The sequence below is a fragment of the Quercus lobata genome, chromosome 4 (assembly GCF_001633185.2).
Source record: "Quercus lobata isolate SW786 chromosome 4, ValleyOak3.0 Primary Assembly, whole genome shotgun sequence".
Classification (NCBI taxonomy): domain Eukaryota; kingdom Viridiplantae; phylum Streptophyta; class Magnoliopsida; order Fagales; family Fagaceae; genus Quercus; species Quercus lobata.
Genome location: NC_044907.1, coordinates 44,790,238 through 44,861,940, shown reverse-complemented (window position 1 = coordinate 44,861,940; position 71,703 = coordinate 44,790,238). Strand labels below are relative to the sequence as shown.

General features: G+C 35.6%; 6 protein-coding genes across 8 annotated transcripts in view; 2 read left to right on the top strand and 4 right to left on the bottom strand.

The window, feature by feature from the left end:
* The window catches only part of LOC115983696 (iron-sulfur assembly protein IscA-like 1, mitochondrial), a 3,320-nt gene extending 1,343 nt beyond the window's left edge, over window positions 1–1,977 (bottom strand). The window contains exon 1 of the mRNA XM_031106430.1: window positions 1,683–1,977. Coding sequence (XP_030962290.1) covers window positions 1,683–1,881 — 199 coding nt within the window. The 5' untranslated portion in view covers window positions 1,882–1,977. The remainder of the gene's footprint in view (window positions 1–1,682) is intronic.
* A 6,149-nt stretch (window positions 1,978–8,126) lies between these two features.
* Window positions 8,127–16,582, top strand: LOC115987188 (probable aspartyl aminopeptidase). Of its 3 annotated transcripts, none has more exons than XM_031110689.1 (10): window positions 8,127–8,414; window positions 8,492–8,567; window positions 9,206–9,341; window positions 9,812–10,084; window positions 11,417–11,561; window positions 12,296–12,535; window positions 13,147–13,279; window positions 13,691–13,872; window positions 14,541–14,653; window positions 15,776–16,582. In XM_031110689.1, the coding sequence occupies exons 1-10, from the start codon at window positions 8,232–8,234 to the stop codon at window positions 15,882–15,884; spliced, it is 1,590 nt and encodes a 529-aa protein (XP_030966549.1). In that variant the 5' UTR covers window positions 8,127–8,231; the 3' UTR covers window positions 15,885–16,582. The 3 variants fall into 3 exon arrangements, with proteins under 3 accessions (XP_030966549.1, XP_030966550.1, XP_030966551.1); XM_031110690.1 differs by having other exon boundaries at window positions 9,812–9,999; window positions 11,422–11,561; window positions 15,776–16,049; XM_031110691.1 differs by lacking the exon at window positions 8,127–8,414 and having other exon boundaries at window positions 9,804–10,084; window positions 15,776–16,049.
* Window positions 16,583–17,319: 737 nt separating this feature from the next.
* On the bottom strand, window positions 17,320–23,385 carry LOC115987189 (protein encore-like). The gene is made up of 5 exons (XM_031110693.1): window positions 22,791–23,385; window positions 20,656–21,406; window positions 19,152–19,524; window positions 17,829–18,217; window positions 17,320–17,684 (listed from the first exon to the last, which is right to left on the bottom strand). The coding sequence occupies exons 1-4, from the start codon at window positions 23,092–23,094 to the stop codon at window positions 18,167–18,169; spliced, it is 1,479 nt and encodes a 492-aa protein (XP_030966553.1). The 5' UTR covers window positions 23,095–23,385; the 3' UTR covers window positions 17,320–17,684; window positions 17,829–18,166.
* A 16,735-nt stretch (window positions 23,386–40,120) lies between these two features.
* Window positions 40,121–50,447, top strand: LOC115987436 (nifU-like protein 4, mitochondrial). The gene is made up of 6 exons (XM_031110973.1): window positions 40,121–40,478; window positions 40,595–40,756; window positions 41,423–41,598; window positions 45,512–45,615; window positions 45,713–45,824; window positions 50,076–50,447. Exons 1-6 carry the CDS (start codon window positions 40,259–40,261, stop codon window positions 50,142–50,144), a joined length of 843 nt encoding a protein of 280 aa, XP_030966833.1. The 5' UTR covers window positions 40,121–40,258; the 3' UTR covers window positions 50,145–50,447.
* Window positions 50,448–66,581: 16,134 nt separating this feature from the next.
* On the bottom strand, window positions 66,582–66,992 carry LOC115985278. Its single transcript, XM_031108239.1, has one exon. It carries the CDS (start codon window positions 66,990–66,992, stop codon window positions 66,582–66,584), a length of 411 nt encoding a protein of 136 aa, XP_030964099.1.
* A 303-nt stretch (window positions 66,993–67,295) lies between these two features.
* On the bottom strand, window positions 67,296–68,252 carry LOC115985277. The gene has a single exon (XM_031108238.1). The coding sequence runs from the start codon at window positions 68,250–68,252 to the stop codon at window positions 67,296–67,298; it is 957 nt and encodes a 318-aa protein (XP_030964098.1).
* Between the last annotated feature and the right edge of the window lie 3,451 nt (window positions 68,253–71,703).

Below are 71,703 nucleotides of genomic sequence, written 5' to 3'. Positions count from 1 at the left end.
TCCGTAGCTTTCTTGCTAAATGTTATTATGCTGATTGATCATCAAAACAAACACAACTAGCAGCACTTGAATGATAATTCCATTAAGAAAAGAAAACCACCAAGCACAATCAAAAAGAAAAGTGCACTATATTAACTAAAATTATGCTATCGATGCCTCCTTCCTAATGTGTTTGAGGGTTTGAACCAAGGTTCAAGACTCACTATGTGGGTGCCTCTTATAAATTGAAAAAAGGGAAGAAAAAAAAAAAGGTGGGTTCTAGTTGGCTGCAGGGACGGAATTAGGATTCAAACTTAGGGGAGGGGGGGTGCGTCCAAAGTTCTTTATTTGAGGATTTTCAGAAATTTGGATGTCAATATTAGAGGTTGTCAATGTTCCATCATTAGCATTGGTTTCTGAACTAACTGTATTTTTTCTTTTGGAAAAAAAAAAAAAAAAAAAATCAAACATTGTAATTGAGTTTCTCATTTTCTACATATCTAATAAAAGTCATATTAAGAATAGAGAATTATAGCTAAGAGCTTATTTCCTAGTGTTTTCAACGAAAAGGTCTTTGATTCAAATCTCTCCTCTCTTGTTGTAATTATTAAATTATCAAAAACTTCATAAAAAATTATATTGATTTAATCATGGTTTTAGACATATGACCAGACAAAGAATTGAAAAAATAAGTGGCTATAGGTTCTTTGATCAAACTAGGTTGGATGATTATTTATATTTTCCACATTATAATTTATTTATATAAAAAAGTCAATTATTGATCTTTTCATATTATTCTATACCTAACACCTTTATAACTATACTTCAAAGTTAAAACTCATGTTAACCACTAAATTCTTCCTAAAAAAAATATTGACCTCTAAATTAATGACAGCATAAAGAGCAATTACCAATTACTAAGAGACATTAACATTCTAGTTAAAATAAAGACATTAATTTTTTTTTCTTTCTCAAAGATAAAAAGTGACTAACATTTATTGTGAGATAGAAAAAAGAGGTGAGAATAGAAAGCAAAATTACAGCGGTTGTTTCCTTACCAAATTATGCATGCCTGGCAATTGGGTTCTTCACCTTGTACTTTCTTGGTTTGGCAGGTTATACAAACATTGCAAATCAATAAATTCTAAGACAGATGTCAGTGAAGAGAAAGAAATCCATGAGAGATGATAAAACGGATGGTTCTGATAATAAAAAATTTGGAGTTTCAGAGGTCAATAGGGGGGAGCATAGATATTCTAAGAACCAAAAGTTAAAATCGTTGTACAAATATATATACTAATAGGTTCTTTTCATGCCGTCTCTGAGTTAGCTCAATTGGTAAAACCTCCATTGCTCGCAAAATTTGTGGCAGATTCGAGTTTCGGCATTAATTTACAGACTACTAACTAGGTCAATCAGACAAACTGCCTTGTTCACTTGTTACAAGCATGTGTGTCCCCACCTAATGTTTTCAGGTTATGAATCAATGATAGATTCCTTCATTACCAATTTCCCACAACATTGGGAACCAAATCATAAGTAGAATTCTATAATTTTGAATTGAATTCTCTTGTAAACCTCGATTAATATACATACAAACTTTTAACATAAATTTTGGATTTTGAGGCATATGGGAAACAAAATACAAGATTTGGGGAATTGGGTTAAGGCAAGAAATGAAAAAGAGAGAGAACCATATATACCAGCGTAGTTGAGGGTGTAGGACAAGCCGTTGCAGCCACGAGCCTTGACGCCGAGGCGGAGGAAAGGCCTCTGGCGATCCTCTAGCAGCTTCCGGATCCTGACTGCCGCCTCCTCCGTTATGCTTAAGGCCTGACGGCGGAGCGCCGGCCCGGCCTTCGCCGCCGCTGCCGCTATAAACGAAGATGATGGTGATGCCATTTATTTTTTGTTTCGCGTGTACAACTCACCCTGCTTCTTGTACCTCAAAATCAAATGTATGTATGTATGTGTGTTTTTTTATATGACGATATCAAAATCCAAATTGATTTCAGTTTGATTACGGAAATGTCAAAGTAAGTATTAAGAATATTAATTTAGCAACTAATTTTAGAAATATTTTAGACCTTAAACTGTTAAAATTTACACTATGCATCCTGCTGTTAATTATGTACATTATCTTTGAAGAAAAAGTCCTAAGTTTAGGTTTGAAAAGTGTAATTACGTGGGTCAACTAGTAAAGTATGGTTGAATAAGAAATTTGGAATTCAATCTCTGTCTATATCACAAATCAATTGGTGTCTTAGTATGATGATAAAAAACTATTATCAGAAACAGATGCCATAAGTTGAAACTTTCTAAAAAAAATTGGAAAGTGTAATTAAGAATATAATTTAGGGTAGTAAAGTGTAATTTCTCTTTTCTATTTAAGAGATTGAGAAGATAAGCAATTGAGTTTTTTTCACGTGATGCCATCCAAAATAACGGCAAAATTGATGGCGGGTGCAAAGTGTAACATGTGTTATAGTTTAGAATATTTATTCTAGAGGTAATGTGCAAAGCAACAATGGCAAAGAATTGTATATAGTTAGTTAGGCAACGTTTGAAACAATAAAGGAAAGTAGCATCTCGAGTTTTAGAAACTCGAGATCCAAATCTCGAGTCTTTAAGAATCGAGTTTTATGCGAAAAAAATTTCACCTATAGTGGCGTTTTTAAGCCTTTCAGTGACGTTTTTAAGCCCTATAGCGGCGTTTTCCTAGAAAATTTTTTTACATAAGAACAGATTTATGGAGTCCTATAGTGGCGTTTTTAAGCCCTATAGTGACGTTTTATAGACCTATAGCGGCGTTTTTATTCAATTTATGGAAATCGAGTCTTTAAAACTCGATTTTCAGCTTAATTTTTTTCCACTTTAGACTAATCCACTTACAAATCGAGACTTAAAAACTCGATTTTTATCTTGGAACTCGAGTTTTAGACACTCGAGATGCTAGTTTTCAAAATTGTTTTGAAATGTGACAATTAACTAAATTTTTTAATATTTATTGTTATTTAGAAAAAAAATTCATTTATTCTAAAAGTTTAGGGTGCAAAGTATAATTTAAAATATAATTCAAAGAGGTAAAATATAATTTCTCAAGAGATTTCACTTCATGCACTAGCTTTGAGCGTGTGCCTAGTGAAAGATTGATATGTACAGAGTGGGATATATCTAGAAATTCTAAGTTAATTTTTAGCAAAATTTTAGTATTTATTATTGTAAGGACACGATTTTCACGACCCAAGGATGGCGTTGGGCTCGCGTGTAAATGGCCCAAACAATATGATTGTAGAGAGTGGGTTTGGAAAGGCATGACATTAGGCGCTGGGCGATGGTTTGATCCAGGTTTTCATGGAGACCCATGCGTAGATTAATTTGGCCTGAAGGATCCTATCTTACATGGATGGGGTTTGAAAGGTCCGTCTCCTCGGACTTAGTCCGAGTAGCGTCTCATCCTTCCCCATTGGTAGCAGTGTCTGCCAGCCTCTCTCCTTTTGGGCATCCCCCCTCCTTTTATATTGGTATTTTCTCTCGTTCCTCAGATACGTGTCAGTTTCTCCTTACTTGGGGTGGTTACTCGTCTTATCAACCCTCACGTCGGAGTGGTTGGGGAAGAGCTGGATAGCAGGGTGTGAGTATGGATTTGTCAAGCGATGGGCTCCACATTAAGGTGTTGGCAGCCTTTTCCCCTGTGCTGAATCTGTCCTTTCCTTTGGGCGTTTTGCGAGATGTCGGGCATAGAGTCGTCCTCGGCCACATCCTTGGGCCTTTCAAGGAGCTTTTATTGTGTGTCCCTGAAGATAGGGCTCCTCGGCCTAGGCTTTGGGCCCTTAATGTGAAGTGGGCCGGGATTCCAATTTTCAGGCCCCACAATAGCCCCTCAAAATCTTGCTTCCCGACTTTTAGTTGGGAATGAGGGTTTTGGTGATGCTGAGCCCACCTCGTGACTTGCTCACATCCTTTACTCTATTACTTTTTACGTTTTTCCATTTACATGGGAGTCGTGTCAAAACAGGGGACGCTCCTTTATTTTTCATTCCCGCAGAGTCCTCTGATATTTCGGTACTCGAGGCGTGCCTTCACGAGGATCTTCAGATCCTACGGCTGAGGATGAAGTTGGAAATTGAGCCGAGTTGGCTTTGTCTGTAGCATTCCTTGGAAACTTGCATGAATTAAATGTCATCGGTTCGCTTCTGTGTATAAATAGGGTAGGGGTCACTCCCCTTACACATGAACTCTCATGTTCCCTTCAGAATCATACTTCTTCCATATCCGCGATCTCCATTTCTGGTGCCCTTTTTGCCTCAAAATAAGGTGTTTGAAGCGTGGATGGGGATGAAAGGTCTTCGCGCGCTTCAGAGGCACCGAATTCTCAAGGTGATATGGTACGGACAAGGATGGCACAGATTCAAGCCAGTCCCCCGTTTTGACAGGAGGAAGATGGTATTCCTCCCTCTTTTAGTCAAAATCCGAAGCAGGTTCTGGTCATGCCAGATTTTTGGTATGTCAAAAGAAGGAATTTCCGCCATCAACGCCGTTTGCCTTGTAGCAGGCAAATTTTTACGGGGGCTCCTCAACTTCCAGCTCCCTACACCTTTTCTTCAATGGTGTAGGCCTCAAGTTGGGTTCCCTGCACCTTTTCTTCAGCGGCGCCAGCCCGAAGCCAGGTGCTCTCTGCACCTTTTTTTCAACACTGCAGGCCCCTCGTCGGGTTCTTTTGCTGCCTGAGCTATGGGCATGTAAAAGTATTGAGGAATGGTACTCTTACTCAACACCTTGGCACTGCAGCCAACCTCTCCTCTGTGCTTCTCCTTCGGCTCTATCTTTACCCTCTTGTATTTTTTCTTTTTACTTACGTAGTTAGTTGTAATGTAAGCTTGTTTCAGCTTTTCATTGTATACTGTACTATTCCTTTGTCTTAATAAAAAATGAGTTTATTTCTTTCTAAATACTTTTCTTTCCTGCAACATCTACTTTGTGCATGAATGTTAAATATAAGTTTGCCTTTAATGATACTCGGAGCAGACAAATGCCTTAATACAGATTCCTACTAGTTTAAACCTACGGACACTATTAAGTATAACAATGGCAATCCTCAATAAATTAAACTCTTGGAACTAACCGGGATAATGGCCAAGCGCTGTGCGATGCATGCTAGACAAATGTCCGAGAACGATAAACTTCTAAATAATTCATCCGAGAGGGTAGCCGAGCAGTGAGGGACTTCAATCGTGTTTTTGGTAACATATTGCTCTATGTTGCACTAATCCCTTTGGTACTAAGGATCCGAGGGTAGACTGGGGAATCCGTTTAGCATAGGGATTAACCCAACTGTTAACGGGGAGTTCTTCTCGGATGGATTTTAAGATTCATGTAACATAGTTTTTCTTTCAAGTACTTGGTTTCCCCATAGGCTTGAGTCCGAGGACCATACAAGGCCTTGGTTCTGTCCAAAACTTGTAAGATTTCTTTCTTGTACTTGGTTTCCCCATAGGCTTGAGTCCGAGGACCATACAAGGCCTTGGTTCTGTCCAAAACTTGTAAGATTTCTTTCTTGTACTTGGTTTCCCCATAGGCTTGAGTCCGAGGACCATACAAGACCTTGGTTCTGTCCAAAACTTGTAAGATTCCTTTTTTGTACTTGGTTTCCCCATAGGCTTGAGTCCGAGGACCATACAAGGCCTTGGTTCTGTCCAAAACTTGTAAGATTTCTTTTTTGTACTTGGTTTCCCCATAGGCTTGAGTCCGAGGACCATACAAGGCCTTGGTTCTGTCCAAAACTTGGTTTATTTTTCGATCATAAGCCCTTATACCAGAGCGGGGAGAGTTGGCTTGAGGCCGGAAGCCCCTAGAGATGCCCGCGCCCTTGGCACTGCAAGGCGTAGCCCCTAGCAGAAGTTTATGTCGGAGCAACAGCTGTATGTCGCCGGAGACATAGGAAACCTCACGAACCTCTACTTGCTAGAGAGTTGACTCCACCGCCACCCGCGCCAACGCGCAAGCCTTCCCACAGACGGCGCCAATTGTAAGGACACGATTTTCACGACCCAAGGATGGCGTTGGGCTCGCATGTAAAGGGCCCAAACAATATGATTGTAGAGAGTGGGTTTGGAAAGGCATGACATTGGGCGCTGGGCGATGGTTTGATCCAGGTTTTCATGGAGACCCATGCGTAGATGAATTTGGCCTGAAGGATCCTATCTTACATGGATGGGGTTTGAAAGGTCCGTCTCCTCGGACTTAGTCCGAGTAGCGTCTCATCCTTCCCCATTGGTAGTAGTGTCTGCCAGCCTCCCTCCTTTTATATTGGTATTTTCTCCCGTTCCTCAGATACGTGTTAGTTTCTCCTTACTTGGGGTGGTTACTCGTCTTATCAACCCTCACGTCGGAGTGGTTAGGGAAGAGCTGGATAGCAGGGTGTGAGTATGGGTTTGTCAGGCGATGGGCTCCACATTAAGGTGTTGGTAGCCTTTTCCCCTGTGCTGCTCCTGTGCTGAATCTGTCCTTTCCTTTGGGCGTTTTGCGAGATGTCGGGCATAGAGTCGTCCTCGGCCACATCCTTGGGCCTTTCAAGGAGTTTTTATTGTGTGTCCTTGAAGATAGGGCTCCTCGGCCTGGGCTTTGGGCCCTTAATGTGAAGTGGGCCGGGATTCCAATTTTCAGGCCCCACAATTATTTTTTTAAAGGTAGAAATTTTTTAATTTTATTTTGATTAAAAAAAAGGTTAGAATTAGCAAAATTTTATTTATCCATTGTGAAACAAATAAATTAATTAAATTTTATTACAAAATTATACAAAAATGGTAATTGTAAGGTCCTATTTGTTTTGATATAATATTTTCAAGCATTTGAGAATTTAAGTTTGATTAGGAAAAGAAGGCAACTGAAATGTAAGATGTTTTGGACAAAATTTAGTTATAATATTTAGGTGATGTTCCTTAGATTCCTCTCTTAAAATTCAATCATGTGGTTTTTTTCTCATGGAATGAAAGTGTATTTTTAATTAATTAAAATTACATTACTGAATCTTAAAAAATGAAACTTAACATGGAATGAAAGTGTAACACAATTTTCTTGTAAGTATCTTAACGTATCACCCACTTCTGATGAGATTCTAGGTTGTGATAACTATGGACTCACCTATCACCCTTCTTCCTAATACTATTATTGTTGCCACTATATTCAACAGAATCCACCAACTAGTTTCTCATTCTCATCATTTGTTGGTTCCTCTCTCATTGCTGATTTGATTATTTTTATTAATCTTCTTCAAGTGATTAAAGGTAATTTGCTTGTAATATTTTATATTGGCTTAGAATTTGTAGCATTAAAAGTGTCAAGGTAGTAATTTTTTATTTGCAAAAATCGATTTGATTTAGTGTTGGTGAGATTTACAATCATGCATCAATTATTTCATGTTGTGAACAAATTTTTTTTTTTTTTTTTCCATATTAAAGGGAAATATTTCATTTCATACAAAGCCAAATTTGAAAAAAAAAAAAATCTTAAGTATTTTTAGAAACTCTACCAAAACATATACACAAAAAAAGTTTTATTTAAAAAAGTTTTCAATCTAAGTCATTTATGTTAAAAAATATTTGATGCTGAAGCAAGCGGAAACTTAAATTTTAATATTAATAATGTTGTAAAATCCATTCCAATGATTCCATTATTCTTAGAAAGAATGTATTTTAGAAACTTTGAGATAGAGTTACTTATGAACCTTTGGAGGATCCTAGTCAATTCTAAACTTGCTTGTCCAAGCCTTTTTTTTTAAATAAATTTATTATTATTATTATTTTTAGTTATAAAAGTTTAAATGAATAGAAATACCTATGAACATGACTCGAATGGGGGAAAATTTTTATTTATGTTGGTCTCATTATTCCTTTTACAAACTCAAAATCTTTCAATAATTTTTTTTTTTTTTTTTGACTGTGAATAATTTTAGTTGATAGTTTTTTTTGTTGGTATTATACTTTTTTTATTGTAATTATTAGATAATTTTCAATGATTTTATTTTGATTGTGTTTATATTTTATGTTGCCTTTTTTTTATTGATATTAATTTTTTTTAAAGAATTAAAATTATTATTTAATATTTATTATAGAACATTTTCAACAACATTGATAGATAATGAGAGACAACATTTTCAACAACGTTTTGGAGCAAATGGATTGATTGAAACAGAGAAAGCACGCACGGTCATTCACTGACACAAACACACACACACACACTGACATATATAAATGGCGGCGATAACTCGGCTGCAACTCCTCCACCACCCATTTCCGATCTTCAAACCCTGCACATTTCCTCACTCCTTCAACTTCAACTTCAACTTTATCCCTCCCAATCTCCACTATGCCACTCGTCCTCGCAAATTCTCCACCACTCTTCCACTTTGCTCCAACTCTGATCCAATCCCTGAGGTCTATCTTCTATAATCTATTTGTATGTACTTCATTTTCCAATGCCTTAAAGCTAAATTATTTTGCTGAGTTTTCAGGTTGGATCAAAAGGGTCTATTGTGGGGGATCTTCTTGACTACCTCAATGAGTCCTGGACCCACTTCCATGCTACTGGTACTTCTTTATATAACAAGTCTCTGTTTGGTTAATTAGAAAGTTGAATTCTTTTCAGGATAGGAAAGTTTCAGATTGAGTTTTCAGGTTGTTATATTTTTTTAAATTGAACTTCACTTTTTTTAATGTAATTTTTAAGAAATGCTTAGTGCAGGTTTTGATGTGAAATTAAGTGTTTCACAGTTGTTTAAAAACAAAACAATGCATGAAAGAATGGATAGGTGTAACTGTATGTATGTCATCAACTTCTTATCATGAATATAAAACAACAGCAAAGCCTTTGTCCCAACGAGTATCCGTATTGGATCAATTCATAATAGAGTGACTAGATTTTATGCTGGCCGTCAACTTTGTATCATGATTATATAGACAGAAATTGCTGTATGCTAATTTATAGAGGAAACATGTAATATTGTCCTTTTATGGTCACTTTAAAAGGTTATGCTAAATTCATTTGAAATTTATCATCCTGAATTCATCTTACAATTATATTTTAATTACTACTTCATTAAATCTCACTGCTGTGGTAAACTATCCATATGTCATGAGGAAGGAAATGCAACATTAGCTCTAGTTTGATTTTTCTGGTGATCAGGTACACGGTCTTAAATTTTCTATTTACTTTTACTTCCCTGCAGCTGAAGCAAAACGACAACTGATTGCTGCTGGTTTTCATTTGCTAAATGAGAATGATGAATGGGACCTAAAGCCTGGCGGACGATACTTCTTTACACGAAATATGTCTTCCTTAGTTGCTTTTGCCATTGGAGAAAAGTGAGTGGAATAACTCTATGTCCTAAAATTTGAAAACTTGGTACTTGAAAAAAGGATTACAAGGCAGGCTTCATTAGCAATTCAATCTGCATTGAATCTGACCTTGCATAATGTGAGACTGAATACCCAGGGCAAAGTTTGTTGTTACTGTGATCACTGCTAATTTTGGATTGGCATCTCTATATGGTCCTCATTTTCTTGTTGCATAATTTGTCAGCAAGTTTTTCCTTAAGCTACTTATCTTTTGAAATTAAGATTTTTTCATAGGCTTTCCTTTATTAAGAAGTTTATCTGTTTCTATTGCTTGTTGTTTTCTTATTTGATTCCATAAATGGTTGTCTTTCCCATTTTTTCTTTCAAGGTTGTATAAACACTGAAATTTTTCTATGTTTTCTTCATTATATCGATCCCTTTATCCTTCATAGGTTTACTGGCAATTGTTTAATCAAAGGTTTCTCTTAGTTTTGTAGGTACACTGTTGGTAATGGCTTTCACGTGATTGCTGCGCATACAGACAGCCCATGTCTAAAACTAAAGCCAAAATCTGCATCATCCAAGTCTGGTTATCTAATGGTCAATGTGCAGACCTATGGCAGTGGTTTATGGCATACCTGGTTTGATAGAGACTTAAGTGTTGCAGGAAGAGTGATAGTGAGAGGTAGCGATGGTTCTTTTATGCACAAGCTTGTCAAAATAAAAAGGCCTCTGTTACGGGTACCAACATTGGCAATTCATCTTGACCAGTTAGCCACTGCTTCCTTAAATTTTATTTTCTCCACTATTTCATCGCATTAGTGTTTAGTAACTTAAAAAAATGAATGATTGCTCTATAGAAGTTATTTGTATATTGATGTGTTGATATATGAAAATGAGAGTTCATGTTTTCATAGGTTATGGTTCCATTGAAGTGAATTATGGTTGTTCACTTCACATGCATACAAAGTGAAAGGACCCATCTTTTGCTGCATTTTTGGGGCATTCTCATGTGAAACTCAACTTGACTGTCTGGTCTAAAAGGGGAGTTTAGTTTCTAGAGGGTAGCCAGTAGAGAAACATAGATGATTACTAAGGAAATAGATGACTAATAATTAGGTAAGTTTTTGTCTTTTTTTCCCTTTTCGATTTTGAAAGGGATTGGGGGACTTATCAAAAAAAGAAGTTTGGGATTGAGGGGCGGAGAACTTTATACTTTGAGAACAACAAACAACTTTTTATTTCAATCTCGATAACAGTGTTTGAAGTTTTTAAGAATACTTTGTTAAAACTCTAACCAAACACTCCCTATAAGTGGTATGGGTGGTAGGTGAGAGGTTTTGGGTTCTAATCTCATGAACTACATGTGACATCAACAATAACAACAGCGAAGCCTAGTCCCAAAATTATTGGGGTTGGCTATGGATCCTCACTGTCAAATAAAGGAGGGGGGGGGGGGTGAGGAAGTTTAACGTCAAATTTCTCCTGTTTACTTATATGCTCACCCATGACATGAAATTGCAATGTCTAGAGTTTTTCTCTTCAAAGAGGGGAAGAAATAGCAATCTTTTCCTTTGTTTAGATGTTTTACTAAATAGTTTGTTAAGAGATAGGAATAAGTCATCTTCCCTTTGGTTGTAGGGTGGGAAGGAGAGGAAAGGAAGGTATTTTATAAATTGACGATAGAGTGAGACAAGGGTTTGCTTATACATTGTTGATTATTAATAGAATTATTAAGGTTAAGAAATGGAAGTACAACCAAACATATCTTAAAATACTATTCACATGCACATGCAAATATAAAACTCAAGCAAGTCTATGTGAATGGGCATATGAGTTACCTTTAGGGAATTTTGATTTGAGTTTTATATGTAAAGTGAATTCCCATGTAAATTTTGGTGTGCTTTATGAGTCTTGATCAAAGCAATGTGCTTTTGAGTTACCATTACTGAAACATTTTAAAGTTTAAAACAGTTTCTTATCCTTTCCTTTGGAAGTAGTTTGTTATTTGTTTGATGGACCTGCAGTAAAGGCACATAATCACTCAGATTATTGTATGGGTTTCTTTCTTTCTTTTTGATTTTGATTTTTGGGTTGTTTAGCACAGTGAATAAGGATGGATTTAAACCAAATCTGGAGAGTCATCTGATTCCATTACTTTCGACAAAACTAGAGGAAACTTCATTGGAGTCAAAAGAGAAGAGTACATCTTCCTCAAAAGCTGCTCATCATCCACTGTTTATGCAGGTATCTCATCTGTTTTTTCTTTGGTTAGTTGGGAAATAATCTAAGATACTCTATCCAAAAAAATGTAATTGTCATGGTTTGAAATGAAATGATTATTAATAATTTGTAAAACTATAGTGATCATCTTAAAATACCGTACTTTATATTAGAAGTGGCATGGTTTTTAATAAGAATCTTGCTCATTAAATAAATAAAATGGTAAGTTAAGAAATTTTACTATTAGAAAGTGGGTACATATTTCTGATGTCCCAAAAATGAAAGCAAGACCTTTAAATTGGGATGGAGGGGGTATTTTTTAAGAGAATAGTGTAAGAAACCTATTGCTTGTGGTTTTCATTTGGATTGACCTTGATCTTTCCATGTAAAAGTAAAAAGTTCAAACCATATCATTTCACATAATTCAAATTGTTAGAATTTTTAATCTCATAAACAAAAGAAATCCATTTGAATTGTTTAGGATAATGTGAGATGAATTTAATTTTTGTAGTTTATTGAGATTTACATTCACAAATCGCTAGTACTATCACTACTGTTTTTGAAACATGCATTACTATAGCGTTAATAAACTGTTGTTATAGATTTTTATACAATTATTTTTACATGTATATAAAATCGTATTTACCTATTTGTTGAAATAACTCTTTTAAGTAATGTTGCACTATATGCATTTCTATGAAGTAGTTGTAGGCATTAGTACATCATTCTTGAAATTAATCTATAACTTCAATTCTCAGGTTTTGTCAGATGAGCTGAATTGTGACGTTGATGACATAATGAGCATTGAATTAAATGTTTGTGATACCCAACCTAGCTGCCTTGGAGGTGGAAACAATGAATTTATTTTTTCTGGAAGATTAGATAATCTTGCTTCAAGTTATTGTGCATTACGAGCTCTTATCGATTCATGTAAATCATCTGGTGATTTATCAAGTGAGCATGCAATTCGGATGGTTGCTTTATTTGATAATGAAGAGGTAATCATCTTAAACAGATATTTAAGTTCACATAGATTGGATTTATATATCTATCTTGTACACTTATCATAATAACAGCAATGATTTAATGCCATTTTTTTTGAAGTACCTTTCCGATTTGAACTTCTTTAAACCCCCAGCCTGTAAAATTTCCATGCCCATATTATATAAGATGTCCTGCATGTGACCAATCTGAACTAATTTGTCAATAATCCATAGCCAACTCCAAAAAAATTGGGATTTATTGAAATGGGAGCTAGTTTCTATTTATTGGTCATATTTTACTACCAACTCTATCATTATTGGATATGGGAAGTAGAAGGATCAAAAATGCATGTTTAAAATAAATGTTTTGATAACAATGTTTAAAATATTTTATATTTGGTGATTTATATTTTTTTTCAATATTTAAGGAGGCGAGTGGCTTTCAGACAACATATATTTTAATACATTTGATTGTCAGAATCAGATGGCTTTCATCATTGTTAGTTTCTAGTTCTACTAGGCCTATTCTTAATACTCATACATTTGTAAATGTTGGTAATCTTGTATTTGCATTTGCTCTTGCAATGTTAGCCAGATAACAAATGTTGTTCTAACTCTCTCTTTAGGTGGGTTCAGATTCAGTCCAGGGAGCTGGTGCACCAACGATGTTTCAGGCTATGAGGCGCATAGTTAGTTGCTTAGCTAATGAATATATTGGTGAAGGTGCTTTTGAGCGTGCAATTCGTCACTCATTTCTTGGTGCGTATCCAATATACAATTTTGACTTTGGGGCCAGCTGGACCCTTCGTGATTCTTCTGTCATTATGTATGTTGTACCTATATTCACTTATTATGTTGAATTAAGTTCACTGCATTAGCAAATGCTGATACGACAGGGATAATCCTATGAAGCATGGTTAGCTTTTAAGAAACATCATTAGAATCCCAGCCCCAACCCTAGTCATTTCTTTCATTCTAGGCATTGGACTTGCTGGTTTCAAATCTTTATCATGATTCATGACATAACAGACTATCATATAAATACCATGGACTTATGACTAACTTATACATATACATTCCAAATTTTTGTTTAGCTTGTATTTTGTCAGTATTTTACTTTGGAGCACCCAGAATTTCTGAAGTATTTTTCTGGATGTTCTCTCTTTATAGTGTCTGCAGACATGGCTCATGGAGTTCACCCAAATTTCATGGATAAGCATGAAGAACACCATCGGCCAGAACTGCAAAAGGGGCTTGTTATCAAGCATAATGCAAACCAGCGCTATGCCACTAGTGGAGTCACGGCTTTCCTGTTTAAAGAAATTGGCAAAATTCATAATCTTCTAACTCAGGTAATGGTGATTTATGTAGGGTCTATCCAATTCAACTACACAAGATAATTTGAGTTTTGGAGATGTTGCTCCAAAAAAAAAATGCTTGTGATGTTATGGATTTGAAATGACATCTTATTGCTAGAAATTTGGAACCCACATTAATAAAGCATAAATTCATCTATTAGAAAATATATATATATATATATATATATTTAATCGCTATTAAGTCATTTAAATTGAAATTTGAAATCCAAATCAGTTTCCTTAAATAACTCTATCTGAATGAACCATTAAATTGAAAGTACCTTTTGTGTCTGCGTGTGTATGATTTCAACCCCACCCAAGAACAACGTGTTTAGGTCCAGCTTGGGTTCTTAGATTCAGTCTGCACCTTGGCCAATTAACTTTAACAATCAGTCTGTACTAAGTAGTTATTGGAATATCATCGTAGTTCCCCTGTTATAACCCTAAACATCTAATTACTCTTCAAGGCCTTCTCCTTCTGGAATGAATGTTTAGAATTTTACATGGTAAGGTAATAACTTGATTGGCATGTTATCCATAATGAAGAACATTTAGAAATAGGTTATATACTAGCATATTTCTAGTTTTCATTCTTGTGTCTATCTTGTGACGGTGGAATATAATTTTTTTTTTTTTTATATATCTGGTTTGCCTCTGCATAGGAATTTGTGGTGAGAAACGATATGGGATGTGGTTCCACCATAGGTCCAATTCTTGCTTCAGGAGTTGGCATCCGTACAGTTGATTGTGGCATTGCTCAACTTTCAATGCACAGGTAGCATATTATTTTCTTTTTCCAATTTCTATGATACTTTCCTTCAACTCAATCAGATTTATTATTATTTTTTTAAATCACCAAAAGAAAAACCAACCTTAGTATTATCCCTGCCTACTTCCCCCTCTCCTCCCTCCATTCCAAGCATACCCTTATGGTCTCAAGAGAGAAAAGTTAGGATAACAAATTGTTCACAGGATATATATATATATATATATATATTCTCAGATATACTTGCTCTTGTTAGAAATGATCCTTTTGGATTTGCTTTAGTTATTGAACATTGAGTTCAAGCTAGAATATTTTACCAGCGCTTTCTTTGCTTCCAATGCAGATACTCAATTAGCTGCAATGGAAAAGTTAAAATTGATATAAAGAATCAATTGTTTAAATTAATGAATTTAACTAGATCTGTAAAGGTTTAATCTTTTCAAATTGGCAAGGGAAAAAGCTTGAGTAAATATATAACTGACAACACCTATAAATATATATATAACTGAAAATAATAATTTCAGATGTTGGGACACAGATTGCTCCTTCCAAATTCCAATGAAATTTGGTGTTTCGACAAATAATTGTATTCATCCAGGTAAAATCCACCTGGTAAAGTTTGTTACTTTTAAGAACCATGTGAGAAAAATTATAGACTTCATACTTATCAAGAAAAACAAAAGTTATGGATTTAATCTAAATTCATGTGTTAGATAGAGCATTTATTTGAGTTCTTAAACAGACTACCAATTAGCTATAGCCAATTCAAGATTGTATTCTATGGGCATTTCAACAGGTCTGGTTCCGGTCTTTGCACTCTCTGTTTGTTCTTGACTTCTTGAATTGTGGCCTATAACCACAATCCAGAAGAGATGATTTTTTATTTTTTGGTTGGGGGGGACCAAGTCATATCCATGCCATGATATAGTGATTCTACGGGCTCCAGTACATCTAAGAAATTAGGTCTTCAGATTTCACAACAGTTCCATCATTCTCATTACTAGAAAATATGTATGGAGTTCATTGTTATTAGGACCTCATGCTAGATAAAAGGTAAATTGTTGTTCCTGTCCTTTTCTTCTTCCAGTTAGCATAGCATTTGATTGGTTTGGTGCTGTTAATTCAATGCAGTGTGAGGGAGATATGTGGGAAGGAAGACGTAGACATTGCTTACAAGCATTTCAAGGCATTCTACCAAACTTTTTCAAGCATAGACAAGAAGCTGCAAGTGGATTTTTAGATTTGATTTACACTTGAGATTATTATATGCTCATTGAGAGAGGATTGTATTCATTTCCTCATCAAACAAATCTGTAGTTCATAAAATTACCTTTTTTTTCCCATTCTCTAATAAAGAGATGTCAGAAACCGGAAATGTAGCGAGGTTCAAGAAATAAAAATCAAAGGTGCTATGCTACTTGTACCCATGATTTGCACATAGGAGATTGAAAAGGAAACTGTAATCATATGATCAAGGTTTGCTGGAACTAACTGGATCTGGTGCAGAACTGGAGCCGATATTGTGGTCAGGATTGGTATTTGTGTTTGCTTTAGGGAGTTTCTTCTTCAGTTCAGACAACAAAGCCTGATTCTCCTGGTTTAGCTGTTGAGCTTTCTTCCTTAGCCTCTCATTTTGCTGGATTATGTGACAGTTCTGCAAATATAGCTGTGAGTTCAGTCTCTCCATTTGGAACGAGTTGTATTGGCCCTGAAATTATAACACTCAAGTAAGAAAGCCAAATATTTGTAGGATTAGGGTGGCAAACTGGGTTGATTTTTTATTTATTTATAATGAGTATGTTGTTTTCCTAAATGTGAAATGTCTCATCATGTGTGCATGTGTACGTGACCCAACAATGTTCGAAAGATAGAAACGATTGACATGAAACAAACCTTGTGTTCTTCAGTCTAGAGGAATGAAAAAGGGCATTGCTGAAAGTATATGGTTTGGTTCGAGATATAAGTATCTGGTGGGAGTGAGTATAAAACACAGAAAACAAGCATGACCAACATCACACAATTTACTTGCGATTAACAAAGTGTCCCAGCAAAGCCCCCTTGTCTGCTTTTTTCATGAAGAAGGGACTTGATTATACAAGACTTTAACTGTAGGGAGAGGTGGGCATCATTAGCATTTTCAAGAAAAGAATACCTTTATCAAGGTGTTAAGAGTGGTGCACGTAAAGTCGGTGAGAGCATTTCGCGACTGGACGTAAGAGTGGCTTGCGTTGTAGACTAGTAAAAGCAACAAAACAAAAAGAGAGATGCTTAGGGAACAAGGAGACTTTTGGGAGAGAAACAAGTCTGGTGCGGCTAGGCTAAGCTTTGCTTAAAATCACTTTTTTATCTCACAGTTTTAACAAGTCGGTAGCAAATTTTCACTGCTTAGCAAAACAGGCATAGACATGCATGCATTGGGCAGTTTATACTTGGAATGGGAGGGCAGTTGAAAAGAGAGGTGAACACTTGATGTTCATGTGATACTGATAACAGCAACGTGGGAGATTATTGTTTTCGTTTTTTAAATTATTTGACCTGTTTTTACATACTTTGTTTTAAAACATCTTTCATTTATAGCTCCTAGGGACGTTTTCATATCACTGCTGATAGCTTGACGCTAGTGTAGGAACAGTGCAAGGAACTAACTATTAAGGACAAAGTAACAAGCTCAAGGGAAACAATGCCACTGTAAGCAACTTCAGTATGTGCCCATAGTTGCTATGGAGATATGCCCATAAAATAAATAAAATTTAGATAATCACAACTACCAAATATTTTCATATTCAAGAGCCGATACAAGTGATATATTCAATCAATTTCATAACCTAAAGATACAATTACAGATCCAAAAGCCTAATATGGTACAGAATGCTGTTTGCTTTATTATTTCTGCAGCACGTGTTCCAGTAATAAAGCATAGCAAGTGATGATCAGAGCTTCCACAAATCAAAAGCCAGATGCGCACCAAAGCTTCTGCAAAGCCAAATACAAGTACCTGCTAATTTCCGTATAGCATGGTGTTTTGGATTTTTTTAAGGTGCTGTAGCCAAGAAGAAAACACATGCATTAGCATTGAGCAAAACATGATGCAATTATTATTTATTCGATAAATAGAATATGTGATAAAGGGAAAAGAAATCTGCATCAGCTAAAACTAGAGCTTGATTGGTTCTGAAAAGCTGACCTTCATCCAAGCTGATTAATTACTTTCCCAGCTCTGGTAAATTTTCTCATTCTTCATCGGTGGCAAAACACGGTTCTTAGAGAACTAAATAAGTAGGAATTGCCATAATCCAGTGAGCTTCTTCATCATTCGTCAAAGATGAAAAAGCTTCCATCAAAACCCAGGTGGTGGAATGGACAAAAGGTCGGTGTCCATAAAATTGATACCTCCACTCCAGTCCAACCCGGTCCTCTATGCCTGCACTCCTGCCAGCTGAGATAATATATGCAACTGTAGCAGCTCCTCATCATATCAAGATCGAGTTCCAGCTGGCAGCGTGCAGGCATGGCCCATGCCCCTCATCGGGGCCGGGCTAATCCAAAACTTGCATCAGGTTGCTGTTGATGAGACTGCACAAGTATTAAATCAGTAAATAGAGTTATTTATTAAATTCCAAAACGAGAAAGGGAACTAGGCAAAACAACCAAAATATGTAGGAAATATATCAGACAAGAAAATTCACCTTCTAAGAAATATAGTCTATCATCGAGAAACATTTCCTTTTGAAATTCATATGTTTCTTTTTATTTAAATATACATTAATGTAAAATCAATTTTTAGTGGTTATGTTTCTATTGAGAGATGCAAAGAGATAGAAAAATTAACCAAAATATCAACTTTGAACCATGTGGCTAACACTTCAATTTTTTTTTTGATAAGTAATAAAGATTTATTGATATCAAAAAAGAGACACCCAAGTACACAAGGAGTATATAGGGGTGTACAGATCAAATACAAAAATTACATAAATCAAGTAAATTCAAAATTGAAGAAAAGGGTTGTTTTCTCCACACTGATAACCAGTCCAATAAGGTTCTAAAAAATAAAAGCTTGAGATCAGGCATAGACTGCTCACTGTCTTCAAAGCACCTCCTATTTCTTTCCTTCCAAATACACCACATCAAACCATGAGGAACAACGATCCATATATATATCCATTACGATGGCAACCAACACTTCAATGGGAGCAATACAGTAAATTCTGCTCTACTTAAACAGGCTAGGCTTGCATTTCTGAGATATTTTCCCATAGAAGTTTTACTTTGAGGTTGTCCCCAACTTCCTCAGGTTTTTTTTTTTTTTTTTAAACCAATACAAAGAACCCTACCAGCATCTAAAGCATAAGCTTATTCCCAAACACTGGTATATCAAAATCTACAAATTTGTGTTATTAGAGAGGGTCTGATGTAAACAAAAGAAAAAAGGTGCCTCTTCCAGTTTGAGGATAATTCAATGTCTATTCTACCAAAAGTAGAAAAAAAGAACCACTGTGAGTCGTCATACCTGTGAAAAAGGTTGGTGAACTTGTTCGTGAGGGTGGATGAAAGGCATTCCAGGGCGCTGACAAGGGTACTGAGAAGAATGCAGGTATATGGCAGACGTGGAACGAGCACCAACGTGGTTAGGATTGAAAGGAGTCATCATGGCCTCTGGATGGCCATACCCAATGGGACCTGTAGGGGTTGATGGTCCAGCCCATGGAGCAGGTAGATGTTGAGGGAGTGCCCGAGGCTGGTGCTCAGTAGAAATCTGAGGCCTATGAGTAGCTCCGAGTTGTGGAAATTCAGTGTTGTAGTTCAACGCAGGGCTGTACATAGGCTGCATGGTATACGGTCCTCCATTGAACCCAAACCCAGGATCAAACCTTTGCATATACCTGGAAAAAAAAAATTTTTGAGAACTTTTGGGGTATTGACAAAACTAAAACAGACTATATTTTCAGCTGATCAACGTCTCAATTTTTTTTTTTTTTTATATATTGGTAATTACACACTCAATGGATTATGAACTCATTCTTATGGGAGAAGGAAGTACCATTTGAGCCAGAGCTCATTAGCAGCTAATCAGGGTCTCAATTATGCACAAGAATCATGTACATCAGAATAAGATATACAATTTGAGAATATAAAACAGCCAAATAATTCAGGTCTGTATTTTCATTTTATTTTCAAACTATAATGTTGATAATACAATAGCCCCCAACAAAGATTATACATATGACGAAGCAAAAAATAAGCAGCTTGACAATTTGGATTAAAATCATATCACCTCCAGCCAGTAGGCAATATTTTCATGAACAGCAAAAGGATAGAATAAAATTGGCAGACAATTTGGGCTACGAGTTACAACCATCTCACTTCCAGCCAGCAGTCAATCTTGTTATTAACAGCACAAGACTATAATAAATAATATTTTTTTCATATAAGTACTATTCAAGAATATAAATACTATTGAAGAATAATCTGATTAATTGCAACTGGAATAGAAAAGAATATAAACTTCAAGGGATGAGAGAGAGAGAGAGAGAGCCATAAAAAGGCAAGTGTCCAAGAGTGAAGAGTAATTATTCAAAAAATTGCACTTCTTTAGGAAAAGCTTGTTTGATGATCAAACTAACATTTATGCAGCCACATAACCAGCAAAATAATGGAAGGACAAAGAGGTGGTCAATTTTTTGGAACATGCAGTATCGATATGGATAGCAAAGATAAGTTAGGGAGACAGAAAAAGGTTGAATAGCACGTATATAGATGTTTGGACCATGCAGGCAAAAATTAGTCAAAAAGACATTTGTCACCAAAGGAACAGGAATAAAAAAAGAGGCTTCATTGCTGTACCTAATTGCCATATCAATATGGCAACTAATCTATAAGATCTTTTCCTTCCTAAAGAAATATAGAATAAGTAATCAACTATTCTACAAATAACTTCACAGAAACCAGCCAAGACAACATAGCCCTCTTCTGATTGGCTCAACAGGGACAATAGTAAAGTTGAATGGGCATACCTGTCATAGCTCCTGTCGTAATCAGGATCCTTGCGATCAATCTCACGGTCCCTGAAAATAGCCACTCTATTATTATTATTATTAGTATTATTATTATTATTATTTGGTTTGCTCCTACCAATTGGCTCCTTCTCTGTCCTACTTCTAGCTGATCTACTGCTACTTGTCGAAGAATCAATCAGAACTCTACCAGAATTCACCTCAGCAATTACTGAAACAGGTTTCTCTTCTATCTTAGGAATTGCCAAAGAGCCATGCTGGGGACTATCCTGCACTCTTGGTTCATTTTCTGGTTTCCCACCCACAGCACCACTAGGTCCACTACTATTAATACTAGAGTTAAATATCCTTGCACGAGCCCTGTTATACTCCTCTTTTCTTTCCTCTACACTTTTGGCACCGCCTGACTTTAAAGAATTTGAATTTGCATTGCCCATAATTGGTGACCGTTTTTGTGGCCTCTGTTTGATTGCAACCTTAACGACACCACCGTCTTCTGATGGTAAATTTACAGGAATGTCTGCAAGGCGAATCAAAGGAAGCCGACAATCAGAAGTTTTGCGAACAATAATCCTGGAACCAGTCCCATCAGGCAAACTATTGTCCAATAAAACCATTGACTGCAATGAGTAGTGCTGTGCAACACGGTGTGCAGCCAACCGTAAATAGGATGTAGGCAGTTGTTGGAACTCTAGTTGTTGTTGAGTAGGATCACGAATAAACCTCTCAACATCTTGCTCCATCCGTAAAACTGAACAAAATAAATTAAGAGTCATCAGTGTCACGATGGAAGGCAAAATCAGTGCATCTCATTATGAGCATTGAATAGCATCCTTGAATACTAAAGGATCAAAACATAAATACACATCATGTTCAAAACGACATCACAACAATAATTTTGAAGAACTTGGCAATGGCTATAAATCTATGATGATGATAAAACACACCAATCATAATGATGATCATATTGACATGCATGAATGCAAAAACTTAAGTTGTTAACATTTAAATCATGGTACCAAACATATAGACACAGTGAAAAGAGCACAAAAGATATAAAGCATGAATAGAGAATACAACTTCTCTAAATTCACCATTCTTCGATTTCCTCATCTTTCCAAAATAGCTAGCTGAAGTCCCTTATTTTCTCATCCTTTCCCGTAACAGTTTTTCACCCTTCATTATTTCTAAAAGGTTGTCAGACCTTTTTCTACAAACCGTTTTACAAGAACATCAAAAGCCTAAATTAGCTTCTCTCTCTCTCTCTCTCTTAGGAGAAATTATTAGGTCCCCCGAAAGGACTGCTAAGGCGGTCCTCCCAACTTATAAAATGATGCCAGTTATGCAAATGTGTGAGTCAGCTTCCTAATTAGTACAAGAAATTTATTATTATAAAAAAATAAAAATAAAAATAAAAATCAGGTGATAACACATTTGCATGAATTGCAGCATTTTATTGTTTAGAAGACCAGGGAGGACCACCTCAGCAATCCTCTAGTGGACCTAATAATTTATCCTCTTTCAGAGACACACAAACACATTCACACATAACTTTGACATACTTTTGAAGGCTGTAGAACCAAACAATCCCAAGTGGTAGTACTATCTTGTACTGATTTTAGATAAACACACCATTAGAAGACCAAAAAACCAAAACCACAACTACTAGCAGCATCAACCAACCAGACAGACTCTATTATACCACACAAACAACATACAAAACATTGCAAGTACCTAAAATACTTAGTTTCCATAAACAACACCTTACCTCACTTTTTTACGAAACATATCATATTAGCACAAAATTCTTTAGATAATCCCCGAAACAGCACAACACAAGATACCATAACAACACACCTAGACATCACAAATGAGAACCAGTAAAAGCTTGCCAATTCAATCGTTGTGAAAGATTTTAAATTTATTAAAAAAAAAAAAAAAACACAAAATCCAAAATTATGCACAACAAGACCAATTTACACAAAAAGAAATTAATTTTACACCAACAATAGAATTATCACCATATCATATCCCAAATTGCCGAACAAAAAGTCTACAAATACAAATACGGAAACAACTCTACATTTACATGTACGTGCAAATACGCATGAAAACGCAAAAAAAAATTTGCTTACTTGATAAGCGCTCACGGGGATTCTGTATAGCTTCGCGAAGGAACTGATCGACCTGATTGACGAGATCCTCAGAAACCTTCTCGCCGCCGCAACCATCACCGCCGGCCGAATTCGAAGCCGACGAATTCGACGACGACGTAGAAGAGGAATTGCAAGAAGCTGAAGCTGAAGCTGAGCCATCGCAAAGCTCTTGAGGCAGCGGTTTGGAGGAGTCTTTCTTGAGCAAGAGGCGGCTCATGGACTCGTCCAAATCGGCGATCTCCCATGACTCCGGGGCTCCGATGTCCTCCACAGAGCCCTCCATAGCACCGCCTTCTAAATTTTTTTTTTCGGCAAAAAAAAATCCAAAAAAAAAATTGAAGAGAGAGAAAGAGAAAGAAAGAGTGGATTTCTAGGGTTTGGATGAGACCGAAGAAACCATGGAAGAACGGAGAGTGAGACTCTCGAAGGGTTCGATAGTCATGAGAGAAATTCTAGGGTTAGGGTTTGAGAATTTTTAGAGAGAGAGACAGAGAGAGTGATTTGGAGCTAGCGTGAGACAGAAAAATGTGAGAGACAGAGAGATGGGGTTTGACGATGGTGTGTTTTTTTTTTTTTTTTTTTTTTTTTTTTTCTTTGGGTGGGTGAGCGCGTGGTATTCTTTTCACACGCGGTGTGGTGTGGCCGCGTGAGGAGTGTGGGGGATGTTATCTTTGTCAGAGGGGGATTTTTATATGGTACGGTGATTGTAGAGTGCAGACGAGATATAAGGATATTTAAAGAAAGAATTTGGGGTGGGCCCGGTTTTTTGTTGCTGGTGGGGCTCCTTTCGAATGAGTTATATTTTTGGGAAACTCTTATATATAATCAGCCTACGGGTAAATGATCACCTTCTTCTCATATCTACGATAGATTCTACCAAGAATTTAGTGAGTAATCCCAACATAAATATGTAAAAAGAGAATACCATTTTTTGTGCTCCAAGAATATAAAAGTATTATTTTATATTTTTTGAGATTAGCTTAAGATGCATTTGTAGAAACTTTTTATAAGAAAAAAAATTATGATTTTTTTATATTTTTATAAAAATGGTATTAAAATTATTTTTAAATAGTTTATCAATAATTATCTGCTCACCCGCACCCTTGACATGATAATCACTCAGTAAATACAAGTACTTATAGAATGTGAGAGTAAATGTCAAGTTCAAGTCTTTAAAAAAGAGTTTCACACGCGTTCACTTAAATTAGGATATAATAAAATTATATCTCAGGAAAAAAAATATTTGCCTTAAGGACACACTTTTTTTTTTTTTGAGAAAATTAAGGACACACTTTTAAGTTAGAAAATAGTCGATTTCATTATTGCTCTCATAGTGTTTGTTAATAAATTATTTTTAAAAAGTTTTAATATCACAAGAGAAATATAAAAATTTGTGAACAAGGTTATGTAATGCAACTCGATAATTGTCATTACTCGAACACACAACTTTCAAACTCACAAATTTGATAGGTCAAAAGAACTTTTAACAATTAACCTACTGATTTTCTTTTCAAGTAATTCTAAAATTAGACCTTTCATCATAACTATTTTATATCACAAATTATGACCTACTATTTTTTTTTTACTTTCACCTAAACCCCTACTTTTTATTCGAAGCTCACCATCTAACCTCAAAGTCGTGACATAAAAGGATGTGTGATTTTTTTTTTTTTTTTTTTTTTTTTTTTTTTGCTTCTTACCAAAGTAGGTGATTCCGGAAGTTCCAAAAAAAAAAAGTTTGTTGTGGATTGTGGGGAAAAGCCAAAGCCACAATCGTATGGAAGATTAGTAATGATCGACAAGATTAGACATGATCGACACAAATGCATGCACCAATTCTGGAACAGAGATAAAGCATATGAGTGGGGTTCAGAAAGAACTAAAAATGTACTGCCATGTGTTTTTTGGAATAAAGACCTGATGTTCATTCTCATCATAAGTGAGAGAATTTGGTTTCATCTTTTTCCATAGGAAATTATAAATTATTATATATCTTTTTGTGATTTGTTAGTCTTATCTTCATTTATAATTTAGTATATTAACTTTCAATGATCATATTTTACTCCCCTTAATGTTGTCATCCCGTTTGAAATAATCCTAAAAATTTCAGTTTAATCCAAGCTACAACAAATTGAAATATAACAATAAAAAAAGCTTTGCAAGACTCAATTTAGTCAAAAATTTAATTATTTCGTTTTAATTCAAACTTTAACAGCCAAATGTAACAATTACAAGTTTATATACTAAATTGCAATAACCAATCTCCATAAATTATCATTTACCTATTTTATCATTAAAAAAATGTTTTGGTTAGATAGCAGAGAAAAATTACAGTTTTTATAATGATTAGTAGTATTTCCATGCAATGCAATGTACGGTTTGATAAAGATTCATATATAAGTTCAGAGAGTTAAAATATATATATATATATATATATATATATAAAAGTTCAGAGGTAAAGCATATGAGTGGAGGTTCAAAAAGAACTAAAAATGTACTGCTTTTGGAATAAAGACCTGATGTTCATTCTCATCATAAGTGAGAGAATTTGGTTTTATCTTTTTCCATAGGAAATTATAAATTATAATATATCTCTTTGTGATTTGTTAGTCTTATCTTCATTTATAATTTAGTACATTAACTTTCAATGATCATATTTTACTCCCCTTAATGTTGTCATCCCGTTTGAAATAATCCTAAAAATTTCATTTTAATCCAAGCGACAACAAATTGAAATATAACAATTAAAAAAGCTTTGCAAGACTCAATTTAATCAAAAATTTAATTATTTCATTTTAATTCAAACTTTAACTGCCAAATGTAACAATTACAAGTTTATATACTGTTAGCTTCTAAAAGTTTAGAATAATTGGCAAATCGTGAACACAAACTTGTCTAGATATAGATCTTAGAGTCTATAGGTATTATTAGACAATGCTCAAGATGATACAAGTCAAAATTCAAAAACAAGTAAGCTACAGAAAGAAGAATTCAGAAACTGCCTAGTTCGATCGATCAAAAGACAGGCTCAATCGATCAAAACTTATGTATATTTAATTTTCTGCAGAAATTCCAATTCAGCCCAAATTCTACTTAAGTGTATTGGGTTTCAAGTAAAACACTACCAGTATATAAAGGAAACCCTAAGCACGTTTTTATAGGACTTTTTAGAAAGAAAAGAGTGTGTCTCTTTTGTATCTAGAGTTTTGTATCCAAAAAGCTCTCTCATGTTTTCTATTGGTGTTATTCCTTGAAGAATCTCAAAATCCGGTGTTATAGAAGTTGTTGTCTTCTCTAATCATCAAAGATGCTAATGATCTAAATCTTCAAGGGTAGTCTTGGAGTCACAAATAGGAGAATTTGTGTTTTTTATCACAAATGTGTGTGCTTGTGTCGCAAAGGCCTAATAAAAAAGTAGTCTGTGGACTCGAAACTATCATGGGGTCTTGGTAGTAAGTTTTCTACTCAAAGTAGTAATAGGATGTTAGTGGTCTAAGTCTTATTGTAGAAACTTCAATTCTTTCATAGTGAATTTGTTTTTTACCTTGAGGATAGTTAGGTTAAATCCTCATTAGGTTTTTTACCGGTTAGGTTTTCCTATGTTATCATATCATTGTATTCTTTATTTTCCGTTGCTTTGTATGATATGACTTTATTGTTTTAACCTAAATCTGAATAATAAACCTAAGTATTCACTTGGTTAATTAATTAGGTTAAACAATCTAGTTTACAAGAGTCTAAAAACGTACAAGTGGTATCAGAGTAGGTTAGCTCTTAATTTAGGTTATTATACCTAGAGTTGATCCTTGATCCCTATTATCATGGATAATTTTAAAGGTCCGTTTGAATAGAACTTATTTTGCTGAAACTGAAAACTGAAAACACTGTAACAAAGTAATTTTTAAATGTATGAATAGTACCGTAAGACCCATTTTTAATGAAAAAGTGGAGTTCTACGGCTGGAAAAAAAAAAAAAAGAAGAGAAAACGTGCAAATAAGAAAACACAGACGCGCAACATGGATCCAAACCCCACCTAAGTGTCTTACTGTTTTTTATTGTGATGTTTTGAATAAAAAGAACACTATTGTTTCAGTTGATCTTTTTGAGGCTTGTGAAAAAAATTTACAGAATTTCAGTCTTTCTCAGAAGATTGGTTTAATCCCTCAAAAACACTCTAAGGTGAATGTTGCTGACTTGTCCTTAATTTAATTCTTTCAATTATCCGTGGACATTTTCTTTTAGTTTTTGGTTGTTTTATTTTCTTAGGTTGTTTTGTTTAAAAAAAAAATCCAAAAATATTTTATTTTGAGTCTTGTTTTATTTTTCTTGAGAATTACATGAGTTATTATATCTCTCTCTTGATTTAGAACATGCTTGACATTGTGAAGAAACTTGAATAGTATGTGTTATATAAGTGCTAAGATATTTCTGATTTTGTGTAAGTATGTACTAGTTTGTACATGTACTCAATGATTAATTAAGAAATTGATATTTCTCATTTGTGTACCCTCTATAACTTAGTTAAGCACTGTCATGCATTACACTGTCATGCATTACACTTGCATTTTTAATCATTTTATCATAATGTGTGCTTTTAGTTTTGGTCATAAAATTTTTTTTAAAACCAAAAAGATTTTTATTTCTTTTGTATTACATATCATGGATATATAATTAAGGTTGGTCATATTATCTTTACATAACATGCCTGTATACCTTATTTAGCTTGGATGAGCTTATTTTTTTTCCACTTTGCTAGTTTTAGCTATGTAGTGCATGTTGTGTGGGAGTTGTTTATAGTTTTTGATCACATGATCTTGATTTCAAAGTCACATACTTTTGATCGTAAGGACTAAAAAATCCCAAGAGAAAGACATAAATAATCATCTCACCATTATTTACTAGCCAATCATGAACACCTTAGTGCATATAATAAGATTTTATACTTGAAAAAATGTAGCACATGCACAAAAAGAAAATAAGGTGTAGCCTTAAAATAAAAAATGGAAAAAAAAAATTTGTATACAATAAGGCTAAATAAAAAAAGAAATGCATGATTGCAAGCTTGTTTTCTAGGAGATGTAGGAGTTATATGATGTAACTCTTTAGATGATAGTCACTTTCAAACTTATGTGATGAAGAATGTAGAAATTGTGATTAACTACTATCTACATATCACCTCACATGTATCTCATACTTTTACTAGTTGCACACACTTCACAAGTTATTATTTGCTAAACTTAGTACATGAAATTGTGTATGAATTTGGTTTGGCCATCCAAAATTATGTTTTCTATGGCGTTCGATGCAAATATGTTTAAGGGTTGGCAAAAATTGTATTTTTGATGATTAAAAACATTGTTTTGAAGTTCTGGGTTGAAAACTCATGTTTTTTAAAAACATTTAAACTCATTCTCATGTATTTCGTTCATGAAATTACTTGGGTTGAGTGGTTTCTGCATAATCTTTTGCAGTTTTTCAAAAAATTCAATTTTTCCAGAATTTCGATCAATCGAATATGTTTTTCAACCAATCGAAAATCCCTTGATTTTTAATCATTGTTCTCTGACTGACTTGATTGATGTTCGATCGATACTCAATCAATTGAAATTGGAAAATTTTCAGTTTTTAGAATTTTGACCAAAAATTTTTTCATGCATCATTTATGTTTAGGATTCACATGCATTGCATTGTTTTTTGTATCCATCTTGCAATTTTACAGTCATATCTCTCATTGTTTTCACACATAATATGCATACATTTCGCTAAATTAGGTACTCAACTTAATTGATTAATTTTTGAGTTCTATACATTTTAGTATATGCAATTTTAATGTGTGAACTGAGGAAAATTATTATTTTTAGATATGATGGATAATAATTGTTCAAATATTTTCTCTACTTGATTTGAGTTCAAAAGACCATTTGTTTATGGGTCATATAGTGTCAAGCTTGCATATATTGAAAAAGAGAATATTTTTCTTCAAGTGAATCATCAACTTAGTTTTTAAGTTTGGTTTGTGTGTCTTTGTTTTTCATAACACTTGGGTTGTTTTTCCTATTTTTATAGGGGGAGAAATTTGTTTTTAACATTTATCGTTCATAGGGGGAGTTTCCTTTACTTTCTATAGAGCTTGAATTTTGTGGTTCCTTAGTTCTCTTTTCTCTAATGTTTTCTGTCAATCTACCCTTTGTTTGAGTTGTCTTTGTCAATACGTGACAAAATGGAGGAGAAATAGATGAAATGTGAGAATCCTATTTAAAAAGGTTTTAAAAATGTTTTGTTTAGGGGGAGATAAAATTGTTTTTGAAAGATGGAGAATATAAAAAGTTTTTTGATGTATCTAACTTAGGGGGAGAGTTAGTTTACTTTTATTTTTATATTTGTGCTCATATTGTTTATATATATTTCTTTCCACACATGCGGTGATGTGTTCTTTTGAGTGTTTTTAGGAAAGACAAGTACATTCTGATCAAAACCTTCTATCTCTTATTACAACTTCTAGGTTAGGAGTCTTAGATTGAGATTTGTGATGTATTTGGGCATTTTATTGTATTGGATAGTTCTTGTATTTGAGCATTTCATATTGTATGTGAGTTTTGTTACGAATTGCCAAAGGGGAGATTTTTAGGTTATAAAAGTTTAGAACAATTGGCAAATCGTGAACACAAACTTGTCTAAATATAGATCTTAGAGTCTATAGGTATTATTAGACAATGCTCAAGATGATACAAGTCAAGATTCAAGAACAAGTAAGCTACAGAAAGAAGAATTTAGAAACTGCCTGATTCGATTGATCGAAAGACAGGCTCGATCGATTGAAACTCGTGCAGATTTAATTTTCTGCAGAAATTCCAATTTAACCCTACTTAAATGTATTGGGTTTCAAGTAAAACACTACTAGTATATAAAGGAAACTCTAAGCACATTTTTATAGGGCTTTTCAGAGAGAGAAGAGTGTGTCTCTTTTGTATATAGGGTTTTGTACCCAAAAAACTCTCTCATGTCTTCTACCGGTATTATTCCTTAAAGAATCTCAAGATCTGGTGTTGTAGAAGTTGCTGTCTTCTCTAATCATCAAAGGTGCTGATGATGTAAACCTTCAAGGGTTGTTTTGGAGTCACAAACAGGAGAGTTTGTGTTTTTTTATCACAAGTGTGGGTGTTTGTATTGCAAAGGCCTAATAGAGAAGTAGTCTGTGGACTCGGAGCTATCAAGTAAGTTTTCTACATGAGGTAGCAATAGGATGTTAGTGGTCTAAGTTTTATTATACAAATTTCAATTCTTTCATAGTGAATTTGCTTTTTACCTTGAGAATAGTTAGGTTAAATCTTTCCCAGATTTTTTACTAGTTAGGTTTTCCTGAGTTATCATATCGTTGTACTCTTTATTTTCCGCTGTTTTACATGATATGACTTTATTGTTTTAACCTAGATATGAATAATAAACCTAAGTATTCACTTGGTTAATTAATTAGGTTAAACAATCTAGTTTACAAGGGTCTAAAAACGTACATATACTAAATTGCAATAACCAATCTCCATAAATTATAATTTACCTATTTTATCATTAAAAAAAATGTTTTGGTTAGATAGCAGAGAAAAATTATAGTTTTTATAATAACTAGTATTATTCCCATGCGATGCACGGCTTGATAAAGATTCATATATAAGTTCAAAAAAAATTTTAATAATTAAAACTAAATTATTAAATAAATATAATAATAAATTATAAAATAGGTAAATAATTTTAATAAAAAAGTTTCTTTAAGTTCTGATTGTTTAGAGTTTAGACTTTATTAGTATTTATCTATTTTATATTTTAAAATTCTCTTTGTCCTTTGTGTTAATTTTTTAATATAAGATATGGAATGAATTTGATTATTTCTATTTGGGTTTTGTTTAATCTTTGTCCTAGCCAGCACGAACAATAATAAACAATATAGTTCCTCAATAGTCAATAACGATTTTTTCCTAATGATATTCTAATTGAAAAAATCAAAACACTCAAAAATTAAATACAATAACCAAAACTGAAGAGTTTAAAATTTGAAAAAAAAAAAAAAAAAAAAAACTTATATAAGAGAATCAAGAACTTAAATAGGTGTCCATTATTTTACTTCTTTACTGTAAACTTCATTTGACATAATATACTGCACGCAAATTCAAAAATAAAGAACAATAAGTAAGATGAATTTATTAGATTAAAACTTAAGTGTAAGTTACATTTTGAAAAAAAAAATAACAATGTGGAGTTTATTGTGTGGGATTTAATTATAGGGATGGCTTATTGGTTAAGAAGGATTGTATCGAAAAGCCATGGCTAAAAAAAAAATTATATATATATATATATATATATATATATAAAAGTTTTGAAAATTTTGATAATAGATTTTTAGTTGGAGTAGAATTCAAATTTCTAAAACTTATATGATATAGTTTTATCTAAATTAAATTATTGTTAAATCTTATTCCTTAGTCAAGAGCTTTTTATCTTAATATCCTAATATAATATTAAAATACAACTTTTGGATAAAAACAAAAACAAAAATATGGGCTGTGTGGGATTTAAATTTAGAAATTTTTTATAATAGACTTTTTTTTTGAGGAATAGAATTTAAATTTGTTTTAAATGATTGTTAAATCATGCAAATTGAGGGGGGGGGGGGAATAAAAATATGGGTTTTGTGGGATTTAAGTTTAGAAATGTTTGATAATAGACTTTTAGTTTGAATAGAATTTAAATTTGTTTTAAATTATTGTCAAATATTATCCCTTAGTCAAAACGTCGTTTTTTTTAAATAAAGAAAACGTGGATTGTTTTTGTGGGATTTGAGTTTAGAATTTTTTTATAATAGACTTTTAGTTTGAATAGAATTTAAATTTGTTGAACTTCAAATAATAAAGTTTTACCTAAATTAAAAAGTTATTAAATATTATCCCTTTATTGAGGAAATATATCCTAACAAAAAAAAATAATAATTAATTTACTAATTAGTAAGAATAGTCATTTGGTGCAACCACGGCTTCTAGGTTCAATTTTTATTATATAGTATATGATGATATGATATGATGTACAAAAAGCCAAATACATAATGTAAAAAATATATATTAACCATCAATCATCTTATCCAAATAAGATGTTTTTTAAACCATTAATCAAAAAATTATCACAAAACCCTAAATATTTCAAGAACTTTCGTGAGCTTAGTTGGTGCCTTGGCTTGCCGCGCTTTGGCTAAGATTAGGAGTTGCCTTAACCACAATTACGAATGTTGTTTGTGTTTCACCTCACCTCATGTTTTAGTTAGGTTAGTAGTTGCCATGATTGTGTCTCAGTAGTTTATTGTTGGAAACCTCACCATGATATGATTTGAATTGTTTAATAGGCTTAATCAATATTAAGTGATTTGGGAAACTAGGTTAGGATTAGCAAGACAAAGACAAATTAGTCATTTTAAACATTTTTTTTTTTTTTAGTTTCAACTTATGGCATCCGCTCATGATGATAGCTTTTTATCATCAAACCAAGACACCAATCGGTTTTTTGGTGTAGACGGGGATTGAATCTCAGATCTCTTATTCAACTATCAGAGACTTTACCGTTGAGCTAACTGGAAAACACTAGTCATTTTAAACTTATAAGGGTAGTTTAGTATGTTTACAAGGTCATATACTCATATGCCATGGCCATGTACATGATTTTTTTTTTTTTTTTTTAACAATCAATTAAATGGTGGGGTATACATTGTTGTTGTCCAAATTTGATTGTTACTTGCAAAGTTCTAAAATTTTAGGATGCAAAGTGCAAAGACTTAAATACATTGCTATACTTGAGTCAAGTTTGGCATGGGCTTAAAATTCCAAACAACCAAACACCAAACTACCACCAATCCACAAACCTCTACAACAAACGGATTGGTTTGAAATATTAATCACCTTGGTGGGTTGACAAATGGACATTCTTCCAAATGGTTTTTTGTCTCTCAAAATAAAAAAAGAAAGAAAAAGAATAACAAAAATACTAAAAAAAAAACACCTAAACTTAATATATTTTGGGTTTTGTTAATGAGTGTTTTTATGGCATTTGTTAATGAGCCATTTTAAGAAACTTTTAGTACTACTTTTATAGAAAATATAAAAATCTGTTAAAAAACTAGTTGTTTTTTTCTTTTCTCATAAAAAGTTTATAAAAATATTTCCTAAATTAATGCCTTTAGAACATCCGTTAACTTATTTGAGAAACATTTTTGTCCATACTTGCATACATACATACATACATACGTACATGCGTACACACACACACACACACACACACACACACACACACACACACACACACACATATATATATATATATAAAATATAGGGAAAAGTCAATAGATGCCCTAAGAGCATTGATCTGTAAGGGTCATGTTTTATGTAATTAGCATATTCTTTAATAAAACGCACTTTATGTGTATTTGAGCGTTAGTTTCTAGTGTATTCAAAAAGACCTTATTGGGATAAACAAGTTCTTCATAAGTGGTATGATTAAAGACACAACATTGCTAAAGAAACTGTCAAGAAAAACTACATCTATAGGTTTCGATACTTGTCGATTTATCAAGATTTAATGAACATTAATACCTCGCTCGACACCTCTTTCGAAAGGCCAAACTTGTTTGGTAGCTGAATTCGAGGACAACTGGACCTCCAGAATAGAGTGATAGAGAGATAGAGAGTATATGTAATTTGATGAAAAATCTACTTGCTTGATTAAAAATGGCCTTAGGCCTTTATACAAGATTGCTATGTAATTCCTTACCTTATATCCAACTAACTGACTAATTTCTTCACATCACAAACTAACTAACTAACCCACTCAACAACTAACTAACAACAATTATCCTCACTTAACCAAGCATTGACTAACCATTAACCACAGTTAACTAACACAAGCAACAACAGTAATGTGAATAGTAAATCAATACAACAGTACAGTAATGGTAAACTCTAACAATTTCCCCTCCCTTAGAGTACCTTGCCCATAAGGTGAGGAAATTTAGATTACAGATCATATAGGACCTCCTAGGTGGCATCGTCCTTACTTTCACCTTGCCATTGCACCAAGACCTGAGTAATAGTCCTACTCCTCAATTGAAGAGATCTCCTAGCTAAGATCAACACATGTTCTGGGGTAATCACCAGGTCTGCATTTATAGCAGGTAAGGTAGTTCTAGGCACCACTTGATTGCCCAACTTGGCCTTGAGATTGGAGACATTAAACACAGGGTGGATGAGGGAACTAGTAGGCAAATCCAGTTTATAGGAAACCTCCCCTACCCTCTGTATGACCTAGAATGGCCTATAGTAACGAGGAGCTAGCTTGCCAAGCTTCTTATGATGTACAAATGACTGCTTGTATGGTTGCAGCCTTAGGTACGCCCAATCCCCCACTGCAAATGATCTTTCCACCCTTTTTTTGTTAGCATACCACCTTATCCTCTCTTGAGCAGCACACAAATTCTGCTTAAGTAGAGCCAAGACTTGCTGTCTATCCTTAAGCAACAAATCCACAGCCCCAACCCTTGTAGTACCAGCTACATAGTCCAAAACCTGAGGAGGAGGGTAACCATAAAGAGCTTCAAAGGGTGACATCCTAGTGGAAGTGTGAAAATTGGTATTAAACTAAAACTCTGCCAAAGGCAACCATTCAACTTAGGCTTATTAACTGCAAAAGCCTTTAAGTAGTGTTCCAAACTCTTATTTACTACTTCAGTTTGTCCATCTGTTTGAGGGTGATAAGAAGAAGACATGGCCAATGTTACTTCTTGCAATCTCATCAACTCCTTTCAAAAAAGTGAAGTGAACACAAGATCTCTATCATTGACAATGGTGGAAGGCATGCCATGCAGTTTGAAAACAAATTGTAGATAGAGATTGGCAACCTTTATAGCAGTGTAAGGATGAGAAAGAGGCATAAAATGGACATACTTAGTAAGTCTATCCACCACCACAAACACCACAGACTTCAAATGGGACTTAGGCAACCCCTCATTAAAGTCCATACTCACATCCAACCAAGGTCTCTCTGGTTGATAAGAAGAAGACATGGCCAATGTTACTTCTTGCAATCTCATCAACTCCTTTCAAAAAAGTGAAGTGAACACAAGATCTCTATCACTGACAATGGTGGAAGGCATGCCATGCAGTTTGAAAACAAATTGTAGATAGAGATTGGCAACCTTTATAGCAGTGTAAGGATGAGAAAGAGGCATAAAATGGACATACTTAGTAAGTCTATCCACCACCACAAACACCACAGACTTCAAATGGGACTTAGGCAACCCCTCAATAAAGTCCATACTCACATCCAACCAAGGTCTCTCTGGAATGGGCAGGGGCTGCAATAACCTAGCAGGGAAGCAAGTCTCATGCTTAAGCTTTTGACAAACATCACATTTCCTCACATATTGCTTCAAATCCTGCCTCAGTCTAGAGCAGTAGAAGTCTTTCCAAAGCCTATGCAAAGACTTTAAGTAACTTGAATGACCTCCCAAGGGACCATCATGCACCTATTGTAACACCACAGTCTTCAAATCCCCATTAGAATCACCCAAATACAATCTGCCCTTGTAAAACAACAAACCATTGCAAAAAGTAAATCCTTGAGGTACATTAGAACCTTACTATAAATAGCATTAATAATAGCCTGAACTTTAGAGTCAATAGCATAACTCAATTTGAGATCAGACAACCAAGTTAGGGAAGGAAAGGATATAATGCATAATGTGCCATCAAAAGCAATTGGGACACCTAATACAGGAGTTGTTGGTTTAGATGGCTCAAAAGCAGAACATGAAGCATCAACTCCTTCATCCAGCCTCCTTGAAAGAGCATCAGCTACCACATTCTCTCTTCCCTGCTCATATTCCACTATAAAAGCACAACCAATGAGCTTAGTGATCCACCTTTGCTGTGCTAGAGTTCCCACCTTTGCTCCAACAGATATTTCAAACTTTGGTGATCAGTTTTGATAACAAATGGCCTCCCTAACAAATAGGGTCTCCATTTCTTCACTGCCACCACTAAGGCTAAGAATTCATTTTCATAAAATAGAGAGTGAAAGCTTATTACCTTTCAATGCCTGGTTGTGGAAGGCAATAGGCTTATGATCTTTCATCAAAACAACTCCCAACCCCATATTAGAAGCATCACACTCCACAGTGAAGGGCTTGGTGAAATCAGGCAGAGCTAACACAGGGGGGCATGAAACAACAGCCTTAAGTAGTTGAAAGGCTTAAGCAACTTCTTGGGTCCAAACAAAAGAATCTTTCTTCAATAATGTAGTCAAGGGTGCTGCAATTTGCCCATATCCCCTCAAAAGCTTCCTATAGTATCCAATGAGGCCAAGAAAACCCCTTAGAGCCTTGACATCTCTAAGTATAGGCCACTCCTGCATAGCAGTAGTCTTCTTAGGATCAGTCTTCCCCTCTTCACCAGAAATAAGATGGCCTAGATACTTCACCTCCTCACAAGCAAACACATACTTAGATTTCTTGGCATACAATTGATGCTTGGCCAAGGTTTCTAAAACCAATTTGAGGTGACCAAGGTGATCAGACAAGGATCTACTGTACACCAATATATCATCAAAGAAAACAAGAACAAACTTCCTTAAAAAGGGCTTAAAGATAGCATTCATCAAGGATTGAAAGGTGGAAGGAGCATTGGTTAAGCCAAAGGACATAACCAAAAACTCATAGTGGCCTTCATTTGTCCTAAAAGAAATTTTAGGAATATCTTCCTCCTTCATTTTGATTTAGTGATAACCAGACCTCAAATCCAATTTAGAAAACACAGAAGCACCATATAGCTCATCCAACAACTCATTAATGACAGGAATAAGCTATTTATCCTTAATAGTCTCTTGATTCAGAGCCCTATAATCAATACACATCCTCTAAGAGCCGTTAGCTTTCCTAACTAAAAGAACAAGTGAAGCAAATGGACTACAACTATTCCTAATGGAGCCAACAGACAATAACTCCTTAACTATCTTTTCAATTTCATTCTTTTGATAGTAAGGGTATCTATAAGGTCTTTGGCAGATGGCTTGAGCTCTTTCCTTGAGATTGATTTGATGTTCATGCCCCCTAATAGGAGGTAATCCAACAGGAGTGGCAAAGACTGCATCAAACTCTAACAATAGCTCAGCCACCTAGACAGGTACTTCAGTAGCACAATTTGCAAAATAGGAATCATAAGGAGCTGAAATTTGCAAAACCAGTCCTCGCTTCACAGATTCTTTCAAGAATTAAGTCCCTTCCTAAATGTGAGTACCTACACCCCTTAAACCATGTAGCAACACAGGCTTTTGTGCATAGGAAAAACACATAGTTAGCAACTTGAAGTCCCATTGAATGACCCCAAGGTTACTCAACCAATGAGTCCTTAACACCAAATCACAACCCCCCATAGGCAACACATGTAATTGAACTGAGAATTTGTGACCTTGTAAAAAAATGGGAACCTCCTTACATAATCCTTGAGTTCTAATTACATCACCATTAGCCACTTTCACTTCCAAAATTTAAGAAGTATCCACAGGAATATGTAATTGAGAAAGTAAGGAAGTGTCAATAAAATTGTGTGTGCTACTTGAGTTTATAAGAATTACTAGGGACTTATGCCTAATCTTTCCCACTACCCTCATAGTACCAGAAGTAGGGGTACCACTTAAGGCATAAAGTGTAATCTCAGCATCCTCAATGTTGTTTTCTTGACTGTGTAAGGTGTGATTAGAAATAGAAACCCCACTACCCTCCTCAAGTTTTGTAATATGTACCTCTGAGTTAACTTCAGGCATAAATTCCACATAATCAAGAAGGAACAACATGGTATTTTTACATTTATGACCAGGAGCCCATTTCTCATCACAGTTATAACACAATCCTTTCTTCTTCCTCTCCTCCATTTGAGCAAGTGATATTCTTTTAATGGGTAATATATTCTTAGTATCTATCAAAGGAGTAACTTTGGGTAAACCTAAGATTGAGGGCTTACCTTGCTCCAATTAAACCTTGGAATTCCTCTTGCAGCTCCAATTGCACTCTTCCTGAATCTTGGATAAACCAAAAGCTACATTTAGAGACCAAGGATTAAGCATTCGAACAGGAAACCTTATCTCATCTTTCAAACCATTGAGAAAGCAACTCAGCTTGTGTGATGAAGATAACCCTTTAATCCTATTAGATAAGACTTCAAACTAAGCCTTATATACTGCCGCAGAAGTTGTCTGCCTCAGCCTTGTCAATGTCTCCATGGGATCATCATACGCAGTGGAGCCAAATCTAACATGCAAGGCTTGAACTAGTGACTCCCAATCATAGAACACCCCTGTTTTCTTTCCATCTTGGAACCAAATCAGAGCTTCACCCTTTATATGAGAAGAAGCAAGCATCAATTTCTCTTCAATTGGAGAATTGTAATATCTGAAGTACTGATTTGCTTTATACACCCAACTTGCAAACACTTCACCAGAAAATCTTGGAAAATCCAACTTCATTGGACGAGAAAGAGGTAACATTGCAGAATTAGGGTTACAATTTTTCCTAATTCTTGGATATTGAAAAGGCCCACCATGATTAGAGGCACTTAGTTTTTGCAGAATTGAGGTTAATTGTTGACTCATCTCATTCAAGGGTCTCGTGTGAATATCTTGTATCGTTTGCATTTCTTGTAACTCTTTGTCATGATGATCAGAAGTGTTTCGAAGTGAAGCAATGGCTTCATTGATTGTCGCAGAGGAACAAGTCTATTCCATGAATGCCAAGGAAAGCCAAGCTCTGATACCAAATGAAAGGCCAACTCGTTTGGTAGCTAAATTCGAGGACAGTTGGACCTCCAGCACAAAGTGTTAGAGAGATAGAGATAGAGAGTATATGTAATCTGATGAACAATCTACTTGCTTGATTAATAATGGCCTTAGGCCTTTATACAAGATTGCTATGTAATTCCTTGCCATATATCCAACTAACTAACTAATTTCTTCACATCACTAACTAACCAACCAACCCACTTAGCAACTAACTAACAATAGTTATCCTCACTTAACCAAGCATTGACTAACCAATAAACACAGTTAACTAACACAAACAACAATAGTAATGTGAACAGTAAATCAATACAACAATATAGTAATGGTAAACTCTAACATCTTTATCTATTGAGCCTTGGGAAAATTTAATAAGAAGTTATGTTTTTGACCTACGATGACTTAAATTTCTAGGAATTCATGTACCAGGGTTTCAAAACATATAAAAAAAAAAACATATTTTACAATCGTCATTAGAGAGACAGAGAGTTACACGTAATAAGAGTTGTTGTGATGTTTGTGCACCTAGGGTTTTGTGCCATGTTACTTTGGGTTCATTCAAGCATGGATTGAAAAACTTTACAAAGTTACAACAATAAAAATAAAAAAAGTTTGTTATGGAGTCAATCATGGATACGGAGATTCGTGCAAAAGAGAAATCTTTTACAATATTTGTCCAATTAGGTATTTAAAGCTAAGACTGGTATAGCTTAGTAGGTTTTACTGTAGGTAGATACCTAGGGATAAGTATGTAGGATAAGATTCTTTGTATCTGTAATCGTTTTTTTGTTAGTAGATTTTTCGGGAGTAGTAACCTAAAATTGACCTGGTAGGGTATTGCCTGGGACGGTTTTCCACGTCACATAATTTAGTTTGGTGATTTGATTGTGCCTTAATCTTATTTAAAAGTAGGTTGACTAATTAGTCAACTTGGGTAATTCGATTAATTAACTGGGATCAATCTAAAACCCAACAGGTTTATGAAATATTTTTAAAAACTTTTTATGGAAAAAGAAAAAAGACCTTTTTTATATTACCTAATATTAAGATTTTTACAGTATTTTCACAACAAATCATAAGTGGCAAGTTGTTATTAATAGGTAAAAAAAATAATTTCAGTGATAGGTTTAACTTAGAATCAATAATAACTTATCACTTATAATTTATTATGAAAATGTTGTAAAAATATTATAAACGTTGCTCTCCTCTTCCTAAAATGATAAAATTAACAAATATCTTGAGGGCACTATTAACCAAACCCTGTAATCTATATATAGGTGGGTTGAATTGGATCGGACAACCCAACCCGTCATTTGAATGGGTGAAAAAGTTTCCCGAATAGTCAATATATACACACAAAGCTAAAAACATCAAAGATAAAGAACAAAATTAATAGGTGGGTCGGATGGATCGGATAACCCAACCCATCATTTGAATGGATGAAAAGGGTCCCCGAATAGGCAACACACACAGAAAGCTGAAACATCAAAAATAGAAAGCAAAGTTCGTTAGCTCAACCAACCGAACCGAGAGAGAAAAAGGGAGAGAGTGAGTTTGCGATTCGCAGAAAGAGAAAGAGAAGAGAAGAGAGATGAAAGGATTAGGAAGACTGATAAGGCGAGCCGTTTCCAATTCAAAACAATTCACTCAACCTTCAACAACAACAACAACAACAATTCCCCGCCGCCTCATTCACGCCTCTTCTTCCACGGCGTCGTATCATCCTTCCCCCAATTCAACAACAACGCTGCTCAGATCTTCTCCCATTCCTTCTTCACACTCTCCAACAAAATGGGCCGGCCCATTCTCAGGTCCCCTCAAAAAATTCAATTCAATTCAATCTCTCTCTCTCTCTCTCTATTCATAAGATATAAATATAAATTATTCTGAATTTTTTTTTTTTTTTTTGGTTTTCAATTTTGATTAGGGCAGAGGAGGAACATGTTTATACAAACGCAGTCGACGCCGAACCCGTCGTCTCTGATGTTCTATCCGGGGAAGCCTGTTATGGATGTTGGCAGCTCCGACTTCCCCCATGCCCGTGCCGCCATGACTTCTCCCCTCGCTAAAGCCCTTTTCGGAATTGATGGTGAGTTGTTGTTTTTTGTGTTTGTTTGATTGCATATGGTATTGTTCCGTTTTTTAGTATGCAAAAAAAAAAAAAAAAAAAAAAAAAAAAAAATTGAACATAATGGTGAAAGGAAGGATGGTGTAAACTTGTTTTGTTGGGATGAAAGATAGGTGTGGTCGAAGCAAAGCTTAAAATTGGTCTTATTATTATTATTATTATGATTGTAGTAATGACATGATTGATAGAATTGTTTGTTGGGGATGAAGGATCGGAGAGAGGTCGAAGCAAAGCTTAAAATTGGTCTTATTATTATTATTATTATGATTGTAATAATGACACGTGATTGATGATTGTTTTTTGGGATGAAAGATTGGAGAGGTCGAAGCAAAGCTTAATTGTCTTGTTATTATTGTTATGTAATATGACATGATTGATAGAATTGGCCGGTATTGATTTTCCAAAAAGGAAGAAAACATTTTTTATCTAGGTTTTTTTATTTTTTTATTTTTTTTTTAAAATTCTGAAATATAGCTGAAGTGGTAAAAACAGCGGAATATTTCAAAATTTTGGACTGAAAATTGGATAGGGTCACTTGCTTATGAAAAATGACTGTTTTGTTTATTATGGTGTTTATTTGAGTGGGCTAGCAATTTGTAACACTATCTGTGTTTCCTTGTAATACAGGAATTACTCGGGTTTTCTTTGGTTCTGATTTTGTTACTGTGACGAAGTCAGAAGATGCTTCTTGGGATTTTCTAAAGCCTGAAATCTTTGCAGCAATCATGGATTTTTATTCTTCTGGGCAACCACTGTTTCTAGACTCACAAACTGCTGCAGCCATGGACACTGCCATTCATGAGGTATGACTTTTAATTTTGAGGCTAGATTTAAGAAAATGTGTAGATTGATACATTGCTCGTATACCATTAACTTTAATCTTAAATTCCATTTGAGCTAGATAAGTTCGCATGTAATTATATTAGAATTTGGTTTAATAATTTTTTTTTTTTTTTTTGATAAATAACAAAATATCATTAATCAAAAGCCCTAGGTAGACCGGGAGTGTACATAGAAAGGATTTCATCAAGATCAAAAATTACAATGATCAAGCATAACAAAAAGATTAGAACAAGAAAAAGAAGAAAAAACAAAACACCAAGCAAACAAAGAGTGGAGGAGGAGAGATTTAATCTCAAGAATTGACCGTTCTGTTCCCTCAAAGCATCTAGTGTTCCTTTCCCACCAAAGGCACCATAACACACAATGTGGGACAGCCCTCCACAAGTCTATATTGTGCTGTCTACTGAACAGGCCCTGCCAAGATGCGAATAAATCTGCAACACTTTGAGGCATAACCCAAATCACACCAAAAGATGGTTTACCGATTCCCTGCTTCTTTTACACATAACACCAATCCATGACTGGGACACCCTTATTCCATAATCTATCAAGGGTCAAAATCTTGCCTAAGGTGGTAGTCCAAGAAAAGAAAGCAACTCTAGGAGGGATCTTTGAGCGCCACACAGGTTTCCAAGGAAAAAGATTGTTAGGGGTTGAGAAGAGGGATAAGTAGAATTCACTAACCTTAAAAGCCCTTATTCTTTGTTGACTTCCAACAAAGTTTGTCATGCCCCTCACCAGTAAAGGTCATAAAGTGTGTAAGATTCCAAAAAATATCAAATTGTTCCATCTCCCAATCTTAGGGCTCTCTACAGGATCGAAGATACCAACGAAACCTCTGATTAGGAAAAGACATGACATCCACAAGATAAGAATCCTTGTTACAACTAAAGCTGTAGAGTTCCAGAAATGCCTCCCAAAGAGTACAACCCTCACACCACAAGTGATGCCAGAGTTTAATTCTATTACCATTGTCAACTTTGAAGATGATGGATTTAAAGAAAGCTGGCCAGCCTTGTCTTATAGTTCTCCAAAGACTAACACCATAAGTAGCTGTTACTTCTTTTGTACACCACCCACCCCAAATATTCCCATACTTGATCTCGATAACCTGCCGCCAAAGGTGGCTTGTCTCCATGCCGTACCTCCATAGCCATTTACTTAGCAAAGCTTGGTTGAATTTACTCAAATTCCACACACCCAACCCACCAGATTTCAAAGGGCTATCCACTTGAGCACAATTGACCAGATTGAATTTAGGGGACTCATCAAAACCACCCCATAAAAACTCCCATTGGAGCTTCTCAATGCGATTTGCAATATCCATCGGGATAGGAAAGAGAGATAGGTAATAAGTAGGCAAGGTTGAGAGAGTGCTTTTAAGTAAAGTAACCTTACCACCTTTTGATAGATACAAACGCTTCCAACTTGCTTCGGATTTAGCCTGATTAATATGCAAACTTGACATAGCCTTAGATGAAGATAAGACGTCTCTCCATTCACCAATCTGACTAGGTAAAGCATCACAGAAAATTAAAGTATCGTCCGCAAAAAAGAGAATGAGACACCATTAAAGGGGCATGAGATCTGGGACCAACAGTGAATCTCAAGATGTGACCAGCCAGAACAGCCCCATCTAATAACTGGCTTAAAGCTTCCATAACAATAGCAAATAAAAAATGCAATGTTAAATTGTTCCTCCCTTGACCCCCCCATGTGTGCACGAGCATGGGAAGTAAGCTCTCCAATTTATCTTGGTCCTAACACATGCCTGATATACTAGGATTAAAGATTTGTGAAGTCTTTGGCAAGAATTGTTAAAAGATTGTGAGGGGACTTGATTTTATGCCCTAAGGTTTGAGGCACTTATTTCATGAAGGCTTGATTTCTAAGACTTACTTTTTTTCTAAACATTTTTTTGATAAGTAAAAACAAAATGTCAACAAAAAGGAGCACTTTATTACAAGACTAAGATCTAATGGCCATTTCAAGTTTTTGTTTATTCTTCATTTTATTTAGAATCATTTCAGAATATAGTATACTTAAAGAGCAATGAGCCTGCTTTAATCTTCCCACCCGTGAGTTAATCCCGTATTCTGAAAGATGGCATCTGTTGTTAACTAACAACTGATATGTGAAAGGCTAATTTCAATCAAACCTAATGCATACAGCTAATGCTTAGAAAAGTCTTTCCATGCAATGTATGCCCCAATTCTTGTTTCACTATCCCATAAATCAGTTACAGTCTTAGAGCTCATTTTGGCATGGATTGAAGGTCAAAGAAACGCACTGCAACAAGGATAAGACTGTCCCTTAGATTAGTATTACATAAACTCTTATTAATTTATTTAGTTGGTTAGTCTTTTTTCTTGCATACTCTCCTTGAATGGAGTTTGGTTCCATCTCATTTTTCATGTTTTCCCCTTTCTGTTTTGCTTGATCATTGTAATTTTGGTTCTTGATTTTTGCTTCTACAATACATTCCCAATGTGCTCAGGTTGGTTATGATTTTTAATAATATTTTACATTACCTATTAAAATTTTATTTATTTATTTATTTGGTTAGTAATAAAGTGCATAAATTTATGCCCAGTGCTATAATCACTCAAATTGTTTCTTTTTTGTAGTGGGTTTAAGACACAGGGGGTGCATGTGTAACTTTATTTTTATAAATTTTTTATAGGTAGGTGTTTGTGTGACTTACCAATCAAAAAACAAAAAAAAAAAAAAAAAATTTCTTTTTTGCCACTTCCCATTCTTCCTACTACTCCTTAAGGAATCCTATACTTTTGAAAAAAGGAAAATAGAAAAGATTAGAGTAGGTCCAAGAGGGCTTCAAAAGCAGAAGGATAGATATGATATTTTTCCCCATCATTTTAATTAGTAGTCACATTTGCTTGCTAAATGAATGTTACAGACCGTTGAATTTCTTTGTGGTCTTCTTGCTGTCTGTTATGTATATATATTTATGTGCCACTTTTTATATGCCTCTGTTTCCGCCTCCTATTGGGGTAGCAAATAGAATGAAAAAAAATTCAGAGGGATTTCCTATGTGGTGGAAAGGGGAGTGAATTTAAATTTCAACTTGTTAATTGGAATTCTATTTGCCAACCCATTCAACTTGTAGGCTTAGGGGTCAGAAAGTTATTGATTTTCAATGAAGCCCTTCTAGGCAAATGGTTGTGGCCTTTTGTGGCTGAGAGGATGCTTTATGGCAGAGTGATAGAGATTAAAGATGTGACCTCTTGGGGTGGATGGTGCACAGAAACTGAAAGGGGTCCATATAGTGTTAGCTTATGGAAATTTATATGCCATCTTGCCAAGGCTGGGTTAAATTTGAGAATTTTATCTGTTTTGAGGTGGGGCATGGTACTAGAAATTGCTTTTGTATGATTGTTGGTGTGGAGAAGAGAGTTTCAAGAACAGATACCTGGAGCTATTCCAAATTGCAAGAAACAGAGGCAACAGTGGTGGACTATATGGAGATCACATGTGATGTTATATTCAATTGAACCCTTCTTTTATAGGAGCTATTAAGGATTGGGAGTTAGTCAATAAATTCTTTTTTTAGAGGAGCTGTATGCAGCTAAGGTGAAGCAAGGTCAGGAGGATAACATGGTGTCTAAGTCTAATGCTATCTCAGTGATATTTTCAAATAATTTAAAACAAATCTGTTGCTGGAAAATAGAATGAATAACCCAGGTCTAGAGAGAACCTGGGACTTCACTGTTGGAAATTAGTATTTTGAAGGAAATTATTGTTATTTTTATTGATTGTACTCAATTAGTTTGATTCTATATATATAAAAAAAATGTACTCAGTTTGATTATACATGAATCCATTGGATGTGAGTTTTTTTGCTCGTTGAAACAGGATGATTCTGAAACTGTAGCAATGATCAAAGAACTCCTGGAGACTCGTATCCGACCAGCAGTGCAAGATGATGGTGGGGACATTGAATATTGTGGATTTGATCCGTAGGTTTTCCTCCTTTATTTGGATATTATTTATATTTGTCTTTATGTGGTCTTACCCAATAATATCAATTGAAGCTCATGGTTTTGATTTCTTCAGAGAAACTGGAGTAGTTAAATTGAGAATGCAAGGAGCTTGTAGTGGCTGCCCTAGCTCTTCTGTCACACTCAAATCTGGCATTGAAAATATGCTGATGCATTATGTTCCTGAGGTAACGGGTGATAAATATTTTTTTGGAATTAAGTTTATACATGTCATATGTGATTGTTGTCTGATGCCTCAGATCCTTCTTTGGCCATAGATGGTAATAGATAAGTGTTTTTTCTTTCTCCATAGAGTTTATACACCTGTTATTGATGTCAAACACCTTTGCATTCTTCTTTAGCCATAGATGGAAAAAGATGTGGTTTTCCTTTGTCCAGGGAGAGAGTTGCATAATCCATAATCATTGTGTGTGCAAAGCTGCACGTGTATGCATGCTGAATACTATTGCATACAAATATAAAACATTGAAAGCTCAAACTAAAACTTGGGTCATCTACCCCTACCAAACCAGTTGACAACAAAGTGTCAAACCAAAAATCTAGGCATAAAAAAAGAGGGAAAGCGAAAACAAGCTGTACTACTTGTTGACTGTGAGTCTTCTACACGGTGACATAATGGAGGTGGGTTTAGCGAAAACAAGCTGTACTACTAGAAATTATTTTTCTTTAGAACTTTAATGGATTGGTTGGCTGCATTGCGGAACCAATCATTTTTATTTTTTCTTGATTTCTTAGATTCTTGTAATTTTTGTTCTTAATTGTTTCAACCCTTGTACACCTCCTGTGTACTAGGGTGTTCCCCTCTTTTTGGACATCAATAAACTTATTACTTATCAAAAAAAGGATTGTCACATAAGGTGCTGTTTTAGGGATTAGTCTGAGACTACTCTCACTTATACCTAAGCATACAACATCATTTTTGGTTCGGTTCCATCTTTTCCTTTTTTTTTTTTTTTGGCCAATAGAGATGGGTGATGTGTCATTTTGTGACAATTGGGATTAAATGGGTGACATTTTAAGGTCCATCTGGCACTTAACATGGGGATTACTAACAAAGATGTATGACATGGTCCTTTTGAAAACATAACCAAATGTTAAGGGCCATAGTGAAAACAACCCCAAGCACTAAGGGTCAAAAGTGTACGTATTTTTTTGGTAGAAGATTTTGGTTTTGCTATGGGATGGGGCATAGTTGGGGGTTTCAGTATCGGTGAGGGATGGGACTTTTGTGTGGCTGGGCTTTGTTTGGCTATTGTGGAGGTTTGAGATTTCAGTGAGTTTGGCAGGTGACGGGTCTAAATAGATTTTGGGTAGTTGGTGATTTTTGTTGGAAAGTAGAATCTGGCTTGCTCGGATACCAAGTTGATGCTGGATATAATAAAAAATGGGATACAAAAAGGAGATAGAATAAGAATTTAGGAAAAACAATTAAAAAAAAAAAAATAGGCCCTAGGAATCATCACTTAAGGTTTACTTGAAATTAGCACCAAGCAAGAAACCTAGGAACCGTCCCAACAATTGAGAAATGGTTTTGGTGTAGGATCTCTTGAAAGTGCTTTTGCTTTTCAATAATTTGTCTTCTATTTATTGGAGCCCTTTTAAATTGGCTTTTAGGAGTACATCAATAAGAAAAAAAAATCATAAACAACACAATCCCACATAATCCTCAAATCAGAATAAAATTACATTGCTGGAAATTCAAAATCTGAAATTCAAATTGGCACTAATTTTGGTGTCTGGAGATGTTGAAGGGAGCCACATGAAAGATTCAATTTTATGGAACTTTTTTTAAGAAAAAAAAAAAAAAAATCTCATTAAAAGAGCACGAAGGGAAGCAAATTATGTACATGGAAGAATACAAGAGATACATAAAAAATCTCAAGAAAATGAAGATCTAGAAATTCAAGCAAATTAGAAAATGAAAAATATTCATTGGCAGCTATGCAATCATATAAAGTCTTTAGTAGCACGAGATTTAAATCCAATACCATTTTCTCACTGTCTTCTAAACCATAGCATTCATTCTCTCACTGTGTTAATTGGGAGTGTTCAATTAAATGTTGCCATGTTGAGAGGTTACAACTTTTCGGGAAATGGATGAAATGTATTCTGCTTTGTGTTTCTACTTTCAGATTCTCAGTGTAAGTTAATTGTAGTTTGGTTGTTTTTTTGGTTCTCAAGGTTTGGTGGAATGGGACTATTATCACTATTGCTTTTCCTTTTCTCATCATTAAAATCCTTAGATGATTACCAAATCAATGACTTTTTAGAGATATCTCATTATTATCCATTGATGATACCATTTTATATTGTGGGGACAGAGATCAAACATTTACAAGCTATTCAACTTGTTTTGGTTTGCTTTGTTTCAATGCTGATTCTGGTTTGTGGGTGAATTTGAGGAAAATTGAGTTGGTGGCTATAAGAGATGTTGAAGTTGTATCTGATTTGGAAAATTTGTTCTGATGTAAGGTGAGAATGTGGAGAATTATTTAAAAGCCAGGAAAAAAATTATTTGTCAAGTTGTATTGATAAGCATTCTGTCTAGTATCCCTACCTGTTTCATGTGTTTGTTTATCATGCCTAGCGTGGTGGCAAAGAAGTTGGGAAACCACAAAGGGATTTCCAATGGGTAGGTGATGGGAACAAATTTAAATATCATTTAGTTAATCACACATTAATTGGGTAAATGTTATGGATTTTTGGATTGGTATAAGACATCTTTGGACGTGGCTTATTGCTGTTGAATATGGTGAGGCTTTGTGTGCGTGGACATCAGAAGAGGTGAGAGGATCCTGTTTTGTGAGTTTGTGGAAGAGTATAAAGGGTGTGTGAGAGATTCTTTCTCTAGTATTATTGTTTTAAGAATTAAGATAGGGGATGGAAGCGAGGTGCAATTCTGGTAGTACATTTTTGTGTGGTGAAGTTACATGAGGGATAGATTTCTGAGGTTATTCATATTATTGGTGGATAAGGAGTGTTTGGTTAACTCATAGTTATCTCTTGAAGGAGTTCTACATTGGAATGTCACATTGTCCCAATCGTTGTAGGTTGGGAGCTTGAGTCTGTTGATGTTTTCATGGAGCTACTATTTTCTAATCTTCCTTCAAGTGTAGAGGATAGAAAGGGTTGGAGGCAATCTAAGAATAGTAACTTGAGTTATGGTATTTTATGAGGTCCTGTGGGACGTTAACAATTAGATTTATGTGGAAGAATATTTTGAGCGTAAAGGTACCAAGAAAAATAGCGTTTTGGGATGGATTGCTACTTTGGGTGAAATATTGACAATTGATAATCTGAGGAAAGTGGAGAAATTATTGTGGATAGATGCTGTATGTCTAAGAATTGTGGTGAGTTAGTAGATCATCTTCTTTATGTTGCAATGTGGCTAATTAATTGTGGTTGTTAAACTTAACTTTGTTTGGAGTGCATTGAATGATGCCTCTGAAATGTGATAGATGTGTTTGCTTCATGGGGAGGGAGATTTGGTCGTTGAAGGAAAGGTTAGGTTTGGGGGGCAGTCCCTCTGTGTGTTATGTGGACAATTTGCCGCATGAGGGATAACCACACCTTTAACAATACAGAGTTGAGTGGAAATCCGCTTAAAAGCATCTTTTTATAGCTATTTGCTTTAGAAAATTGCATTGTGATTTGTTCTTAGTTTCCACACTCACTCTTGTGAACTTTCTAGTCTAAATGGATGAGAGGGTGTATGATAATCATCCTATGTGTTTGTTCTTCTTTTAATAATATACCTCTTAATTATTGAAGAAAAGTTTAAAGCATTAATAGTGAAGAAAAAGTTTTATTTTGTTATATGTATTACAATTATGGTCTGCTCATAGAAACTACGATGTAGTATCAGTTTGTGTACTTTTATCTAGATGAGTCGTTTGGGAGAAATTAACATTTGCTTAGCCCCTCATATTTTATTATTTTAAACTGAATATATTAGTTTTAACTGAAGTTGGTGGATGCACAGATTCCTGATATAAAGGTAAAAAAATGTTGGTCGCTACATGTATGATATGTTCTAGTCCGGATCAGAATATCTATTTCTACCATTGGAAGCCTTTCAGAGAAAAACACATTTTTAATTTTCATAGTTTCAAAGAGGTGTTACTGTGATTCTAAACTGATGTGTCAAGACCTCGCTCTGTGTGTGTCCTCTTGTGCTCTTACTGGCTTGGTACTAAAGCTAGCATCGTTAATCCTTTAGTTTCAAATTACATTTCAGTTTTCTTGGTGCTGTCTGCTTTATCAATTTTCATAGCTTATGTTTTTACTTGGTAAATTAAATTTAAAAAAAAAAAAGTTATGGCCATGGACTAAACATATTTTGGTTGAACTAGCAGGTGTGATTAATATCTACTTTCCATTTCAGTTTGTTTCCTAATGGAAATCCCCTGTATCTACAGGTCAAAGGTGTGGAACAAGAATTAGATGATGATGATGGGGATGCAGCATTAAGTGCCCAGATGGAGTAGGTAATGTTACTGGTTTGTTCTTGCAAGGCCTCAATTATATAGTGAAGAGCTTGAAGAGGACTTCAGCTACATGCTCTTGTACAGAAGTAAGATAAACTGCTTTTTTATTTTTAGGGTATTACATATTGTGATATTTGCTATAAGCTAATTTGGATATGCAACTGATCATTGTCTCATTCAGCAAAAAAAGAAAAGAAAAAAAAAAGATTATTGTTCATTACAAATTTTCTGGTTTGGCTAGCGGTGATTTGATGGTTTAAGCTTTTTCATATAATATTTTGGTGCTAGAGGGATTGTTAAAAACTTTCCCTGCTTGACTGGTACATATGTTCTTGCACTGTCCTTTTATAAGATTCTAGTCCTTCATTTGTGTTGTTCATTCTCATTTACCCAAATAATGCACTGAACACAATTGCCACCTGGTCTCCTATCAACATCATTGCATTATTTTAACGTTTCCATTTTTCCACCTCGGATTTCTTTTCATCAATCAGTTGACAACAGTGACCTATTTGACACACGAATAAAAGGTTAAGGACTAAAATGAAACGTTTGAAAGGATGTAGACCATTTTTGAAAGATGAGGCAAAGGTTGAGGACCAAAAGTGTAATCAAACCTTCCAAATTATCTTGTAGGATTATCTAATGCTTGTGTGCCCAATAATATTCGTTATTTAAACTCATGAGAATTGAGTCTTTAGTTGATTTTCCATTGATCATTCGAGAACCAATTAAAATTAACAAATCTTAAATCTCATACATTTATGCCTATTGTACGGCCTTTTTTTACCAATGAAATTATGCCTTCGTATTATATTGGTTAAAGTCTCATTTTAAACTTAGAGACAATTATGCACTTAAATTCCATGTCGACCTATTGTAATGTGGATTTTAACCTCGATCCACTTTTAGGACTTTGAAAAAAATGTGAAATTATCATTTTGCTCACAAAAATAATCTTTGATGGTTGCGAAATGTGGTCTCTCTATTTAGTTCTTTTACTTGAAACAAAGTCATTTTTAACCATATTGGCACTGAGAATGGATATTTGACGAAATGGAACAATGAAGAGTTGTGGAGACCGTAAATAATAAGTTGTGAAATGCTCTCAATGAGCTAAACGCCCTAGAGGAAAGTAAAAAAAAAAACTAGTAGTTATTGAGGTTTTAGAGAATGATTGGATACAAGTAGAGCTCAAAAAGACCACCCTTTTGGAGATTAGTTGGAGACAAAAGTTTAGGGTTTTATGGTTAAGGAAGTGGGACAGAAACACAGAATTCTTTCATCAAATAGCTAATTTATATAGAAGGAATAATTCCATTACAAAAGCTTTTGGTAGATGGGGAGTTGACTACGGATTTGGCCATCATTTATTGTATTGTCCAGTTATATGAGCGTCTATACGTTGAGGATGGTGCTTGAAGACCCTCGTTGGATGGACTAGAGTATTATCTGATAGCAGACAAGAATGCAGAGTGGTTGGACAAACTGTTTGACAATGAAGAAGTTCTTGGTGTGATAACAGGTTTTTATGGAAATAAGGCCCCGGGGTTGGATGGTCGTCTAGCTTTCTCTTAGACCTGTATTATGCTCAAAACTGATTTAATGGTGGTATTTCAGAATTTTTATGCAACCTTCATTGCATAAAATTTTGAGAAAAGCCTTAATGCAACCTTCATTGCATAAAAATTTGAGAAAGTCTTAATGCAACTTTCATCGCTCGTATTCCTAAAATTAGATGTGGATGTGAAGGATTTTCGGCCTATAAAGTCTAGTGGCTGGGGTTCACAAATTATTTCCAAAGTCTTAACTAATAGATTGCAGGTGGTGTTACACGAAATAATCTTAGTCTTAAAATGCTTTTGTAAAGTGAATATAGATTTTAGACTTTGTCCTCATTGTTAATAAGTGTCTAGACTAGACAGTAGATTGAAGACAGCAACTCAAGGTGTGTTGGGAAAATTGGATGTGGAGAAAGCATATGATCATGTTAATTGGGATTTTCTTATTTATTTGTTTGTGATATGTGGATTATCGGAAAAATGAAGGAGGTGGATCTTGTATTGTATTTCCACAGTTGGTTTCTCTATTTTGATTAGTAATAGCTCGTGTGGTTTCTTTGAGAGCTCAAGGGGATCTGTTATCGTCAATGCTCTTTTGTAATTGTTATGAAGGCCTTAAGCATAATGATAGATAAAGCAGTTAGTGGTGGATTTATATCAGGATTCACAGTGGGTACCTCTGCGAACAATATGTTGATGGTATCTCATCTTTTTTACTGATTCCTTGATTTTCTGTGAAGCCAACCTTGATCAGATTATACACGTTATCCTATGTTTATGTGGTTCAAGGCTGTTTTTGGCTAGAAGGTGAACTTGAGTAAGTCAGAGTTTGTCCTAGTTGGGGATGTTCCTAATTTGGAGGAGTTGGTGGATGTATATTGGTTGTAAACGGGTAACATTACCAATGAAACACTTGGTCTACCTTTGGTGGTAAATTCAAATAGAAGATGATCTATTCTTGAAAGATGGAGAGAAGATTAGCAAGATGTAAGCGGGCTTTATTTATCTGAGGTAGAGTTACATTAATTAGAAATAGTCTCTCAAACTTGCCAAGTTACTTTATTTCTAATTTTCCTATTTCAGTTGATGTGGCTAATTGTATTGAAAAGTTACAAAGAAAGTTTTTATGGAATAGTTTAGGTGAGGAGTACCAGTTCCATTTTGGTAAAATGGACTAAGATTTGTGCATCTCTTGAGAGTGGGGGCTTGGCCATTGGGAATCTGAGACGATTTAACCAAGCTTTCTTAGGAAAATGGTTATGGAGAATTGATATTGAGAGAGTTGCTTTGTACGAGGGTGATAGAGGTGATGTATGGGAGTGCTCAGCGGGGGTCGTGCACGACCAATGTGGTGCTGTGTCCTTATGGTGTTGGCCTTTGGAAATCCATAAGACGTGGGTGGGCTGTAATCCCCGTGCCTTGTTCAACTCTCCTTAAACCACAACTATCATGTACAGCACATTAGTAAAGAGACAAATAGGCATGTACTTCAATTCACACACAGAAAAAATTAATTTCTTACCGGATATAGAATTAATTTTTAGGAGCTTGTTCTAACCAACGGTGCGGTTTATTTTATTTTTTTATGGTAGCAAACAATTTTCATAACAAACTTCATATATAGCAGGCCAAGGTTCAAAGTGGAATTCACATTTTGTTTTGCACTCTTCTTTGTAAATTCTTGAAGCCTCGAGGGTCGGATAGATTTTACCAGGAACAGTGGAAAAGGTGTTAGCAAGAGGCAAAGGGTGCTTAGCTTGTACTACACTAAGTATAAGCATAATTCATGTCATTGTAATCAAATCAAGATATTTCATATTATTAGCCATAGCTCTCTTGCCCATCTTGATTTTTTTTTTGGGTGGATAACATGGAAGCTAAATATAAAGAGCTTGAACCCTATATAATGAGTGTTCAGATAATTATAAGTCAAATATAGTTTGAATGTCAATTCATCTTGCAAATAAATTTTTATTTAATCAACAATTTTGATTTAGAAAAAGAGCCATTTGAAAGTGGTAGACTTTTGGGAAACCTTGAAGCCAAACGAAATTTGGTCAAGTAGTTTTGGCTCATGAATTTTATTATTTATTATTTACTAGCTTGGGACTCCAATGGCAAAAGAAGAGGGTCAAGAGTGGGAAGATAATTTTAAATAAAAATATAATTTGAATACCAATTTATCCTGCAAATATTATTTTATTCAATAAAAAATTGTGCTTTTGAAAAGCAGACATTTTAAAATGTTATCTTTTGGGAAACCTTGAAACCAAACAAAAATGAAATTTGGTTAAATCATGCTTTTTAAAGGACGAGTGGTCGTGAATTTTATTTTGTATTTATTTACTAGTGTGTTACTCCAAGTTCAATGGAAGGGGGTGGGATTGAGAGGGGACAAATAATTTAAAATTTAAAATATATTTCAAATGCCAATTAATCTCGCAAATATATTTTTTTAAATAATAATATTGAATTAAAAAATAGAGCCATTTCAAAATGGTGAATTTTGGGAAATCCGTAAGTAAAGGAAATTTGGTTAAGTCATTTGTAATTGGTTAAGAGGTCATAAATTTTGTTTTGTAATTATTAATACTAGGTGTTTAAATATAAAAAAAAAAAAACGTGGATTAAGTGTTTGATTATGATATGAATTAAGTTAAACACATTTTAATGTAAAAGGGCTCACTGATGTTTGAATTTGGTTAAACAATATTTAAAATGCTTAAATTTAGGTTAACCTAATTCAGCTCAACTTATTCAACCTAACTCATGGTAAGATAAATGTATGAGTTTGGAACAAATTGAAGTTTTTATTTACTTTTATATATTTTAAATATAATTGATTAGGAACAATGGTCCGTTTGGATTGGGAGGAAAGGAGATAGAGTGAAGGAGAGTATAGTAAGGTTGGCCAAAAATTAGGTTAATTTATTGCCAACTCTACTCTATTCTTTTTCACTTCTCCTCCCTCTCTCTCAATTCAAATGGGCCCTTAAGGAGTTGCCTGCCATCATCCCCCTCCCTTGGCAGCTGCCACCCTTCTCTTCCCTCCTGATGATTGATGAAAACTGTAAAAGTATAAGGTTTTCTAATCTTTAATTTTTAAAATTTTGATAGGCGAGAAGTTAAGTGAGGATTTTACAAAGAGTCTTATAGAATCAAATCCTATTAAAAGTTCCTAATGTTATTAAAGTCAAAATTAAAAAATTGACCCCCAATTTTCTGACATGTTTACCTCTTATTCATAATTCTCGCTCTGTTTATTGCACCGTAATAAAATATCTGTAAAATATTTTTAGGTGTTTGGTGTGACATATAAAATTTATCTAGCACAAAGTACAAACCACCAAAACTGGCGGCAGTTGCTTCAATGACCCACAACCTAACCATCAGATAGGAAGGGGGAGAGAGCTACCTTGTGTTTTTGTAAAATATTTTACCAATTTTTTTTGGTTTAACTTTTTACAAGATTTTACAAAAGATTTTTTAATCAATTGAAAACATTTTCAGGTTTCATCATATTTTACAATGAAACAAATCCCGTAAAATGTTGAAAATGTTTTTCCGTAAAACATTTTATAGCAAAACAAAAGGAGCATAAAATCACGACGATATTACACATAAGCGATAATGCTCAGTACTTTAGTTCTATACTTGTTGTCTTTGGAAATTGAAATTCCACATTTATTCTATAGCAATTATCTCCCCTCCCCTGTCGTAACATTTGAAATAAAATAATAAAAATAATAATCAACAATGCTTTAGCAATCGTCTTGCTGCTGATGCAATTCTCCATCTTGCCAACTACTTTAGACATTTATTATATAATCAGCTCATATAGTGGTCGATTACACTACTTTTACACCAACTTGTTGGTGCTTTATCAATCATACTTATTATGTATGGGTCCCTAGCAAAATTTATCCACAGAAGTGTCCATAATTTCTCAGCAGCCTAGCCTACTTGGTCTCACTCTCACACGAGAGTTGACTTGCAGTTAGTGATTTAAAAATGGAATTTGCAATTGGCTTCATTTTCATCAATCATGGGTCTAAATCATCCTTTGCAATGTGAGATATATATATGTGGATGATTGTAACTATTTATGGTTTTCTGACTACTGTCAATCAAAGTTCTTAAGTGACTCCATAATTGCTTACACAACAGAAAAATCGGTTAGGAACTTGGCTTTTCTCTCCCACCATCTCTACTAAGAAGTCGTAAAAAGTTGGGTGGAAAAAGCATAACATCCAATTTGGATCTCCATCAAATATCATGCTTGCTCCATCACTACTCACTAGCTTGGGTTTCGGCTTGGCAAGATTAATGTATAGAATAGCTATTGTCGTTTATTATTTTCTTTAGGTGATATAAGTATTAATTAGATTTTGAACAAAGGAATGGAGGTCACAAATAAAAAGTAAACCTTTAAAATTGATATCTTTATATATAAAAAGTCAAAATTGAGAGAAAGTTCTATTTTAAAACCTTAAAATTCTTTTTGGTTATCTATACTCCATATTTATCTATAATCATTAATATATATATATATATATATATATATAAAAGTAGAGACCTCAAGTGAGTGCATGAACTCCTGCCATGTGATGCTCTATTATTTCATTTAGCCTTTTTTAACCTCTTTTTGTTAAGTTTTTTTTTTTTATTGTTATCCAAAAGATCACATTTGCTCTTTTTACTGTTACCTAAAAGATGAGTTGTAGTTCAAAATTAAATTAAAAACAGACTAAACCTTTTGAAAAGCTTAAACACAATTATTACCTTACATATTATAGTCCAAATGTGACCCTTCCACATTAATTTCTTCCCACATTCTCCAAAATATGGGTTGACATCTTAAATTAGGGTACACACACTTTGAAAGACTCTCTCTACAATCTTTCTAATAAGACTCTTATTATTAAGTGCCACAACAATTTGCTCTTTTATCTTCCTATCTTTTACCATATCTCAACTGTTGCGCAAACCTATCTCTTCTCACCTTTTAACGTTTTACTATTTTTGTCTCTTCTCTTTCCCTTACGTTGATTGTTCTCTAGCTCAAAATGATACCCAACATTTTCTACCTACAACAAACCAGGCCAAATGTTGTTTGCTCTCAATATTCTTTTATAATTCTCTATTGAGTGACAACTATTTGTTTGAAGTGCTATCAAATTTGTATCAATCTTGCTTTTATAGACTTCACGACACTACATCTTTTTTTTTTTTTTTTTTTGCTGGATAATACATTTTTGCAGTTTGATTAAACCATACTATTACTAGTTCTTATGAGTCAGTCCATTTCCTTAATACCATTGCAAAGATAGCAGGTTATATGCATGTGTACCATTGCAGCCGCCAATATGTTAGGTATAGATCTTCAATGCACGAGACGCACCAAGAGTTGTACACATCACGAGAATCAGTTGATAAATGTTATGCTCTTCACTTTCTCATTATATTATAAAAACAAATTATGGAGCTTCTTTGAGAACGTCGAGGACTCTATAGGGGAGGCTTTTCCGGCGGTAGCCCTCACATGTCAGGTTTTGTTCGACCTATATGTACACCTGCATCACCTGTATTTCATGTTTATTTTCATAGAAAGTAGTATCTCAAAAAAATTTCTTGAAAATTTTACTGCCAAAATTAAATGGGTTCTGATTTTTGGTTTTTTATGTGGTCTTCTAAGGTTGTGAATGATCCCAGGTAGATAGGATTGACACAAAAGATTAACCTCAAGCTGAGCTATGATTATCGATGGCCGCTCAACTTAAATATCAAAAAATGATGTTTGGGTTTTTATTTTTTTAATATATATATTTTTTATAAATGCTATAATTAGGTTCTTATAATAGTTTTATTTTTAATTTACCATTTCAGGTCACAAACTGAGAACCCAAATATTGCTTTTAGTTTGTTATGCATAATCATTATACTCACCTCAAAGAATCGAAAATCAAAGCCATAATTTAAACCAACACAAAGTCTGAATTGTAGAGGTAGGACTGAAGCTATTAGATTGTAAAGATTAGGATTGATAGAACTTATCAAATTTGGTCCTAATGTTATAATTTGTTTGTAATTTAAACTCTTCTCTATACAAATAAATTTAAGTTCAGATTTTATTTTATTTTCAAATTTTTATGACCATGGACCAACAAAATCAGTGATGCAGGGCTTGCACCAGAGTTAGGTCAAGATAAATGATTTAGTGTGCTAGGTGATGAAGAAGAATAGAGAGCTCCATTTAACAAAGTTGTACCTTGACTTTTGGTATGGATGATGGTGATTTCATTCGGATTTTTAGTCATAATTTGAACTATTTAATTTTTGCTTTATTTAGGTTGAATGTTTCAGGATTTCATTCTTAGAGAAGATGGATGTAAGATAGATTTATTAATTTTAAACTAACTAAGTTTGATGGAAGAATTTTATGTTTGGGGTATCGTAGACATCTCATTTTGTACCCTTTACGATTGGGCGCTTGCGCCTATAGATATATGTAAGGACTGAATTTGGATTGGACCCAATATAGGATTGGGTTTTAGCCCAACAAGCCCAAACAATGAATTTGTGGAGTGTGGATGAAAGAACTAGATCTACTCTAAAAGAAAAAACAATAAAATTTGCTGATTTAAGATCATGAAACACAAATGAGATAAGAAAGTCTGTCCTCAGCGGGGCCTGAGGAACTTATATTATAATGTCTTGTTGATAAACAAAGTTACAAGAGTTCACAATCTTATTACCAAAATTGCTTGATTTTCTCCGATCCTCCTTTTTAGTCCATCTTCCCATGCTATATACTACAATCTTAGTATCATCCCTACCATACACGTGTAGGTTAGATTCTGGGAACTCATTCTTGTTCCATCCAACACCTCCCAAAACCATCAACTAGTAGCTGTAAGGCTGTTTGACTATTGTTCAGACATCACCTCCACATTAATGCGGCCTGAGAGTTAGTTGGGAGGCATTTAATGTGGAGGTAGTAGCTTTTTGAAGATATTTGTTGCCCTTCCCCTTTCTTACCCCTTGTCCAACGTCCAACTCTTAGTTGTGATGTAACTTTGAAGAAAGTCCATGATGATATGGCATTCTTATTGACCTCGGACCCTTGTTTCCAAGATGGCTTTTCTTTTCGGATATTCGTTGGACTTATTTCATATTATCTTTACTTTTCTCTTTATTCCGTTCCCTTTATAATCTTATCTGACCATCCTTGGATTAGCTAATGTCCTCGGATTAGGCCATAGGCCCAGTTAGTACAACCTTAACGGTACCTCCTGATTAACTGGCCCTCGCAATAGCCCCTCAAAATCTTGCTTTTCGACTCCTCGCGAGGAAAGGATGATTTTGACGTCCTCAGCCTATCTTGTTTATGGTCCTATTTTGTATTCCTGACCTCCTATATGTCTTTTTACCTGCTCAAGGCACGCTCCTGACTCTTCGAAGTCCAGAGCGTGCCATCATTAAATTTTGGCGGCGCCCTTATCCCTCACGTTCAACAGTATGATGTAAATCGTACAGTGGAAGATTTTTCTTGTTTTACGAGTGGGAACTTTCCCTCTTGTAATTTCTGCACTGCTATAAATAGCTTTTCAAATCAATTCCTTTTCCTACTTTCAATAATCACACAATCCTAGAGCTCATACATTGAATTTTGGCGGCGCCCTTATCCCTCACGTTCAATGGTATGATGTAAATCGTACAGTGGAAGATTTTTCTTGTTTTACGAGCGGGAACTTTCCCTCTTGTAATTTCTGCACTGCAATAAATAGCTTTTCAAATCAATTCCTTTTCCTACTTTCAATAATCACACAATCCTAGAGCTTATACATTGAACTTGTCTCCTTCTCTCATCTCCTTGTACAAATACTAGAAATTTATCCGAGGACTCCCTTTTTTAAACCTGTAAGTTTTCTTAAACCTCTTAGATTTCGTTTTAAACTTGTTAATTTTTCTTCAAAGCCTTTTGGAAAAAATAGGTAAGTTCAAACGTTTAGTCGAGTCTGAGGAGGGTATGGAGAGTTTTAGGGCTAAGTATAGGATCCCACCAACAGTAGGCATGAGGTACACTGCTTGGGGGGAGTGGGTAGGTGCTAGAAAAACCGGAGAGGTGGTCATTCCCATGATCGCCTTTATAGAGGGAGGGATGACCATTCCTATGGGTACCATCACTAGGAATTATCTTAGGTTCTTTAGACTATCTCCTATTCAGTGCGCCCCAAATATGTTTAGGGTCCTGGGGGATATAGAAGTTTTAAACGAGAGAATGAACCTAAATTTGACCCACCACGATGTGAATTGGGTATATAGCTTGCACCACTTGAAGGGACAGGGGTATTACTTTAAGTCGAGGCATCCTGAAGTAAGGTTAATCCAGTGTCTCCCCACTTCAAACAAAAACTTAAAGGAGGATTTCTTAATCTTTTATGGGGAATGGCACGATGGCCTACCCTGTTCGACTAAGGAGGGAGAACTAGGTGGGGGTATAGCCGTAGATTTATGTGTCTTGGTTTGCATTTTTTTTTTTTTTTTGTTTCCAAACACTCCTGTTTTTGACGAAATTTTTATTCTAATTTAATGATTTTGTAGATAGAAATTCTACTAAACCCAAGCTCAGCTTAGTCAACAATGAGAGCTTAGATAGGATCTTACAAGCCGAGGTATACGTGAATGAAGCTGACAATTAACTCCGGGCAGCCCACCTAATTCTTGGGTACACACCCCTCTCGCTCGCATTCCAGGCCCCTAAGTACGTAATCAAAGCCCACGACCCTCGGCTCCACCGTATCAGTGTTGCCTACCAAGGGTTCGTTATTCCAGAGGGTATCCCAATTCCTGAAGGTACTCCTCGTACTCAACCACTCTTTATGGCCACTCCTTCAATAGAAGCATCCTCATCCCAGCTCATTCTTGAGGAAGGGGAAGAAAGAAAAGAAGAAGAAGAAGAAGAAGAAGAAGAAGGTTCGGAGGGTATCGTGGACTTAACAGACTCCTCGGACGAATTTGAAGTATTCAACCAGCCACCATCTCCCGAGAGTATATCAGATGAAATGGGCATCGTGAGGAAGTCCTAGAGGAGTTTGATGGAACTGATAGAAGATCAACTCGGAAGAGGTGCACCGGGGAAGTCTACTCAACCTAAACTTCCTCCTCCTCCTCCCAAATCTCCTCTCCCTCCTCCTCAGCCATCTCTACCCTCTAGACCTGAACCTACTCATCCGAAGAGGAAGAAAGAGCAGAAAGGTAAAGATGTGGTGGAGACCGAGAGATCTCGTCCAACTCGTGAAGACGAGGCTCAATGAGCTACAAAGCAGCAAAAAGTTTGCCATGTGTCACAACGAGGCATGGAGAGGGCGGATACTCAGCCTCCAGAGTTACAGGCTTGGCTCCCAGCACCCATGCTCGGCGGTGAGCCCTTGAGAGATGATGCATCACTCAGGGACTTCAACGGAGGCATTGGGTGCCACGTTGCTTTGACTTTGGAGGAGGCCTTGTTACTTCCAAAAGATATGGCCGAGATGCGGAATATCAGGAAGAACGAGGTCTTCCTCAATTGTAAAAGATATTTAGGCATGGTATAATGTTAACCCCCTTTTTTTTATTTTTTTATTTTTTACTTATAATTATATATATATATATATGCTTTTTATTTGTTATGGTATTAACCCTTTTCTTTTAGGCTGTCCAAGCCACTTTCAGGCTTGAGGAGATAACTAATTCATGTTACCAGCAACTGGAAGACGAAAGAAAAAGGCGGGTGGCAGCTGTGCAAACACTCACCATTGCTGATCAAAGCAATGTTGAATTGAAGAAAAGGCTGGCCGATGAGGAGCATACTCGCAAGAGTGCTGATTTAGCCTTGGAGAGTGCGCAAAGGCAAGCCGAGGACCAGAGGAAGCGCCCGCGCGAGGCCACTAATCAGTTGACTGCTTCCAGGGAATAGATGGGAACTCTTAAGAAACAATTGGAAGAAACTCAAAGGCTCAAAGATCAGGCCAAAAAAGCAAAGGCCAAGGCGGAGAAAGCAAAAATAGAGGCCGAGAAGGCGAGGGAAGAGGCTAAACAGCATGGCTATGACATCAGCGTAGCCGAGACCGAGGATACCTTCGGGCAGAGGTTCCTGCCGTATGTCATGCCTACTGTGCTCAGACTTGGGAGGAAGCTCTCAATCGAGCTGGGGTTGAGGCTTCTTCTGAGTTAAGAAGGCTAGAAAACATCTATTTCCCCCAGCCATATGAGCTTCGAACCTTCCTCCCAACCAAGGGGAGGCGGCCTCTATAGTTGCTGCCCCCGCCGAGGAAGCCCAAACTCAGGATCCTCTTCCTCCCAATCAGTAGGAGCAGTCCAAAGAGCCTGAAGTTCCTAAAGATACCTTTTCGGACAAGGCCGTAGAGGTTCCTTAGGATGGGGCAGCTTCTCAAAGTTTTGAGCAGGCTCTAGCTTTAACCACCATACCTGCTAGAAAAGTCCCTAAGGAGAAAGAGAAAGTTGTTCCTCCTGAGGCAGCTGATAAAGCCTCCAAGGGCAAGCTTTAAATAAAGTTAAAACCATAAATCTTTATTTTTACATAGGGTAGTTGCTGTCAATGTAATGAAATTCTCTTTTTTCTTTTTAGGATAAGTTTTAATGAGATGTAGATTTCACTTTTCCAAATTTACATGTGTTATTATTATTTTATCTTTTATTTATGCAATTTTCACTTTGTTTGTTCTTTGTTCATACATAACCATATGCCATAGAAGAATGAAGTTTACTGATATAAGGGAAAAAACAATTTTATATATTTTAACTGAGAATCCGAGTAAATCATGACTGTTGAATCCACAGCACTATCAAGACATGCTCTTAATTTATCAATTCTAATAAGTTTCCAACTCTGAGAAAATATCAAAATGTTTAAATAACAGGCAAGTCCAGGATACCTCAAAATGCTTCAAGTGATGCTTATGGATTTTACTTTGGCTTATAAATTTGATCATAGTCCAGTGCAAGGGGTATTAATTTCCACTAAGTTTGTGGTCCGAGGAACCTGACATAACTTAATTTCTATTTAATACTTTAATAGATGTCATATGGTATTAATTTCCATTAAGTTTGTGGTCTGAAGAACCTGACATAACTTAGTTTTTGTTTAATACTTCAATAGATGTCATAGGGTATTAATTTCCACTAAGTTTGTGGTCTGAGGAACCTGGCATAACTTAGTTTTTGTTTAATACTTCAATAAATGTCATAGGGTATTAATTTCCACTAAATTTGTGGTCCGAGGAACTTGACATAACTTAGTTTCTGTTTCATACTTCAATAGATGAGGAAACATATGATATATGATCAGAATAAATTAGAGGGAAACTAAATAGGACTATTTTTATTAATAATAATACCTCTTTAGATTGTTTACATTCCAAGGGTAGAGTACAGTTTTTTCATCTAGATCCTCCAAATAGTATGCATTTATTCCTGCCACTGAAGTGATCCGATACAGTCCTTCCCAATTAGGTCCCAATTTCCCCCAGGCTGGATTCTTGGTGGTTCCCAAAACTTTCCTCAGTACCAGATCTCCTACAGCCAACGGCCTCAGCTTTACATTGATATTATAGCCTTGCTTGAGCTTATGCTGGTAGTAAGCCAGTTGGACCATTGCACTCTCCCTTCGCTCTTCGATCAAGTCCAGACTTTTTTTCAACAACCCATCATTACCGTTTGGGGTAAATGCATTAGTTCTCAACGTCGGGAAACCTGTTTCCAGAGGGATTACGGCCTTGGCTCTATACATCATTGAGAAAGGGGTCTCTCCTGTTAACCATCGAGGCGTTGTTTGATACGTCCAAAGGACATGTGGTAATTCCTCCACCCATTTTCCCTTTGCCTCGTCCAACCTCTTTTTAAGTCCATTCACTATAACCTTGTTGACAGCTTCAGCTTGCCTATTTCCTTAAGGATAGGCCGGAGTGGAGTATCTATTCTTTATCCCCAGATCAGAACAGTATTGCCTGAAGGCTTTGCTATCAAACTGAAGGCCATTATCCGAGATGAGGGTATGGGGAACCCCAAATCGAGTAACGATATTCTTATAGATAAATCTTTTGACATCTACATCTCTGATATTAGCCAAAGGTTCAGCTTTGACCCACTTGGTGAAATAATTTGCGCCAACCAGCAGAGACTTTTTGTTTCCTAATGCTTTAGGGAAAAGACCTACAATATCCAAACCCTATTGAGCAAAAGGCCAAGGGCTGGAAAGAGGATTAAGAACTCCTCCAGGCTGGTGAATGTTTGGAGCGAATCTCTAACACTAGTCACATTTTCTAACATATTCTTGTGCCTTTTTCTGCATGCCTGGCCACCAGTATCCTTGAGTAATGGCTCGGTGAGATAGGGATCTTCCCCCCGTGTGACTTCCGCAGATTCCTTCATGCAGTTCCTCTAGGAGTGACTCTGATGTCTCGGGATGTACACAAAGCAGACATGGCCTAGAAAAAGAACGTTTATATAACTTTTTGTCCTTGGACAACCAAAACCGAGGAACTTTCCTTTGTATTTTCTTAGCTTCTGCTTTCTCCTCAAGCAATATATCCATTTCGAGGAATAGCAGTATAGGGTCCATCCAACTCAGCCCTAAATTGATTTGATGGATCTGGAGCAAATCTTTCTTCGTTGGGGTGGGGATGCATAAATCCTCGATAATTATCACTCAGGGCAAATTTTGTGCCGAGGAAGTGGCAATGATAGCCAAGGAATCTGCATGGGTATTTCCACTTCTGGGGATATGTGATAAGTCAAAGAATTCAAATTTTGCTTGTATACGCCTAACTTGACCCAAATATTCTTGCATTCTTGTATCTCGGGCTTCCAGTTCCCCTTTTACCGGGCCTACGACCAGTCTTGAATCTGAGAACATTTCCACTGCCCTTCCACCCATTTTCTAGACCATCGCCATTCCCATCAGCAAAGCTTCGTATTCCGCTTCGGTGTTTGTAGTTGAGAATTCCAACTTCAAGGACTTTTCAATGGTGATCTTTTCAGGGGATACCAGAACTAGCCCCACTCCTGCTCCCTGCTGGTTTGCTGCTCCATCCACATATGCTTTCCAAGATGAGGAGTCTTGTGTGGAGATTAGGCCAACCGATTTTTCATCCATGCCATGTTGCTTCACCTCTGTTTCTTTTGGAAGTTCAGCAAACTCAACTACTAGATCGGCGAGGATATGGCCTTTCATAGAGGTACGAGGCATATATTTGATGTCAAAAGCCCCTAGAATCGGGCCCCATTTAGCAATCCTTCTGGTATAATCCGTGCTCCAAAGTATGGATTTGAGCGGTAATTGAGTTAGAACAACCACGATGTGCACCTGGAAATAATGGGGGAGGTTTCATGTAACATGCACTACTGCCAAGATGGCCTTTTCCAGTGATAAATACCACACCTCGGCTTCATGAAATGACTTACTTACGTAATAGACTGGTCTTTGGATGCCACTATCTATGTGTATCAAAACAAAACTTACTACATGAGAGGCTACCGCCAGGTAGGCAAACAGAACCTTGTCCACCTTAGGACTGGACACGATGGGCGGTCGAGATAGGTACTCTTTCAGCTGCTGAAATGCTACAGAACACTCCTCGGTCCCTTCAAATCCTTTCCATTTATGCTATAAAAGGAAAAAGGGTTTGCACCTATCAGCTGACCTGGAGATAAATCGATTCAAAGCAGCAGTCATCCCTGTCAGTTTTTGGACCTCCTTGGGGTTTCGAGGTGCTTGCAAGCCATTAATGGCCTTAATTTGATCTGGGTTTACCTCAATTCCCCTGTGAGTTACCATGTAGCCCAAGAATTTTCTGGAGCCTACACCAAATGAACACTTTGAAGCATTCAGACGTAACTTGTGCTTTCTCAGAATCCTAAAAATGTTCGCAAGATCTTCCATATGCTTAGACACCACTTTACTCTTTACAACCATATCATCGATATAGACTTCAAAGTTCCTGCCCAATTGTGGTTCGAACATTTTAGTCATCATCCGTTGATAAGTAGACCTCGCATTTTTCAAACCAAAGGGTATCACTTTGTAGTGACAGTTTCCAATGGGAGTGACAAATGCTGTCTTTTCTTGATTGTCCAATGCTAATTGTATTTGGTGATATCCTTAGAAGGCATCCAAAAAACTCATCCGAGGATGACCTACCGTTGCATCCACCAACTGGTCTATCCGAGGCATAGGGAAAGGGTCCATGGGACAGGCCTTATTGAGGTCCGTAAAGTCCATACACACACGCCAATTCCCAATCTTCTTTTTCACCACCATCGTGTTGGCTAACCATTGAGGATAAAAAACTTCCTTGATAGCCTCTGCCTGCTTGAGCTTGGCTACTTCATTTCTGATAGCCTCGGTGTGCTCTTTTGACGGACGTCGAGGTAGCTGTCTCTTTCGGGTGATGGAAGGGTTAACATTTAGATAATGACAGATGAAACTTGGGTCTATACCTGGGGCTTCATACGTGCTTCACGCGAACACATCAACATTTTCTCTAAGGAATTCAATCAATTGCTCCCTCTCCTGCAAAGGCAGTTTAGCTCCAACCTGAAAGAATTTTTCCGGATCATCGCCAACGATTACCCTTTCTAGATCTTCACATTTTGCCTCGTCAGCTGGTCCATTGAAGCGCAACACCGGGGTTTCTGATTGCTATAAACCATTATCAGCGGTGGCCGAGGTCTCCGTCTTAGGCCGATGTTGGATAGCCACTACCAGGCATTGTTTGGTTGTAGTCGGATTTTCTACTATCTCCAAAACCTGGTCTCCGGATGGGTACTTCATCTTCTGGTAAAGAGTAGAGGAGACGGCCCCCAGGGTATGAAGTCAGGGTCTGCCCATAATGGCCGTGTAGGGAGAGAAAACATCTATGTCGATGAAGTCCACTTCCACCACATCTGTGCCGGTCTGCATAGGTAATCTGATCTGACCTTTTGGGATGACCATTTTACCCTCAAAACTGACCAGAGGAGAATTGTAGGCTGTTAAGTTTTCATGTTTCAAGTTTAGCCTCCTATACAAGTCAGGGTACATTATGTCAGCAGCGCTGCCTTGGTCAATCGTCACCCTTTTCTCGTCATACCCACCAATTCTCAGCGTAACCACTAGAGCATCATCATGGGGCTGTATGGTTCCAACTTTGTCCTTATTTGAAAAACCTAACACTAATAGGATGCCTATCTTGGCTCTATTAGGCATTGAACTAGACTCCTCGACCGGACAACGGGATACCGACATCACCCTAGAAGGATAAGATCCGGTCCTCCCCGGGGCAGCAAAAATAACGTTTATTATGCCAAGGGGGAGTCTTGAAGAAGCATCTCCCCGAAGCTCCGAGCCCGTTTGGCTTACCCGACCACTGGAATGATGCAAGAGTTGTTTCAACTTCCCTTTTCGGACTAACTGGTCCAGATGGTCCCATAAATTTCTACAATACTCAGTTGTGTGTCCATGATCCTGATGATAGTGACAATAAAGGTTCTGCTTGCATCTCATAGGATCTCCTGCCATCTTGTTTGGCCATTTGAAGAACGACTCATTCTAAATCTTCTCCAGTACCTGTTGCACTGGCTCTCGAAACATAGCTTTAACCACCTGGGTGTTGGCAGATCCTGGCTGCCCAACAAAGTCTTTCCAAGGTCGGTTATTATTGTACCGGTCCAACCTGAAATCCCTCATCTCTTGAGGGATCACCTTAGCCTTTCCTTTCCCCTGCAGTTGGTCTTCTTCTACTCTTCTATACTTGTCAATTCGATCCATCAGTTGGCGTACACTGGTAATAGGTTTACTCATTAGAGATTTCCTCAAATCATACTCAGCTGGAAGACCAGCCTTAAAAGTGCTAATGGCCACATCATCGTAATCTCCTTCTACTTCGTTAAACATCTCCCAGTATCTATTTGAATAAGCCTTCAGAGTCTCACCCTCCCACATGGACATAGATAATAAGGATCCCAAAGGCCGAGGAACCCTGCTACAAGTAATAAAGCGAGCACTAAAAGCCTGGGTGAGTTTCTTAAAGGAGTCAATAGAGTTCGCCTTTAAACCGTTGAACCACCTCATCGCCATCGGGCCCAAGTTAGATGGAAAGACCTTACACATCAAGGCCTCATCTTTGGAGTGAACGGACATCCTTTGACTGAAATGGCTGACATGTTCTACCGGATCTATTCGACCATTATAAATGATGAACGTAGGTTGATGAAATCGCCGAGGAAGACTTGCATCTTCTATGTTTCGTGTGAAGGGTGATTTAGAAACTTGACTCAGAATCTTGTTCATGGCATTGTTCCTCAAGCCTTTGCAAGGCGGGCTTTTGTATCTACGTCTATGGTGGTGCTCCTCGTCGTAGGAAAAGGTCTCGCTGGGCGGTGTTCTGGATCTCTGCCTATAACTAGCATCATTTGTCTCTTCAGAGGATGGTTCGGAGTTGGGCGATGAACGTCTTCGCTGAGCATGACGCAACTCCCTCTTCAACTCGTCGATTTCACGTTGCATGTCTCTATCATTCTTTGCATGTGAGGCATGGATCTTCTCTCGAGATTGACTTTTACTGGTATGAGTTGTGTGCACACTTCCCTCATGGCCTCTTCTCTATTCAAGGCTCCTACGCGGATCGCTACGCTGAGAACCCCTTGATTCTGATTGATGTAGATTAGCATTTACTTGGTGTGGCCCTGCTACTGCTTGATGGGGACCTGCTTCCTCCATCGTGAACATTGTACCCGAATCTCCTTCAAATAGATTAAGCTCTTCCCACAGACGGCGCCAATTGTAAGGACTGAATTTGGATTGGACCCAATATAAGATTGAGTTTTAGCCCAACAAACCTAAACAATGAATTTGTAGAGTGTGGATGAAAGAACTAGATCTACTCTAGAAGAAAAAACAATAAAATTTGCTGATTTAAGATCATGAAACACAAATGAGATAAGAAAGTCTGTCCTCGACGGGGCCTGAGGAACTTATATTATAATGTCTTATTGATAAACAAAGTTACAAGAGTTTACAGTCTTATTACCAAAATTGCTTGATTTTCTCCGATCCTCCTTTTTATCAGATGTTTGAATATTATTAGGACTATTTTCATTATTCTCTTTTTGTTTTATAATTTCATTATCTTCCAACTCTTTTTGATAAGTTTCTTGTTCATTTGTAATATTTTCACCCAAACTTTCTATTGTGTTTTTTTTAATACTAGTAACAAATTTATCCATAGATCCTTTTTGAGATTCAATTTGTTTTTCAATTTTTCTCTTTTTTAGAAGTTTTTCATATCCGGATAAATATTTTCTAGTAGACATTTATAATGAGAAAATATTTATAAATAAATAAAACACTATTTATAACTAAAAATGATAATTTAACTAAAAATAAAATTTAAAGTATAGAACAATAGAACTTGATTATTGCAATTTTTCTAAAGCCGTGACCACTTTAAAGTTTAAACCTGCACAAATAAAAATTAATTTAATACATGGTTTAATAAATTAGTGTCACTAAAATACAAATGAGTTGATATGATACACATTAAATTATTAATTGATATAATAATTTATAATAATAGATAAAGTGTCAGATTAAAAAAAAAAAAAAAAAAAAAAAAAAAAGAAAAAGGTGAGAAACCGCTGGACCAAACCGTGTAAGTTATAACTATGGTCTGTGGGCTGTCCTATAAAAAAAAAAAGTGAGAACCATCCAGCCTCTACTCCACTACATCCTATATTCCTATGGCTAAGATTTAAAGAAAAAACGTGTCCTATCAGACTTACTGCGATTCTAAACTGATGTGTCAAGAAATCACATATTCCTCGTAAGATTATTGTTTCATTACAAATTTGATGGTTTAAGCTTTTTTCATATGATATTTTAGTGCTAGAAGGATTGTTACAAACATTCTCTGCTTGACTAGTACAACATCCCGTCTACATGTCCTTTATTCATGTTGTTCATTCTCATTTTGTTTGAGAGCACAGACTAATTCTAAATGTGCTATTCACACTAAAATACTATATGTAAGACAGAATTTTGCACCAAAAGGAGGAGCTTTGTCATTGCCTAAACCAACGGGACTTTCAAAAGTACAAATCAACCAAGAAAAGAGGAACATAAAAAAAAAAGTAACAATATTATTGATATGGCAAAATGTCACATTAAGTTAACAATACTCCTAGTTAAGTTACGAGACTACTCCTAGATAATTAATGTGAAGTGGAACACACTTACAAAAATGAAGTTATCCTTTCGTTGATTGGGTATGAAATCTAACTTGTCAAATTATGTGGGAGTTTGTAAAGAGTAGCTGATTCCTATTTATACCCCCACCATTGGTAGTTATTACATCATCTCATAACTCGAAATAAGTAACTTCTACATTTGATAGTTATTACATCATCTTATAACTCAAAATAAGTAACTTCTACAATGAAAATAACTACTTGCATATCCATGTGCTCTTTACATGGTTTGATAATTGCTCGCATGAATAACTGCTTGCACGTGCTTATGAACACTTGAATAACTGCTCGCCAGCTTGTTCCTCCTCAAATGGTTTTGTGTTCTCTCAAACTTCATAACTAGTAGAGGATTAATTACTTAGAGGCTGTTTGGATGGCTTGTTTCCATAACTCATTTCTCTGTTTCCATAACTCATAACTCAAAAATGGTGGGACCCATAGCTCAATATCTGTTTGACTGCACGATAAGTCTGTTTCCATCACTTAATTATCTAATTTTTGAGTTATGAGTTATGGAAACTGAAAACACATTTTAGCTATTTTCAGTTTCCATAACTCATAACTCAATGACATTTTTGTAATTAAACACACATGAGACCCACTAGTCATAACTCAGCTGCACCTTTTGACCACCTTTTGACCTTTTTTTTTTCCTTTCTTCTCCTGGGTTCAGTATTCTCCTCTGTTTTTTTTTTTTCCTTTCTTTGGGTTCGAGTTTCTAGGTACTGGGAAAAAAAAAGCTGCACCGAGTGATAGGTATGGGGCTCACAAATAGTGTGAAAAATATTGAGTGATGGAAAGTGAGTGATGGTGCCAAACAGGTGTAAAAAATTAAGTGATAAGTGATGGAAATTGAGTGACGGAAATTGAGTGATGAATTTTTTGCATCCAAACAGCCTCTTAGTATCATGATGCCACTTCTATTCCCCTATGGGGGTTCACTTTAATAGTATTTATCCAGCATTTATACTCTTACCATATAACAGTATCGTACTATATATATATATATATATATATATATACACACACACACACTTTTGGCTCCTATGCATGTGTGCTATTATTTTCTTTATTGGCCTGACACATTTACCCAAAGCACTGAACACAATCGTCACATCAGCCATTAATTAGTTAAAAAAAAAAAATACCAATTCATTTAAAACAGAGATGGATAAAAAATTAGAGTTTGTTTGGTAGAAGGGTTTGAATAATGTTGTTTGTATTTTTTTTAAATACGTGTGAGTGAAAAAGTGTGTAAAAATACGTATAATGTTGTTTAAAAACTGAAAACATGTGTTTAAGATGTTATACCAATATCTTACCAGATATAGAATTAATTCTCCGGAGCTTCATATGTTTTTTTCTTCTTTTTTTAGGAAAGTTTCATTTATTTATTTATTTTAAATGTGTGATAATGGGGCCAAATTTCTATAGTATGATGTACGCATGGTAGCAAACATTTATCCAAACATTCTATGTATAGAGCAGGATAACGTTTAAAGTGAAATTCACATCTACAAAGACAATATCCTTCGCAAAATTCTAAAGCCCTAGGATAAAGGCGATGATACTTAAGGGTTGGAAAGACATAACCAGGAAGTTTGGAATAGGTATTAGGCGGAGGCTTTGGGTGCTTATCTTGTAATACAGTAAGTATAAGCATAATCCATGTCATTGTAATCAAAGCAAGATATTGCATAGTGCTTTTGACC

What these genes read in the sequence shown, in the direction of transcription:
- LOC115987188 (XM_031110689.1), top strand. Translation starts at nt 8,232, where the DNA reads ATGGCGGCGATAACTCGGCTGCAACTCCTCCACCACCCATTTCCGATC. An exon ending in GACCCACTTCCATGCTACTG is followed by an intron (nt 8,568 to 9,205) that starts GTACTTCTTTAT and finishes ACTTCCCTGCAG; the next exon opens with CTGAAGCAAAACGACAACTG. An exon ending in TTCATAATCTTCTAACTCAG is followed by an intron (nt 13,873 to 14,540) that starts GTAATGGTGATT and finishes GCCTCTGCATAG; the next exon opens with GAATTTGTGGTGAGAAACGA.
- LOC115987189 (XM_031110693.1), bottom strand. Translation starts at nt 23,094, where the DNA reads ATGGAGGGCTCTGTGGAGGACATCGGAGCCCCGGAGTCATGGGAGATC. An exon ending in TACGACAGGAGCTATGACAG is followed by an intron (nt 19,525 to 20,655) that starts GTATGCCCATTC and finishes TTTTTTTTCCAG; the next exon opens with GTATATGCAAAGGTTTGATC. An exon ending in TTCACCAACCTTTTTCACAG is followed by an intron (nt 18,218 to 19,151) that starts GTATGACGACTC and finishes ATACTTGTGCAG; the next exon opens with TCTCATCAACAGCAACCTGA.
- LOC115987436 (XM_031110973.1), top strand. Translation starts at nt 40,259, where the DNA reads ATGAAAGGATTAGGAAGACTGATAAGGCGAGCCGTTTCCAATTCAAAA. An exon ending in GAATATTGTGGATTTGATCC is followed by an intron (nt 45,616 to 45,712) that starts GTAGGTTTTCCT and finishes TGATTTCTTCAG; the next exon opens with AGAAACTGGAGTAGTTAAAT. An exon ending in TGATGCATTATGTTCCTGAG is followed by an intron (nt 45,825 to 50,075) that starts GTAACGGGTGAT and finishes CTGTATCTACAG; the next exon opens with GTCAAAGGTGTGGAACAAGA.
- LOC115985278 (XM_031108239.1), bottom strand. Translation starts at nt 66,992, where the DNA reads ATGTCGGTATCCCGTTGTCCGGTCGAGGAGTCTAGTTCAATGCCTAAT.
- LOC115985277 (XM_031108238.1), bottom strand. Translation starts at nt 68,252, where the DNA reads ATGCAACGTGAAATCGACGAGTTGAAGAGGGAGTTGCGTCATGCTCAG.